The 72,089-nt window shown below is 39.8% G+C and overlaps 1 pseudogene; it reads left to right on the top strand.

The window, feature by feature from the left end:
* The first annotated feature begins 14,342 nt into the window (after nt 1-14,342).
* LOC104658842 lies at nt 14,343-47,918 on the top strand (annotated as a pseudogene).
* The last annotated feature ends 24,171 nt before the right edge of the window (nt 47,919-72,089 follow it).

Here is a 72,089-nt window from a genome sequence, read left to right as displayed (position 1 = left end):
TCTATGTGAGATTCTTGGTCCATTTTTCCTTCAAAGTATCTTATTCATTCAACTATACTACAGTTGAAGTGGTAAAGAAAGAACCTCATAATACATGCAATGAATGGGTTTAGTATTTAATATGTATAACAAATGGTCCCTGTTGCTAGGGTTGCCAGATTAAAAACAGGATGCTTCATTAAATTTTAATTTCACATAAACAATGAACAATTTTATAGTACAAGAATGCCCCAAATCATGCACAGGGCAGACTTATATTAAAAATTATTCATTGTTTATCTGAAATTCAAATTTAACTGGGTGTCCCACATTTTATTTGTTAAATTTGGCAGCCCTACATACTACTTCATGGACGAAAGACCTGCTTCTGGAACATTCACTTACTTGCCATTTGTTTCCAGTCCTTGAGCCAACAAGACAAGCTACCACATTTTGAGTGCTATGCAGCCTATTTTTCCTCTTCAGATTCGAGTTCCTCCAGTTTAATTTGTGGACACTGTTAACAATTATAAATGGATGATGATTGCTACAGCGAGTTTGCTTTGGGTAAGCACCATGACATCCATACAGCTTTTATAAAACGCTACACAATCAATAAAAAGAAATTAGAACCATCAATTCTAGGTGTAAAGATGTAATCAGCTTGCAGGGGCATTTTTAATTCCTTATTTCAATACTGTGACCAGGATTAGAATATAAAATGAGCACGAAAGGAATTTTTAAGCTTTTAACCATCACTAAATTAATTATTGTTTACAAAAATATAATATATCCCTCCATGGATAATGCTGTTATTACGAGACTTTGTAATCTGCTACTTCAATCTGATTTCTTATTCTCCCCAGACCACTGCTCCTTCATCTGTAAAATGAGAGAGGTAGAAGACACAATTTAGGGCCCCTGTCAGGATTCTGGAGTTTGCCGCAGGCTTAGTCCGCCTTCTTCTCTGTCTATTCCCTTTTGTCTTCCCTCAGAGGTGACCCCACCTCCCAGCAAAGTTCTTCTTCCCTAGGGTGGGAGAAGGCCTTTTCAAGCATAACAGAAACCACAGAAGAAACTTATTAAATTTGACTGTGCACATCAAAAGACTCCATGAATAAAATTAGAAGGCAAATGACAAACTGGAAAAAATATCTGCATTGTAAAATATAGAAAATTTTTAACACGCCAAAACAATATGGACAAAGGACATAATTTACATACTTAAGTGTGCACACACACACACAGAAACAATAAACATGAAAATATGTTTCATCTATTGGTAATTAAAGGAACATGAATTAAAGAAAGGACCATTTGCCTATCAAATTGACAAAATTATTTTAAGAAAACAACTCAACGTTAGAAAAGTGTACTCTTATACACTGCTGCTGTGTAAGGTGATACAATCATTTTAGAAACCAATTTGGCAATTCATATCAAAGGTCTTAAAATATACAAATGTTTTGATTCATCAATTACACTTCCAGGAATTATGTTCGAAGATTTGGCTAAGACCTCATTCGCTATATTATTGGCGACAGCAATAATTTGGAAGCAACCTGAATTTATGTTTGAGTCAATGAATTATAATACAACCATATGGTGGAATACTATGCAGCTATTAAAAACTATGTGACACAATGAGATATCATCTAACACCAGTCAGAATGGCTATTATTAAAAAGAAAAAAATAACAGATGCTGATGAGGTTGTGGAGAAAAAGGAATGCTTATACACTGCTGGTGGCAGCATAAATTAGTTCAGCCATTGTGGAAGACAGTGTGGCAATTCCTCACAGACCTAAAGACAGAAATACCATTTGACCCAGCAATCCCATTATTGGGTATATACCCAAAGGAATATAAATCATCCTATTACAAAGATACATGCATGCGTAGGTTCACTGCAGCACTATTACAATAGCAAAGACATGGAGTCAACCTAAATGTCCATCAATGACAGACTGGATAAAGAAAATGTGGTATATATACGCCATAAAACACTATGCAGCCATAAAAAATAATGAGATCATGTCTTTTGCAGGGACACAGATGGAGCTAGAGGCCATTATCCTTAGAAAACTAACACAGGAGCAGAAAACCAAATATTGCATATTCTCACTTATAAGTGAGAGCTAAATGATGAGAACACATGGACACACAAGGGGAACAACACACAGTGGGGCCTTTCAGAGGGAGGAGGGTAGGAGAAGGGAGAGGATCAGGCAAAATAACTCACGGGTACTAGGCTTAATACCTGGGTGATGAAATAATCTGTACAACAAACCCCCATGACACAACTTTAACAGAAACGACAAACATGCACTTGTACCCTTGAACTTAAAAAGTTGTATTTAAAAAAAAAGTGATAGAAGAGTACTTAATGACATGAAATATTTTCATAGTATATTAGAACATTTTAAAACAGCTCACCAACAGTATAATCTCATTGTTCTAAAAGAAAATATGTATATATAACACAAAACTCCAGATAAAAGAATAGAGGAATATACAAAATCATCATGATAAACAGTTAAGTACTTCTAGGCAGTGGGATTATGAGCTTTTTGCCCCTACTTTCCAAGTTTTCCACAATAAGCTGTACTACCTTTTATGTTAAGAAAAATAAATAACAAATACTGTATTTCCTAATTCATTTATCTTGTCTTAAAGCCTGCCCTTTCTTGGGCTGCAGTTGGTTAATCTAAAAAACCATGCCTGTTAATACACTGGTTTGTAAAATAATGCATTAACCTAGTGAACTACTTTCTAATGCTTCTTTGCAAAAAGCAAAAATCCCAGTTTGAACTAGATTAAGCCAAAAGAGGAATTATAAAAAGTAAGGTCACATAAGAATATTGAAGATCTTACAATAAATAATGTGACTGGTGGGGGGAGGGGGTCACAGGGAATGAAAGTTTCCAAAAGAAGAGTAAGTTCCAGAAAAGAGAAGGCTTGCTAGGAAAAATATAACAGATACTCACCACACCAGTTAAAGCACAGGTTTCATTAGCAGGGCACTGAATAGTTTCTCTGGTGAACTTCTAGTCTTAGACTGGTTCCCAAATAGACTCTGAGGTGGAAAATTCAGTGTTTTCAGGAGCACTCTACTCTCCACCTCACCTGTAAGGAGGTGAATAAGCTGCTTCACCTGTAAGGAGGCAAATAAGCTGCTTCACCTGTAAGGAGTTGAATAAGGCAGGAGGGGGCAGAGGGAGAAGCTGATAGCAAAGCAGTTGCAGCTGAGATGCCAGCCCATCTACAGGAGGCTCTGGGTTGGGACGGCCCTGCAGAAGTTGCTCCAAACTGAAGCAAGCAGGTAGATGCTTTTGTACAGCCACATTAGCCAACAGGAGGCATAAGCTTGGGTGAGGCAGTTACCTGCAGCCGAGGTAAATCACAGTGAAGGACACAGCTGTGAGCCTGGGTATCCCATCCTCTTAGCAGTCACGGAAGTGCCAGCCCTGAGGAGGGAACTGGATTGGGGCACCACAGTGTGTCAATATAGTAGAGCAGAAGTGATCTCACTCCCACCTCCTTTCCAAAAGCGTAGTAATGAGAAACTTAAAATATTTCAAAGGTATACAGTGCTCAAAAATAAAATAAGTTCATCTGTGACCCAGGAAAGAAAATCTAGAGACAAGCAACAGTGGAAAACAAAGACCTACCTACTGGGCTTGGGGATCAAAAACAGGAAATGCGGCCGGGCGCGGTGGCTCACGCCTATAATCCCAGCACTTTGGGAGGCCGGGGCCGGCGGATCATGAGGTCAGGAGATCGAGAGCACCCTGGCTGACACAGTGAAACCTCGTCTCTACTAAAAATACAAAAAATTATCCAGGCGTGGTGGCAGGCGCCTGTGGTCCCAGGTACTTGGGAGGCTGAGGCAGGAGAATGGCGTGAACCTGGGAGGTGGAGGTTGCAGTGAGCTGAGATAGTGCCACTGCACTCCAGCCTGGGCAACAGAGCGAGACTCCGTCTCAAAAAAAAAAAAAAAAAAAAAGCAGGCAATGTTGGCTACAGCCATGGAGCTAGGGAGGAGTATATGTGGAACCAGTAGACGGTGGCTCCTAGCACCGCCATGCCCATTGGTAAAATATGAATAGAAGACTTAGACAGTTAATGCATTCAGGACAACTAAAAGCTCACATGCAATAGAAATGGGAGTCTGGGTCACCCACCAGGTAAAAAAATCACAACCTGCTGGCTGAGAGCAAAGGGAATATAGCATAAATGGTAGAAAAAAAGGGTTATGAATACCAACTGTTCTTCCAGCCAGTTGCATAAATGAAGACTGTAGTAGCTATATATTGTATATTTTCTTCCTTACTTCTTAATCCATACATTTTTCCATCCACTTTTTCCCCATTTTATATAAGGTATGTTGATGTGATTAACTTCATAATATAGTCCTTGAGATATAGGATATCTAGCTGGGATTCTAACCAAATTAAAATAGGTATGATCATCACTCGGAACCAATGATGAGAGTGCATCCTGAAGAGGGAGGATGATGAATGCAGTTCTGCCGCTGGATCTAAAGGGGTTGGGGGAAAAGCCAACATCCCGCAGAGGTGGAGACACTGACTGCTAGGATGCTAGGTTTCCCTGTTCTGGGGAGAAAATATGTTTCCATTGGACCCAGAGTCAACTGTGAAACCTTAGGCAGGGACATGTTATTGTTGTGGAAACTGTAAATATGGTAGAAGTGTGTAAATAAATGCTAACCACCTGACATTCCATCAGATGGATAAATCACAATTTACAATGTGAAACTGTACAATATGGTCCCCACCTTTTTAGGTTCGCATTTAAGTTCTTTCCAGTTCTTGCCATTACAAATTATCTAGTGATAACACTTTCCATGTTCTGTCATTTTTTAATAGACGTACAGAATTGAGATCTGAGGACTAGTTTCTAATCATCTCAGCCTTTCTCTCTGCAGATGAGTTCCTTTTTTCTTTCTGGCAGAGTGACCAATGAAATCCGCAGGGTCAGGAAACCATCTGATAATGGCACTTCAGTGCCTCAGTCTCAACACTTGTTCACTGGAGACTTCCCCGACTCTCCATGCTAAAATCTTCATACTCAAAAGAGGAAAGGAGAGAAGGAAGGAGCTTCTGCCCACAGGGGCTATTACTCTTAATCACTCATTCAACAAACTTTTATGGGAAACTATTGAACATCATGCTAATAGTGTTTCTTTTACCACAAAATAAAATTTTGGCTTTCTCCTAGAAAGTATACAAGATTTCATGATATACCTTTTATGTATTAACAACAGTCCTCATTCCATCTTCCTTTCTTATTTTTTTGCCTCTTTTTTCACCTATTTCAAATTTCTTTAACCATACTGCATTGTGGCATACTGTAAATTCTTTCTAAGATAAAGAGGCAAAAAAGTAAATTAAGAGTGTACCTGTACACTGGGCACAGCAGCTCATGTCTATAATCCCAGCTACTCAGCCTAGGCAATAGAGTGAGACCCTGTCGCTTTAAAAATAAAATAAAATAAGAGAGAATATTTGTATACCTATGACTGCATTAAGGTAATACCAAACTTAGACTGATTTAAGCAACAAAGACATCTAATTATTTCAAGTACGATGAAATCTGAAGGCACATAGCTCAAGAATTGGTCCAGCAACTTGTGATGTCATCTAGGACCTAGACTCTTTCCATCTTTTTGCTCTGATATGCTCAGCACATTGGCATTGGGTTTTCATCCTTTGGCTGATTGTCTCACGGAAGTAAGATCACTGCAACAACTCCAAATACCATGTCCTCACACCACAGGGCACAGAACAGTAAGAGAAAAAAATGTCTTCCTCATATAAATCTAACAGGAAGAAAGGTCTTCCCCAAAAACACCCTGGAAGAATTCTTTTTACATCTCGTTGGTCAAAACTGAGTCATATAAATATGATTCACTGTTGAGAAAAGGAGAATCTGTCATTTTCAGCTTCACTTAAGAGGTGTGTTTTCCAGAAGGGAAGAGGTAGTAGAAAATGTTTACCGAGTAGACAACCAAGTATCTGTTATGGATACAGGATAGATGGATGGGGTTGGGGCGGGTAGACGGGTGAATACATACATACATACATACATACCTATATATAGATAAAGTCTTTTTCTAAAACTCTAAGGCCCGAATTTCTACCTTCGAGATTTCTATCAACTATGTATCACATGGCTCATAACATTCACAGGCATTCTGCCTCACCCACTCCCTTCTCCTCACACACAGGAAGTCTCAAACTTCCTGCAATATATTTCCTAATATTTTTATTTCAACATTGTCATTGATGCAATACGTAATTGTTCTTTGTTGAGTATGGTTGACACTCCCCAGACATATTTACAAAATCTCATTCCTCGGTAATACTCCCTTTGTTAAATAACTACCAAATTGTCTGGAAGTCTAATGAGTCACTATGAATAAGTTTCTATATGTAATTCAGTAACAAAAAGAAATCCAGGAAGAACCTTAATATTTAAACAGAATTATAAAATACCTATTTATTAATATATAATACTCTACCATCTGCTAACCACTTCCATATTCATTTTCTTATTTAATCTCCACAATGACCCTATTGCATCATTATTAGCATTTTACAGATGAAAAAATAACTGATTGTTAAAATTAAGTGATCTTGGCCGGTCACAAATAACAAAGGACAGATCAAGACTTTAACCCACTTGTCCAGAGACATTATACCAATTACTTTTTGGTTCTACATTAAGTAGGAAAGAATTCAGTGATTTCTCATATTTTGCTATACACTTGCATTTTTAAGAACTATGAGACTTTAGGCAGATCACTTAAAGTCTCTGTGGTCCTTAGTATTTTGTTCTGTAAAATTAGGGATGTAAACAGGTACCCAGCCACTAGGATAGCAACCAGAAGACAAGGATCTTCAACAAATCTCTGAGCCTTACCCAAACAATGTTGGAACAATTACCACTGCCACGATTCCTTTTCTTCCAACCTCTATGCCCAACATGATTTTACTTACTCATACATTCATTCAGAACATATTTATGAAGCACCTGCCATGGGCCAAGAATTTTCAGGGGAAAAGGTAAAGCAACAGGAATAGAGTTCTTCCCTTATGCTGAAGACTTCACTGCCAATAACTTCACCCCTGCCCAGATTATCGCAATTTCATGGAGAGATTTAAAGTAGTAGATCTCTGAGGATTCTTTGTGTCCTAAAAGGCCATGAATCTATGACTTCAGACATGATAAATCAAATTAAGAGAGTGATCACAGGAAAGACAGACCTGTAGAGAGAGAAATAATCAGGAAAAGGGAGAGACTAAAGCCAAAAGTAACAGCTCACTCTGTTTCCCATTAACACTTCCTCGGATAACACAGAGCATGTGAACAGGGTCCACGTAGAGCCAGCACTTTCACAGACCCAAAAGTGGTCCCAGCCTGTCAGTCACAAGTCCACACTGGCCTGTTGTGCCTTGCTCACTAGCTTAATTCCAGAGCCTTATGGTCCGGTCACAGCTTGGATTACAGGACCTGCTTAGGACCTTGGGGACAGCCCTGCACCAAGGCTTTGAAATCCCAGATTTCCCAGTGGCAAAGATGGGTGGTGATGAACGTTTATGACTCCAAAGGACCACTGTGAAGATTAATGACTTGTGTTTTGCAAAGTGTTTTTAAAATCTCCAGATGAGAGCTGCTCATACAGCTGGCTTCTGCATGATTAGTGTTTGCTTGCTTTAAATTGGTTACTATTGCCATATTTCAAGACCCAAAAAAGACCCAGATTAAAGGCAATGCCCAGGAGCCCACTGATGGCTTTTAGATTGTACTTCTCCAGAGGCTGATGAGCTGACAGAGATAGAACACTCCTATTCAGCACCACCTTTTGAGAGACACATTGCATCTTTACTTTCAGATGTGGGATCAAGAGCATAAAAGTCACATTTGAACTAATATCTGATGTTTCCCTTGATACCATGCTGCAGACTGCCACCACACTGTTAGGTTTTTGGAACATTTCCAGGCTAATAGCAAAATGATTTCTTATGGGACCATCAGAGGGGAAAAGACTGAGTAGAGATTTATCTTCCTATTTAGAAAAATAATTAGTAAATAAGTTTGAGTGATAATCACAGAAAATCCAAACTGGTTTAAAATATGTGGCTTCTAACGATCTGTAAATGATTAGAAACTGTATTTAGAATCAGATTATCCAAAAAAGAAAGAAAAACAGGAAAAAAAAGAAAGAAAGAAAGAAGAGAGAGAGAGAGAGAGAAAGGAAAGGAAGAAAGAAAAGAAAAGAAAAGAAAAAAACTGGAGTAAAGCCACTTTGGGAATTCTGTATTGTTGTCTACTTCAAGACTGACTTTTGTTGATTGGTTGGCAATCTGAATGACTTACATTTTAAACAACTAAAATAAATTACAGGTTGGATGCAGTGGCTCACACCTGTAAGCCCAAAATTTGGGAGGCTGAGGCGAGAGTATCCCTTGAGTCTGGGAGTTTGAGACCAGCCTGGGCAACATAGTGAAACTCAATCTCTACAAAAAAATGTAAAAATTAGGCAGGCATGGTTGTGCATACCTGTAGTCCCAGCTACTCAGGAGATTGAGGAGAGGGGCATTAATTCAGCCCAGGAGGTCAAGGCTGCAGTGAGCAATGATCATGCCACTGCACTCCAGTCTGGCCAACAGAGCATGACCCTGTCTCAAAAAAAAAAAAAAGATATGTTTTAAAAATGTTTACACAAAGCAAATAAAGAATAATTAAAATAAATTGACATTGATTCAATGAAGAGAAAATAAAATTACTATATTGTTTTTCCCCTGTGAAGTATTTCCCTGCCCTTTCAAGGTTTTTTAAGAATACCAAAATTATCAAAATGAGCAAGAGGTTATAATTTATATGACCCATGCACAACACTAAAAGATTTCCATGGTACCACTAGGACAGATTTGGAAGCCAGCATTGAAGTGGTTACAAGTGCACTGAAAATCTGTATTTGAAAAGTTCTAATGGTTTCCAGAATCAGAGTTTTCACAAGTAAACTCTTGCCCTATAGACAAATTAGATTTTAAATGAATAACTAGTAATAATACATGAAGTAGTCACATGAATATTATCAAACACTATTGATTATACACATCAAATGTAGAAGTAAATGAGGAAAAATGGTGACTTCATCAAAGCTTATTGTGAATTTCAATTTTCTTCATATTTGGTTAAGGTGTTTAAGTGGCTTGAGGAATAACAGTAAGTTCTACTTCAAGCTTATTCTCAGGACTTCTTGAGTCTGTATTGAGAAAGAAAAAGACAAACTCATGAAGGTCACCCTCTGGCAACATCTCCCTATCTTCTTAAATAAATTTCACCAGTGACTAGAAGTAATATTGAATGGCTTGGTCTTAATAAGAAATTCAAAGAATATTCTTCTTTTGATTAACTAAAAAGGAACAAGGAATTTTCTGCCATAGTGATACTCACCATGCAACATCTAGAAGCAGCCACATTCACCAAGACACAGAAGCCTGGAGAATGAGGGTCAAGGCTGCACCTGTTGCAATGTCTACTTGACTTCCTACTCCCATTTAGGGTGCTGGCCCATAAAATGGTAGTTGCTATGGGACTGACAGATAGGAGCAGAGTAATCCAGGAGGTACATGGACAGTCTTAACTAAGAATGTGACTATTAGGAGCTTAGTGGTAGGGCTTGGATACCTAAAAATCAAGTTGCTACTAGGCTAGATGCCCTGGGAAATGGTCAAGTCAACTACAATAATAATTGGAGTGTCTACTATCTGACAGACTCTTTGCAAACATTACTAATACAACAACTCCACAAGATCAGAATGATTGTTCCCATCTTGCAAATTAGAAAACTGAAGGCCAAGAAATTAAGACATTTACCAAGTACATGTAGTTAGTACAGTGCAGAAAAAGCAAAATCTAAATAGGCCAGTCTGACATCCAAGTCCATGTACCAGACTTCCTCACAAACCCACTTACCTGAAGCATAGAGCTGCAAACGTATCTTTATGCATCCATGCGAACTTTTTATACACTTGGATCTGTTTTACGTGTACAGTCTTTAGAAACAAAAACACAGAAATCATCTAAGATGGTGGTCATATTTTACATAGCACATATCAAGACATTATCTGAGAAATTATTTTGTGTCACTTTCTGGATGTCATATCCAATCTGTATGATATAATGTAGATTACACCGCAATGGAATTTTTGATATTGTTCATAGAACAACAAGAAGGAAATTTTAAATCATTCCAGAAAATAAAGGATAGATAAATAAATAACTATGAGACAGAGTCCCTACTTATAAGATACTTTCACACAGAGGGGGCAAGGCATTAAAAAAATTAAATTAAAAAAATACTAAATAGCATATAAGTCAGCTAGCTTTCAACTGCACTTAACATAAGAGCCAATTAAATGTAGCAATTAACATAAGAGCCAATTAAACTAAGGTGCTGCATTTACAATTCTAGCAACACGGATGACTAAGTACTATGGCTAACACTATCATTATAAACAATAGACAATACCGAATAACATATTTTTAGTCTTCTAAATGACAAGCTGAGAATTCCAGTTAGTAATAAATATTCAGAGCAAAAACACTGGGTGGAAATGGTGCCCACAGAGGAAGAACACAGAAGCTGCCTTTTACCTTGAGGGATTCACTGAACTGTATGAAGCTGAGCCATGAGAGTTTCAAGTCCTCACAGACTGATTTGGCTTGGCTTTGTGTCCCCACACAAATCTCATGTCGAATTGGAGGAGGGGTCTGGTGGGAAGTGATTAAATCATGGGGGTGGATTTCCCCTTTGCTGTTCTCGTGATAGTGAGTGAGTTCTCACAAGATCCGATGGTTTAAAAGTGTGTGGCACTTTCCCCCTTGTTCTCTCTCTCTCTCCTGCCACCATGTGAAGAAGGTCCTTGCTTTCCCTTCACCTTCCGCCATGATTGTAAGTCTTCTGAGGCCTCCCAGTCATGCTTTCTGTAAACCTGTGGAACTTCTGTTCTTCATAAATTACCCAGTCCCCCGTAATTCTTTATAGCAGTGTGAGAATGGACTAACACACAGGTCATAGAGGATAGAAGTCAAAGCCATCCCAAGAGGTGAGGCACATAGAAGATGGTCCCACACAGAGCAGGAATTGCCTATCCCCAAAGAAACTACACCCTCAAAATTCATGTGGATTAAAAAACAAAACCAGGTATCTGAAAGGGAAATTTCAATCCTGGTGTTAAATATCAACCTAAGAATTTTTGTGTCTACCAGTTGGCCCTCAAAGCAGCCCAAATTCCTACCTAAAAAATTCAACTTCACTCAGAATTTAAAATAGCTCCAGGTTGATGATACCTGCAGTTACCTGATACAAGGGCAAACCCTCCCTGATGTAAGCTACCTTCAGCCTAAGCTAAAAGGAATGATCACAGATAAGTTCAAAAAAAAATGAGTTCATAATACAAACAAAAGAGACACAGAACACATACGGGAACAACATATGCTAGAGGCAGAAATAGCAGTCGGCAGAATCAGACCTGCAAGACTTCAGCTATTAGAATATCCTGATGCATCTCGCTATAGGTATAATACACCATAGTATAACATAACATAAAGAATAAATGAAGGTATCAAAAATATGAGTAAGAGCACCACACTATAAAAATCTCCAAGTAGATTTGAAAAAAATGTATCATAGTTGACAAAAGAATTAGTGAACTAGAAGATGAATCTGAAAAAAAGTATCCAGAATAGAAAAGAGTCAAAAAGATGAAAAATACGAAATAAAATTGAGTCATGGAAGAAAGAATGAAAAGGACTAAAAATAAACCTCTAATAGGAGGGCTTTTTTAAGGTAGAGAAGAGAGAGTAGAGGCAATATTTGAAGATATAATAGCTAAGAATTTTCCAGAACTGATAAAAAGATACCAATCCATAGATTCAAGAATTCCAATGAATTTCAAACAAGATATATAAAACACAACTAAACAAAATATATTGAAACTGCAGAACAGAAAAGAAAAAGTTTTTTAAAAAACACCCTAATGAAAGGCAGAGAAATGGCAATTAGACTGAGCTGACTGCTCAACAGCAATAATGTGGACAAGAAGACAACGGATTGATAACCAAAGTGGCAAATGCAGACTATAAACACAATAATAAAAAGGGCTTGTGTGGTAAAGAAAAACAGCAATGATATCATATAAGTTAAGGGGACAGAAAGCAGTGAAATGTTCTAACATCATTATGTTGTCTAAAGGAAAGTAAAGATATTGGCTAATTTTAGACTTAGGTGACTTAAATATACATATTTATGTTACGTGTTGAATTGTGTCCACCAAAAAGATATGTTCAAGTCCTAACTTCTGATACCCATGAATGTGACCTTATTGGGAAATAGGGTCTTTGCAGATGCTGAGATGAGGTTGTACTGAGTTGCGATGGGCTCTAATCCAGTGACTGGTACCTTTAAAAGAAGAGAGAAATTTGGACACACGGACAGGGAGAGAATGTCATTTGGTGATGGAGGCAGAGATTGGAGTGATACATCTACTCATTTTATCAAATGAGTTGATAAAATGTATCAACTCATTTTATTATGAGTCTAGCAAAACCTTGATTCCAAAACTTGTCGAGGGCAGAAGGACAAAAGAAATTACGGCCCAGTATTTCTCAGGGACACAGATGCAAATATCCTAAGGAAAATATTGGTGAACAATAAAACAATGCATAAAAAAGAAAATATATTACAAACAAGTTGGTTTTACCCCAGGAATGAAAACTTAGTATAACATTAGAAAATCAGAAAATACAGTTTACCACATTAAAAAGAAAGAAAGAGGGAAAGAAAGAAAAGCAAGCGAACAAATAGTAGTTTGTGCCTGTAATCCCAGCACTTTGGGAGGCCGAAGCAGGAGAATCACTTGACCCAGGAGTTTGAGAGCAGCCTGGGCAACATAGCAAGACTCTGTCTCTATTTTTTTTAATTTGAAAAATAAAAATAATAATAATTTAAAATTAAAGAAGAATAGTCAGGAGTCGTGGTGCTCTCCTGTAGCTACTCAGGAGGCTGAGGTGGGAGGATTGGCTTGAACTCAAGAGTTTGATGCTGCAGTGAGCTGTGATCATGCCACTGCACCTTAGTCTGGGCAACAGAGCAAGATCTTGACTCTAAAAAAAACAGAGAGAAAGAGAGGGAGAAATACAGAAAGAATAGAAAACTCTAGAAACAGTCAAAATATCCATTAACAGTAGAATAGTCATGTAGCAGAATATAGCAGTAAAAGCAAATAAATTGCAATTTAACAACATGAATGGATCTGAGGAACATAATGTCCTGCATAAACAAGTTAAAAAAGAAATATGCAATATGAAACCATGTGTACAATATTGAAGACCAGGCAAAAGTAAGTAATATACTTTTAAGAATACAAATACATGTGGTTAAAAAATTTAAAAAACAAACTGAAAACACAGACACACACAAAGCCAGAGAATGATGTATACAAATTTTACAGGGATGGAAATTTTGTTAGGGGAAGCAGGAGCTTCCATCCCTTATTACCTTCAATACCCATTATTGCCTTTGGGAGACCACAAGGGTAATGGCAATATTATTTTCTTATGCTAGGCTTTGTGTGAATGGGTGTTCATATATTGTTATTCTCTGTATTTTATAGATTTAATGCTATTTAATGCTTAATATAAATTATTAATAAAACTCCACAAAGTATTTATGATGGCTCTACTAAAAAGCTCAGGGTTAGGCTGGATCCAGAGCTGGTTCTTCAGTGGCACAATTACATCCTCCAGGACCAAGATCTTCTCCACTCTTCTGCTCACTTTGCAATCCTCAATTTATGAAAGTCTTTCCTTCTGCTCACAAATTGAACACAGAACTTCCAAATGTTACAAAACCCCAGGAATATACCCAGCAAAGGAGGAGGGTCTCCATCCATGCATTTATTAGTGAGACAACCCTTCTACAGAAGACGTCCCCTCAGTGCCACAGACCAGGATTTGGGGCACGTGTCCATTCCTAAATGAATCCTAAGCAGAGAATACTGGATCATCGTGACTGGCTTAGACCACTGATTCTCAAACTTTGGTCCCTGGGCCATCAGCATCAGCATTCCCTCAGAACTTGATAGAAATGCCCTACCAAGACATATGGAATTAGATATTCTGGGGGTGCAGATCAGCAGCCTGTGTTTTAATACATTCCCCAAGTGAATCTCATGCATACTAGAGTTTGAGAACACTGGCTTAGGCTTAGACTAATTCAAACTTCAACTCTGAAGCTAGAGATATAATCACATTCCTGAGGACACAGGATGGAAAGTGAACACCTAATCAAATGTGGGGCTGTCACGGGAAAGAAAGACGTTTGCCACAGAGTCTCCCTGATGAATCCTTCAGGACATCAGAGAAGGGTTAGAAGCCTCAAGCAAAGTGAAATGTGACTTGGCTCAGCAGGATGAGAAAAGTTCATAGGAATGGGAAGGAAGGGCATATCAAAAAGTAGAAATAAAATGAGAAAGAAAGTCGCTATAGTTCCTTTAGCCCAGAGCCACTTAACTAATTGGGATTCATTTGTTGCAGATAAAGTAAAAATTCATTTCCCCAAATGTCAATCTAATAATATAAAAGCCCCCAACACCTTCTTTTTCAATTATAAATACGCCTAAAGGGGAATTGTAATGTTAAAGTACCACAGTGTGAACAAAGCAACTAATTCCCCTGTGGTTATTTTTCATATTTAGATGAACTTAGTGAGACTCTGCATTACCCACATCAGAAGTTATCTGTACACCTAAATCATCACTATTTTCCTCAAATATGTTCTAACAACAATATCTGGGGTTATGTTTTTAACTACTTTGAGAGTTTTCTAATGTGAATAAGAAATGAATATCAAAAGGTGGCAAATAAATGAGTTAAAGACAAATAACAGATCAGAGGGAATATCTGCAACATGTAGAATAGGAAAGTTAACATTCATAATATATACAAAGATCCTACAAATAAGAAAGAAAAAGAAACAAAATTCAATTAAAAAATGAGAAAAGATGTAAACAGGTCATCAATTTATTCATTCACTCAACTATTCATTTCTTTAAATTCCATATCATTTGCATCCTGGCTCTACCCTTCCTAGTTGTGTGACCTGGGACAGTCTGTTTAATTTTTCTATGGCTCAGTTTTCCCACCAACCATAAGCAGGTAATAATAGTACCAACTTCATAGGGTCTTTGTAAGTATCAAAACACTAAATATATGCAAAGCACAAGAAGCCTCAGAAATGCTAGTTATCAAGTTATTATCTTATATATTATAAGACAGCCACTCTTCTAGGCATGGCAATTCTCAAAAGAAGAAAAATAAATAGTCAGAAAATAGCAAACAATGCTTACTATCAACAGTATGCACCGGTTTGTGGGGATATAGCATTCCCATGCTTCATCAGTGTAAATTCAGAGCAAAGATTGTGGAACAAGTGAATAGCATCAACTTTAAATGCACATACAACATGATGCCAGAATGCTACCTATAGGACTTTACTTGAGGGTACTCAAAAAAGCATGAAAGTGTTTATCACCACATTTTTATAACAGAAAAGAATACTGGAAATATCCTAAATGTCCATATACGGGGACCGGTAAAAGAAATATGGTACATTTAAATTATGGGAAATCTATTTTAAAAATAAGATAGATGTATATATACTGATATGAAGACATCCTCAAGATATAATATTAAGTTTTTCAAATGAGTGTAACATGATCCTTTTGTGAATATCTTAAAGAGTTTACACATATATTGCATACATATATTGCATATGCATGAACATGTCTTGAGAAAGAAAAAGAACTAAAGATCAGGGATGGTGGAGAGTTATTTCCATTTTTATTTTTTATACTACTGGAATTTTTCTATAGCTATTCTTTTTAATGTGGTGAAATTATGAGTTGTCTTTTTTCTTCTTTATTTTTTCAGCATTTTTTAAACCTAATACTTAAAAAAAACACAGGTGCTTATTATCTCACAATTTTTAAGGGTCAGAAATTCAAGTGGCTTATTAGGATGGCAGGATGCTTCTAGCTCAGGATCTTTCATGAGGCTGCAGTCTCAGCTGAAGGCTTGGTTGGGGCCAGAAGACTTGATTGCAAGGTCACCCATGAGTCCATCAGTCAGAGGCCTCAGTTCTTCACCAAGTGGGCCTTTTCATAGGTCTGCTCACAATATCACAGATGGTTTTCCCCAGAGCAAGTGATCTAAGAGAGAGAGCAAGAGAACAAGTAGAAAGCCACAGTGGCTTTTATGAAATGGCCTCTGAAGTTATATTCCATCACTTCTGCTTTATTCTATTCAGTAGAAGTGAACAGTATCCATGAGTTTGCAGACATTTCAAAACCACAGATGACAGAAGAGGAATATTTATGAGTTAAATACAGAAAGAAAGAGAAGTAGGACTTGATGTATTGAAGATTTGTGAAAAGAACACTAGCCTTCAATCAGGAGAGCTGGGGTTTATTTCACCACATACAGCAAGTACTTAATAGATGTTTGGGGCTAGGCACAGTGGCTCATGCCTGTAATCCTAGCACTTTGGGAGGCAGAGGCAGGCAGGTCACTTGAGGTCAGGAGTTCGAGACCAGCCTAGCCAACATAGTGAAACCCTGTCTCCACTAAAAGTACAAAAATTTGTCAAGTGTGGTGGTGCACACCTGTAGTCCCAACTAATTGGGAGGCTGAGGCAGGAGAATCACTTGAACCTGGGAGGCAGAGGTTGCAGTGAGCCGAGATCGTGCCACCGCACTCCAGCCTGGGCTACAGACTGAGACTCTGCCTCAAAAATAAATAAATAAAATAAAATAAAATAAAAATAAAGAAATAAGTGTTTAGTAACTGTTCATTAAATGAATGAATGTAGAAATTACAGCTTTTCTGAGACTGTTTTCAGGTTTTTGGCTATGTGCATAGGAGCAGTTACCACATTACAAAGGCTCTCCAGAGGGTTGGGTGGGATAATGGGTATCAGAGGTCTTTGTAAATTTAACATCTGTAGCCAAATTTTGCAAGGACACAAATTTGGCCTGAGAAAGAAGGAAGAGGCTCTGGCATACTGGAGTCCTTGCCCATGCCAAGTGTCTTTTCTGCCTGGCAGGGTCCCAGAACCTGGGGCAGCACTCTGATTCCGGCTCCCCATCTGAACTCTATCTCAGCCCAGTCCTGACTCCTTGCAATGTCTTACTTCCAGTTGTTACTAAAAATCTGATACATTTTATTTTATGACAGCACCAAACTCATTGGTCTTCCCTATCTTGATAAATAGGAACTCGATTTTTCCCATCACTCAGGCCAAAACTTGGAGTCATTCCCAACATCTCTCTCTATATCACTCCTCACATCCAATTGATCAGTTAATCCTTCTAACTATATCCAGCATCCAGCTTGTCACCACTTCTATCACTACCATGCTATCCAAGCAGTTCCCCACCCTCCCCACAACCAAACATGTCACCTCATACACCAACATGATTTCTCTCTAAAGAGAAATCTCTTTTCAACAAGCCATTTGCCTGGATCTAACATCCAAGTCTGGATATAATTTCTGACCCTACCACTAGCATCATTTTGCAACATTTTCCACAGATTATATAATCTAATATCATATGATGAGTAGGCGTGATGCATGCCTGGTGGCACCACACTGCAGCTATGTCATGACAACCAGTCTGTGAGCATATTTGTCTCCTGCGTCACAAGACCCAGGCCTGACTAGGGTCTACCATGGCAAGCAACATCTGGAACTACTAAGCTGTATGTGACAGGAAGGGGAGACTCCATCAAACGTTGAAGTTTATAAAACAGAAAAAGTGAGTATACATGATCCTCTATGATATCACAGCACTGAATTAACGTATCCTGGAATGGCCAGACTTCTTGTCTCCGATAATAAAACTCTTATTGCTTAAACCATTTATTAGTTTTTTCTGTTGCAGCTAAAAACATCCTTCATCCTTATCAATACATCTGCTATTAGTAAGTGTTCATTAAACAAACAGCTAAAACTAGAAAGGATTATGGCAATTTTTTAAAAATCAAATACAACCGGTCAGTTAAAATACAAAAATAAAACTATTCCAGAAACACAATAGAGAAATAGAATACATGATGCTACTAAAAATCTCAGATTAGATAGTTATTAATATTAAATCTAAAGTTCCTGACTCCAGAGGAAAAGAAAAAGAAGATCAACATTTTAGGAGAGAAAAACCTTTTCCTGATACTAATCCCATGCAAAATCTACCATGAGAAGATAAGGGATACAGAATAACGTAATAGAGGTAGTGTTTCTGTGGCAAAGATTGTTCATGCTTGCCAAATATCCACATGTTCCATATTCCAGACCCCATGAATCCCAGTGGGATCATGTCACTAATTCTTAACAATGGAATGTGAGCAAAAGTGATGTATCGTTTGTGATCCAGGAAGGATGCACTTCTCCACACCTTCTGTATCTCCTGTCCATACAGCTGGAAACAAAATGCTCTCAAGATGACAGTTTCCAAATAAAAGCAACTTGGATCCCTGTGTTGTCACTTGATGGAAAGCCAAGCAGGAGACCAACCCAATCTATATCAGATTGTGATATTAAAAAGAAACAAATCTTGTTGTGGTAAGCCACTAAAATTTTCAGGTTTATCTGTTCCACTGAATAGCTCAGCTTAGCCTGGCTACTACAGTATCCATCAATAACTTTACACTCTACTTAAGATTTTGGAATCAAGAATGCCATTTGAAAGAGACAGATGGTGGAGGTTTAATTCTTTTAAGTTGAACACATCCTTCATTTTCATAACAACCCTCAGTTCCTCTTCCAAACACAACACAGAAATGCATACCATGATTTGGTATCCTCTTGAGTCCAGTAAGCATCCTATCTCTCTAAGAGCTGTCCTTTCTCAGGGAACTCTTGTTCACACCCATTCTGTTTCATCCTCTCAATGCAGCATTTAAGAAGCTGAAAACAAAGGAAGACAAGGATAAGTTTAAAACACCAACTTAGTGATGGTAACAAAAAGAACATCACTGAAAGGTTATATATATATTGGGACAGTCGTCTTTTTTCAGCACTAAAAATCCTATCAATTGTGTCATTTCAAGTGCTCTGGAATTCAGTAATCCACTACTATAAAAAGTGTGCCAAACCAAAAATATCTGAGATCTCCAAATGAGCACTTTCTTGACTAGAAAATCCTAGGCACCTACATCATCTCAAATGTATAAAAATAAACTGTGAAAGAGTAAAACACTCAGGGAGGAAGGCAAATACTTGTATTTTATCATTTCAGGTGCCAATCTGTAGATTTTTCTACCTCTGTCTTTCTGAGTATAACGCATGGATCCGAGTTTCCCTGAGCTGATCCAGCACTCAACCTGGGGATGTTTCACACTGAGTCATCCTTCCTATTAGGCTGCTTAGGGAGGGAATTACTGGGATTCCCAATGTAATCTGAGCACCCTTTACTGCCACTTATACCGAAGATGCTACATCCCAAAATGATAACTAATTTCCTGTGTGGACCCTGAATCTCTCCTCCTACCCTAAGTTTTTATCATTAAGTTCCTGCTTTTGACTTTATAGGATCTATTCTTTGGTCCCTATTTCAAGCTATTGTTCCTAAGATTATTCTTACTAGTCCTGCCCCCCTCCAAAATATCCTGGTCCCTAAAGTTGGTGCCTATGACCAAGTATGTTTAATAATACTGAGTATTTGTCATATATCAATAATAAATATATGATGTTTTGTCATTTAAGGTAGTGGTCACCAACCTCCAGGCCACAGACCAGTACCAGTCCGTGGCCTGTTAGGAACCGGGCTGTTCAGCAGGAGGTGAGTGGCAAGTGAGTGAGCAAAGCTTCATCTGTATTTACAGCTGCTCCCCATGGCTCCCATTACTGCCTGAGCTCCGTCTCCTGTCAGAGCAGCAGCAGCATTAGATTCTCATAGGAGCACAAGCCTTATTGTGAATCTAATACCTGATGGTCTGTCACTGTCTCCCATCACCCCCAGATGGGGCCGTCTAGTTACAGGAAACAAGCTCAGGGCTCCTACTGATTCTACATTATGGTGAGTGGTATAATTACATCATTTTATATTACAATGTAATAATAATAGAAATAAAGTGCATGATAAATATAATGCACTTGAATCATCCCAAAACCATCTCCCTGCACCCCACCTCCCCAGCCCATGGAAAAATTGTCTTCCACAAAACCGGTCTCTGGTACCAAAAAATCAGTGGTCTCTGGACCACTGATTTAAGGAATCAAAGAAAAAATGATTTCTAAAAGTTAATAAACTTTTTTGTTAGAGACTGAAGCCACAAAGTATAAAGTCAGTTCGTTTTAAAGGATATTCTAGACATAATGATCAGGCCACAAGCTAATTGGTTTTCCTACAGAATCTTTAAATTGTCACAACCACACTTTAAGGTAGGTACTATTAGCCCTACTCTGTAAAAGAGGAAACTGAAAACTAAAGAAGTTAAGTAACTTGTCCAGAGTTTCCAGCCTAAGAAGTGGCAGGGTCACTGCTGTCTGACACTATTTAATTTAAGGAATCAAATGTTCCAAGTTATAATGGGTTTCAATAAATTATTATATTGTCCAGAGGCAAGCCAATGAAAGTGCTTAATGGGTTGACAGAGCACAGGATGTTCCTGTACTATCTAGAGCCTCCCAGGATTAGGGGGTGGAACAGCACCTGCTCGAGAGAGACGTGTGTGTGTGTGTGTGTGTGTGTGTGTGTGTGTGTGTGTGTGTGTGTGATGGTGGAAGCGAGGAAGAAGGTCTACCCAGGAAGGCGTTACCCATGTCAGTCCATAAATGAGCAGCTAGGATATAAAAGCAGAACCTAAAGGTAATTTTTTCCATCAGTAAATCAAGAAGGACAAATCTACACTTCAGAACTTTTGTCATCAGCCAAAAGTTTAGGGAAGCTAATCTAAGAGCTGAGGGCATGCACAAAGGAATCCTACTCATGTGATGCCTGGACTGCTAGGACTGGCGTTGGGAGAAGAGGGTCAGAAGGGCTTTTTAAAGGAGTTTCCTCGGCTGCTGACCATTCTCAGTGCTGGACAGATCCAGCCTCCCTTCCCGTATTCCCATACTCTCCCTCCAGAATCAGAGTTAAATCAATCTGATCTTTGGCAGGTTCTTTACTGTTTTAAATCCACACTGCGGTGTCTTCAGAATAAGGGGGAAAGTCAAGGTTCCAGTTCTTTGCACAGGCAGGAAAAGGGGGAAAGATCTAAACTAAAATACTCTATTTGGTCCAAGATAAATATACTCACACACTCATTTACTTAAGCAATATGTGATGTTATAAACTAGATTGAACATCAATTCTCAAATCATACATTGAATAAGAGCACCCTCATCAGGCCACAACTAATTTATTGAGTTATAGTAACTGTGCTAAACTACCATTTGACTTCCAAAACGAGAAAGTGATGCAATAATAAGCAAAAATTGCAGAGGCATATGCCAACTGTCTCAAAATTGTCCCCCAAAGTCATCTTACCCAATTATCATTTAATAAAGGCAATTGCTAGACAATGTTATTTGTATTCACAGGGAAAAGAACATTAAGGTCAAAATGTTTTTGTTGAAGCTCTACCACTAACTGTGGGACCTTCACAAGTTGATGAACCTCTGTTAGCCTCCATTTACTCATCTCTAAAATGGGCATAACCTTATTAAGTCTGCCTTACTAGGATCAAATAAGATACATTTCAAAGTCCTATGAAGTAAAATATAAAGCACTTAATAAAACAATTATAAATTCAGGTATTATCAATATTATTTTTACTGAATATGATATAGCATAAAGAATCACCTCATTTTGTTCACATCACAAAAATAACCCTTGACAAAAAAGACATTTGTTATTTCTGTTATAGGTATCCACATTCTTTAAAAAGTGAATAAAGTATTTAATTACCAAAAAAAAAAGCACTGGCTGTGCAGAGGATCTTATAAAGATGTGCAGTTCAGACTCATGTCTTAAATGATCTACTTTTTAACTCCTTGGTAAGGCTCTGAATCATTTAAATTAGAGGAGAGTATCAACAAAGATTGATTTCAGTACCACAGGTAGGGCACTGTTTTAGGCTTTCAAAGAAATACACTAATTTTATATGTAGATCTTACATCCTAGGAGATACCTCAAAAAGTCATCTACTACACAGAGTAAGTTTCCCTTACAGCTCCTGTCTCAGAGAAAGATCTCAAAGGATAAAATCTGTTAATTACAGTGACCCCTAGAAAGTGTAGTTAAAGGTAGAACCATCATGTCTGTATTGTTAGAAAGTTTTAAATAAATACATGGTGTTTTGAGGAATCAAACAAAAATGACTTGTAATGCTAATAGACATATTTTAAAGAATGAAGCCAGAAAGTATAAAGTCAAAGGCTTAGGTTCCAAGAACATTCTGGAGACAATCATGTGCAGCCTGAAGCAAGTCTTCAGACTCCTGCACTTGCATTTCACCTCTCAGAAATTTGCAAAACTATTTACCTTGCCATTATGACTTTAGTGCTCTTCTGCATAGTTTTAAGTGAAACATCTAAATTTTTATTGTAAATATAATTAGTTTAAAAGGATAATTTTTGGTGTGCTGTAAGTATTGGTGTCTTAACATGTATACAATTGAATCTAAATATAGCAATTTGAGACTCATTATTACTCATTAAAAAAACAAGCTCTTGGCCAGGCACAGTGGGTCACGCCTGTAATCCCAGCACTTTGGGAGGCCGAGGCGGGCAGATCACTTGAGGCTGGGAGTTCAAGACCAGCCTGGCCAACGTGGTGAAACCCAATCTCTACTAAAAATACAAAAATTAGGCTGGGCACAGTGGCTCACACCTGTAATCCCAGCACTTTGGGAGGCTGAGGCGGGTGGATCACAAGGTCCGGTGTTCGAGACCAGCCTGATCAACATGGTGAAACCCCATTTCTACTAAAAATACAAAAATTAGCTGGGCTTCATGGCGTACGCCTATAATCCCAGCTACTCAGGAAGCTGAGGCAGGAAAAATAGCTTGAACCTGGGAGGTGGAGGTTGCAGTGAGCCAAGATCACACCACTGCACTCCAGTCGGCAACAGAGCGAGACTCCATCTCAAAAATAAATAAATACATACATACATACATACATATTAGCTGGGAGTGGTGGCACATGCCTGTAATCCCAGCTACTCAGGAGGATGAGGCAGGATAATTACTTCAACCCAGGAAGCAGAGGTTGCAGTGAGCCAAGATCATGCCACTGCACTCCAGCCTGGGCAACAGAGCAAGACTCCCTCTCGGAGAAAAAAAAAATAGCTCTTCTTTAAAAGTTGAAAATTCTTCGTTTTTTTCCTTTAACTCTGAACCAGTTAGGGTTCAGTATAAGAAACAGAAACCACTCAAGGCATTTTAAGCAAAAAGAGATTTAATATAGAGAATTGGGTTTTTACAAAATCACCAGAGCGAGTTCTAAGTAGGTTTCCAAAAGTCCAGCATAGGCAAGTCCACAGAGACAGAAAGTAGATAAGTGGTTGCCTAGGGATGGGGGCAGAGGATGGGAGATGGGGGTTATGAGTGTGATGGGGGAGATGAGGAGTGACTGCTAAAAGAGTATGTAGTTTTATTGGAACACAGGCCTGTTCGTTCATTTATGTATTGCCTGTGGCCGCATTCAAACTGCAATGGGAGAGCTGAGTAATTACAACAGAGACTGTATGACCCTCAAAGCCTAAAGTGTGTACTATTTTGTCCTTTAAGAAAAAGTTTGCCAGCTGGGTGCAGTGGCTTATGCCTGTAATCCCAGCACTTTGGGAGGTAGAGGCAGGTGGATCATCTGAGGTCAGGAGTTTGAGACCAGCCTGACCAACATGGAGAAACCCCGTCTCTACTAAAAATACAAAAAAATTAGCCAGGTGTGGTGGTGGGCGCCTGTAATCCTAGCTACTCAGGAGGCTGAGGCAGGAGAATCGCTTGAACCCGACAGGCAGAGGTTGCAGTAAGCTGAGATGGCGCCATTGCACTCCAGCCTGGGTGACAAAAGCAAGACTTCTCCTGAAAAACATAGAAGAGTTTGCCAACCCCAGCTTTTATTCAAAGATGCAATGTTGAACTGTCAGGAATAAATATGTAACTTTTCACCTTCTCTTCCTTGAAATAAAGCTAAAGGAGCACCCAGGGCACAGAATGAGATGCTGGGGAAAGCAAGTCCTCACCAAGCTGTTTCTCACTAAGAACTGTAAAAATTCAGAATGGTTCACCTTGTAGGTGGGTACCCAGCGTGCTTCTTACTTTAAATATTCTAATCTATGATAGATAAATAATAGTTTTATTTTCAAATGGTAATATTTATATTATGCCAGAAATCACATCCTTTGCAAAATCTTATGATGACAAATTTTAGATGTCAACTTTCAGATGTATGTGGAATACACAGCTATTTTTGTGTCTGTTTTTTCCAAAATGTTTGAAGAGAGCATGCAAGCAAAAATGTTGAAAGATCGCTGGCTGAAAGAAGAAAGCCCATCTTTCATTTTGGCAAGAGTTTCAGGTGGATGTATAACCTCCCTCCACCCCAACTAGAATTGCTCTAACGATTAGCTATGCTTTCTTGTAATTTATTAAGGTACCTGGTGTTTTTGTTCATTTGCTGTATCACCTTATAGAATTTTGCAGAAGCAAAGCTCTACATACAAGCTATTTGGGTATGGACACACAAGTGAAAAGGAAACTAACATCTACTGAGCATCCACCACTTGCGAGACCCTCTACATAAATTATCTTATTAATTCCTCGCAATTTTACTTGGAGGTACATGTCATTATTATGTTAATCTCATGTTATAGCCTAAAAAAAGATACTACATGATTTTAAGTAATGTACTCAAAACCATATAACTAGTAAACGACAGAACTAGCACAGAAACCCAAGACTGACACTAAAGCCCATATACCTTCCATTCTCTGCTCTGCCTAATTCAACTTTCTGATACCTCAGTTCTACATAGACATGTATCTGAGTCCAAGACAAGCAAGTACTCTAGAACCTATGATGGTACTACTTAGTCCCTAATAGTCCCTGACACTTAGCTCCCCTATAATTATTTTTTTTAATTTAGAAAAAAAGATGTTTTTAGACAGACTCTCGCTGTCTCCCAGGCTGAAGTGCAGTGGCATGATCACAGCTCACTGCAGCCTCGACCTCCCAGGCTTAAACAATCCCCTCATTTCAGCCTCCCGAGTTGCTGGGTTTACAGACACACGCCATCACACCTGGCTAATTTTTGGGTTTTTAGTGGAGATGGGGTTTCACCATGTTGCCCAGGCTGATCTCAAACTCCTGGGCTCAAGCGATTTGCCCACCTCAGCCTCCCAAAGGGCTGGGATTACAAGTGTGAGCCACTGCACCAAGCCTGAAAAAAATTTTTTGATAGAGACAGAGTCTTGCTATGTTTCCCAGGCTGGTCTCAAACTTCAGGGCTCAAACAATCCTCCCATCTTGGCCTCCCAAAGTGCTAGGCTTACAGGCAGAGCCACTGCACCTGTCAAGTTCCCCATAATCATTGTTTGGAAAAATATTCAAACCACCTAACTACTAGTAGGTCACCAGCACCAGCCACTCCAAACAAAACCCAATCTAAAGATGGGGACAGGGCCATCTGTGTTTACCCGTTGACTATCAACCCTGCCTAAAAGCACAGCATCTTCCAAAAAGCTGAAAAGGATGAACTTGCCCAACCATCTCATTGCTTCCAGATAATGATGCTAAAGACTTAGAGATTAATGCCCTACCAAATGTCACACCATCAGTGGCTGGCTAGGCCAAAATAGAATCTCCTGTATTTTGATGATTGATTGATAAGTTGGTGAATTAGTGACACACTCCGCCTTCTTTTAGAATCTAAAAGAACTACGGGTAGCTTCTTAAACACAATCTCCAGGGCTGGAGCATGGGCAATTGAAAGTTCAGAACAGATCCATGAATACCTGTTAAATAGTTCCAGTCCTGATATCTGTCCCACTTTTCTTCCCTTTGTACCTCATCATCCACTGTTTGCGTTCTGCCAGTGGAGAACAGTGCATGTAAAACTATACTCGAATCACCTGGGGATCATACTTGTTAAATTTCAGTCTGTTTCAGTAGGTGTGGAGTGAAGACCAAGATTCCCCATGTTTTTAACAAGCTCCCAAGTGATGCCAATGTTGCTGACCACACTTTGTTTTTTGTTTATTGTTTTGGAGGTTTTATTGAGACAGGGTCTCGCTCTATTGCCCAGGCTGGAGTGCAATGGCATGATCATGGCTCACTACAGCCTCGATCTCCCAGGCTCAATCAATCCTCCTACTTCAGGTGTGCACCACCATGCCTGGCTAATTTTTCCTTTTCTTTTTTTTTTTTTTTTTGTAGAGACAGGGTTTTGCCATATTGCCCAGGCTGATCTTGAACTCCCAGCATACTTTCAGTGGGAAGGACTTACATAATATTGTAAGAGTAGTGTTATTTCATACAAGAACTTTTCTAATTTTAAAAGGAGAAAAAAAAGATTAAATAGTGCTAAGGAATACCCAAATTAAGATAATCTCTAAAATCTATATTTCTGAGCACTGAACTCTAAGCAGTAAGCAAGTAGCTTCATTTAATGTGTTGGGAAATAGAATTATCACTACTCCTTAAAAAAAATTAAACACATTTAAAATTTATTACATAAACACACCTACCCTGGATTACACTATCTTTTGTACTTTAGTAAAAGTAATAATGCTGATGAGAATACCTATTTAAAACACATGCTGCATTTTTCTCCTGGCTTAGAATTCATAAGATTCTATTTCTCTTTTACTTGGCTCATTACTCTTCACACTATCTGAAAACAATTCTACCACCAAGTGGACAATATAAAATTAGCTTATATGATGTTCAACTTTCTCCATTTCTATTCTCCAGCTTCACAGGTTAGCGAAGGGTTCTTGATTTGGCCTAGTTAATAGACCCCAGCAAGACTCACTATTTGAAGACTGAGAGCCTCAAAAGATAAGCCAGATTAAAAAATCATTTTCCAGTACCATTTAAACCATGGTATCTAACACTGCTGATAAAGATGTGTAACAGTAGATAAATATTTCCTCCATGGACACTAATGACTAGAACACAACACTAAAGCAGTTTTCTGACATATGAACTCAAGGCATATGTTAATTCACAGCCACAGACCTCGTATAATGAAAGCAACATGATATTCATTGCTTTTATCTTGGGTTTTTTAAATTCTATACCTAATTCAAAAACAGAAACAAGCAACATTACAGAGAAGAATAACACAGTGAGAACACCAGTGCCCTTCCACTATGGAGAGTGTGTTTGCCCCACCCCTTGACTCTAGCCCAGTCATGTAATTTACTTTGGCCAATAGGATGTTAGCAGATGTGACATCAGCACACACTTGGAAAGAGCTTGCTGATTGAGCTTATTTGGTCTTGCATCTCTGTTATCACCATGAGAACATGCCCTGCATAGTCTTCTGGAGGATGACAGGCACATGGAACAAAACTATGCTGCCCCAGTAGCCCCAGCCAACAGCCAACTGACCCCCAAATATATAGGCAAACTCAAGCAAGATCAGATGAGCTGCTTAACTGACCCTCCACTGAACTCAAGCACTTGAGCAATAAACTTTATTTTTTATGCACTAAGGGTTTGTGGTTGTTTGTTATACAGTATCATTGTGGCAACAGATAGCTGACACAAGGTTAGATATAACGTTTCATTGGTGAAATGAGTGATGTTCTTGATGTGTAGTTAGCTTAACAAATTGTGCAGACACTTCTGCCCTTTGATGAATGGGATATAAGAATCAACCAAGACTAGCAGCTTAACATCTTTAGAGTTGACTCTAGAAATAGAAGTGCATTCAATGCTATGATTCCCCCTACCTACATCAAAACAAAGAATTTGATTGCCTCACCCAACTGGAAGCCTAGCTGATCCTGCTGCTTTCACAATATTTTTACATTGGCATTAGATTGAATCTTTCATGCAAGCATCTTGCTCAGAAACCCAAAAGGAGAGAGAATGATGACTTCACTGTGCTTATATGAACTGGCTATATAATTGTTTTTGTGCTTGCGGAACAATAGATATTTGTATCTGAGGCAAAATTTGATTCAAAGCTAGGTTATATCAAAAAATAGCTCTGGGTAGCAAGGTTGTAGCAAAGGAGATACAGCTTCCATCCACTCCTAATGATCAGAGGTACCAACATTTACTGAGAGAATCTGTCTATTGACAATAGCCAAATTGGCTTAGGTCAGTTTGCAAAACAGAATACTTTCACATCTGACACAACAGGAATTGTATCTTATTAATGGTAGGACCTTGCAAATGCTAAATTTGTTGAAATAGATTTTATTGAATCCATATGAATCGCTTTAATTTTAAAGATAAGGAAGTGAAACCTAAGAAGGTTAAGGGAAATTCTCAAAATGTAGTAGCGAGATCCGGCCACTGCACTCCAGCCTGGGCGACAGAGCGAGACTCCGTCTCAAAAAAAAAAAAAAAAAAAAAAAAAAAAGAAAGAAATGTAGTAGCAGATTTAGGTCTCAAATCCAGTTTCCCAAATACATAAATAATTATTTGGTCAGGTACAGTGGCTCACACCTATAATACCAGCACTTTGGGAGGCTGAAGCATGAGGACTGTTGAAGGTCTGGAGTTCGAGACTAGCCTGGACAACATAGCAAGACCCAATCTCTACTAAAAATTTAAAAATTAGCCAAGTGTGGTGATACACACCTATAGTCCCAGGTATTCAGGAAGCTGAGGTGGGAGGATCATTTGAGCCCAGGAGTTCAAGGCTGCAGTGAACTATGATCACACAATTGCACTCCAGTCTAAGAAACAAAATGAGACCATGTCTCTAAAGAATAATAATTCTTATTATTCTTATTTGACTTCCTATCTGTTACTTTTTCATTCAATTTTGTTGGTATTTTCTAAGAACCAGCATTTAGTTTTGTTGATTTTTTTTTTTTTTTTTTTTTTTTTGTCTTTTTGAGACGGAGTCTTGCTCTGTTGCCAGGCTGGAGTGCAGTGCCGTGATCTCGGCTCACTGCAACCTCTGCCTCCTGGGTCCAAACTATTCCTGCCTCAGCCTCCCGAGTAGCTGTGACTACAGGCGTGCACCACCATGCTCAGCTAATTTTCTTTTTTTTTTTTTTTTTTTTTTGTATTTTAGTAGAGATGGGGTTTCACCGTGTTGGTCAGGATGGTCTCAATCTCCTGACCTTGTGATCCACCCGCCTTAGCCTCCCAAAGTGCTAGGATTATAGGTGTGAGCCACCGTCCCTGGGCTTTGTTGATTTTCTTTACGGTTTTTCTATTTTCTATTTCATTATCGCCACTCTAGTTTTTTTCTTTCCGTTTATGTTGGGTTTCATTTGGTGTTCTTTTTCTTTTTTTTTTTTTTGGAAATGTAGTCTCCCACTGTCACCCAGGCTGGAGTGCAGTAGAGACCTTGGCTTTCTGCAACTTCTGCCTCCCTCCCAGGTTCAAGCAATTCTCCTGCCTCAGCCTCCCAAGGAGCTGAGATTACAGGCACGCACCACCACACCTGGCTAATTTTTGTATTTTTAGTAGACAAGGGGTTTCACCATGTTGGCCAGGCTGGTCTCAAACTCCTGACCTCAAGTGATCCACCCACCTCAGCCTCCCAAAGTGCTGGGATTACAGGCATGAGCCACCGCACCCGGCCTTGTTCTTCTTTTTCTACTTTAAGATGGAAGATGAGATTGTAGATTTGATGTCTTTAAAAAAAAAAAAAAAAACTTTACTGAGCTATAACTTACATATCATACAATTCACCTATTTAGAGTATACAACAGATTTAATTCACAGATATGTGCAACCATCACCAATTTTAGAACAGTTTCATCACTTCAAAAAAGGTGACATGTCTTTTAGTTATAACCCTCCCTTGGGGCTGCTATCTCTCCTGCAGCCCAAAGCAATCACTATTCTGCATTCTGTCTTCATATATTTCCCTATTCTGGACTTTCTTATAAATAAAATCATGTAATATGTAGACTTTTGTGACTGGATCCTTTCACTTAGCATATTTTGAAGGTTTATGCAAATTGTAGCATTTATCTGTACTTTATTTCATTTTATGGTTTAATAATGTTCCATTATAGTATGTAGTACATTTTATTTATCCATTTGTCAGCTGATAGACATTTGGGTTGTTTCTATCTTTCAGCTACTATGAATAATGCTGTCACAAAAATTCACATACAAGAACATACAATCTTAAAATTTATATGGAACCACCAAGGACCCTGAATAGCCAAACCACTCCTGAGCAAAAAGAACAAAGCTGTAGGCATCATATACTACCTGACTTCAAGATATGCTACAAAACTATAATAATCAAAATGGCATGGTACTGGCATAAAAACAGACACACAGACCAATGGAACAGAGTAGAGAGCCCAGAAATAAATCCAAATATTTACAGCCAACTGATTTTCAACAAAAGCAACAAGAACATACTTTGGGGAAAGAACAGTCTCTTTAACAAATAGAGCTGAGAAAACTAGATATCCAGATGCAGAGAAATGAAACTAGACCCCTATTTCTCACCATATACAAAAAGCAACTCAAAATAGATTAAAGACTTTAATGTAAGATCAAAACTAAGAAACTACCAGAAGATAACAGGGAAAATGCTTCAGGATCTTCATCTGGGCAAAGATTTTATGGATAAGACCTCAAAAGTACAGACAACAAAAGCAAAAATAGATAAATGAAATTCTGTCAAACTAAAAAGCTTCTGCACAGCAAAAGAAACCATCAACAGAATGAATAGACCACCTGCAGAATGGGAGAAATTATTTGCAAACTATTCATCCAACAAAGGATTAATATGCAGAATACACAAGGAATTCAAACAACCCAACAAAATAATAATAATAATCTGATTTTTTAAAGGATCTGAACATTTCTCAAAAAAGACATACAAATGGTCAAGAAGTATATGAAAAAATGCTCAACATCACTTATCAGGGAGATGCAAATCAAAACCGCAATGAGATATCATCTCACCCTAGTTAGAATGGCAATTATCAAAAAGACAAAAAATAGCAAATGCCAGAAAGGATGTGGAGAAAAGAGAGTTCTTATACACTGTTGGTGGGAACGTAAATTAGTATAGCCATGATTATGTTAGTAAGTGAAATAAACCAGGCAAAAAAGATAAGTCACACATATTGTCACTCATATGGAATCTTAATTTTTTATTTTTATTTTTTTGTTTTTCCTCATTTCCAGTGGGGTTGGATGGAATCTTTAAAAAGTTCATATAGAAATAAGGAGTACAATAGTGATTACTCAGGCTAAAAATGTGGGAAAAGAGGGGAATAAGGAGAGATTGGTTAATGGATACAAAAGTACGGCAACATAGGAGGAATAAGTTTTAGTGTCCTATAGCACTGTAGGGTGACTATAGTTCACAATACTTTATTGTTTATTTTCAAATAGCTAGAAGAGAGGATTTCGAACATTTCCAACACAAATAATAAATGTTTGAGGTGACAGACATGCTAATTACCCTGATTTGATCATTGCACATATATTGTATACATTATTGAAATCTCACACTTACCCCATAAATATGTACAATTATTATGTGTCAACTAAAAATAATGTAAAATTTTATGTACAAGTTTTTATGTGGATATGTGTTTTCAATTCTCTTGGGTGGAACTCCTGGGTCACATGGTAACTCTATGTTTAATCATCTGAGGAACTGCCAGCAGCTGCACCATTTTACATTCCCAGTAGCATTTTACATTCCCAATATAAAGGTTCTGATTTCTCCACAACCTCAGTGATACTTGTTATTATCTGGCTTTTTGATTCAAGCCATCCTACTGGGTTTAAAGTGATATCTCAAAAAGATTTTGGTTTGCATTTCTCTGATAATTAATAATGCTGAGCATCTTTTCATGTGTTTATTGGACCTTTGTAGATCTTCTTTGGAGAGATGCCTATTTAGGTCCCATTTCTTAATTGAGTTACTTGTCTTTTATTACTGAGTTGTAAGAGTTCTTTATATATTCTAGGTACATGTCCCTTATCAGATATACGATTTGCAAATATTTCCCCCATTCTGTGGGTTGCCTTTCACTTCCTAGTTGGTGTCCTTTGAGGAATAAAAGTTTTTAATTTTGATTAAGTCCAATTTATCTATCTTTCCTTTTGTTACTTATGCTTTTGGTATCGTGTCTAAGAATGCTTTGCCAAATCCAAGGTCATGAAGATTTACCTACCAGCTGTGTTTTCTTCTAAGAGTCTTATAGTCGTAACTATTACATTTAGGTCTTTCCTCTATTTTAAGTTAGTTTTGTATACAGTGTAAACTTCATTATTTTGTTTGTAACTATCCAGGGGTCCCAGCAACATTTGTTGGAGGGACTATTCTTTCCCCAATGGATAGTCATGGCACTCTTGTCAAAAATCAGTGGACCATAAATGTAGGACCGATGTCTGTACTCTCAGTTCTACTCCATTGATCTACATGTCTATTCTTATGCCAGTACTATGCTGTCTTGATAACCATTGCTTTGTAGTAGGTTTTGAAATTGGGAAGTGTGAGCTATTGTACTTTGTTCTTCCTTTTCATGATTGTTTTGGCTATTAATATCTCTTGACATATTTTAGAATCAGCTTGACAGTTTCTATAAAGAAGTCAACTGGGATTCTAATAGGAATTGTATCATATCTGTAGATTAATTGGGGGCGTACTGTCATCTTAACAATGTTCAGTCTTCCAATCCATATACATAAGATTTCTGCTATTTAGATCTTCTTTAATTCCTTTCAAATATATTTTCTAGTTTTCAGACTATAAGGTTTGTACTTCTTTTGTTAAATGTATTCCTATTCTTTTAATTATTTTTGATAACATCATAAATGGAATTGTTTTTTAATTTTATTTTTGGATTGCTCATTGCATCTTGTATCCTGCAATCTTGCTGAAATAGTTTGCTAGTTCTAACAGATTTTTAGTGGATTCTTTAGGATTTTCTTTTTTTTTTTTTTTTTTTTTTTGAGACAGAGTCTTGCTCTGTCACCCAGGCTGGAGTGCAGTGGCCGGATCTCAGCTCACTGCAAGCTCCGCCTCCCAGGTTTACGCCATTCTCCTGCCTCAGCCTCCCGAGTAGCTGGGACTACAGGCGCCAGCCACCTCGCCCGGCTAGCTTTTTGTATTTTTTTAGTAGAGATGGGGTTTCACCGTGTTAGCCAGGATGGTCTCAAACTCCTGACCTCGTGATCCGCCCGTCTCAGCCTCCCAAAGTGCTGGGATTACAGGCTTGAGCCACCGCGCCCGGCCTCTTTAGGATTTTCTACTAAATCTAAAGAGTTATTGATTGTTTAATTGGCAGAATTTGAATTTCAAATTTATATTTCTATAAATTCCCTCTAAGTACTATTTTAGCTGCATTCTATATTTTGGCATGTTGTGTTTTCATTTTTATTCGTTTCCAAGTGTGATTGAATTTCTCCTGTGATTTCTTCTTTGACTTCTCAGTTATTTAGGAGTATGTTTTTTAATTTTCACATATGTTGAATTTCCCGAAATTCCTTCTGCTACTGATTTCAAATGTCATTGAATTGTGGTTGGATAACACATTTTGTAATAATTTCAATCCCTTTAAATTCACTGAGGCTTCTTTTGTGGCCTAATATATGGTCTACCTGGTAGGATATTCTATGGGTACATGAAAATATTGTGCATTCTGCTGTTGGAATGTCCTATGGTTATTTATTAGGCATCATTGCTTTATAGTGTTAAGTCTTCTATTTCTTTGTTTACTGTTTGCCTAGTTGTTCTCTCCCCTTCTGAAAGTGGAGTCCCAACTATTGTTTTTTAATTTTCTATTTTTTTTATTCAACTCTGAGTTTTCAATTCTCATAATGGGGGACTCTGTTGTTAGGTGCATATATGTTTATAAATTTGTCTTCCTGATGGATTGACCTTTTAAGCACAACAAAATGTCTTCTTTGTCTCTAGTGACTTTTTTTGTCTTAAAATCTATTTGTCTCATATTGGTATAGCTACTCCATCTCTTTGGTTACTATTTGCATGACACATCTTTTTCCGTCCTTTCAATTTACTTGTGTCTTGGAATCTAAAGTGAGTCTTTTGTAGATGGCATACAGTTGGATCATTTTTTTATTCATTCTGCCAGTCTCTGCTTTTAAACAGAGAGCATAACCCATTTATATTTAATTTAATTACTGATAAGGTGGGATATATGTCAGCCATTTTGCTGTTTTCTACCTGCCTTTTTTGTTCCTCAAGTCCCCTAATATCACCTTCTTTTGCGTTAAATATTTTCTCATGTACCATTTTAATTCCTTGTCAATTCTTTTATTATATATTTTTGAGTTATTTTCTTACTGGCTACCCTGGGAGTTGCTATTAACATCTTAGTTTATAACGATCTAGTTCTGATTAATACCAACTTAATTTCAACGGTATACATATATATATTTTTTTTTTTTTTTTTTTTTGAGATGGACTCTCACTCTGTCACCCAGGCTGGAGTGCAGTTGTGCAGTCTCGGCTCACTACAACCTCTGCCTCCTGGGCTCAAGTGATTCTCCTGCCTCAGCCTCCCAAGTAGCTGAGACTACAGGTGCCCACCACCACACTCGGCTACTTTTGTATTTTTAGTAGAGGCGGGTTTCACCATGTTGGCCAGGCAGGTCTCAGACTCCTGACCTCAAATGACCCACCCACCTTGGCCTACCAAAGTGCTGGAATTACAGGCATAAGCCACCGCACCCGGCCCAATGATTTATCTTTTAAATGCTCTAAATAGTTCAACTCCTCTATGCTATTACTATTATGTGCTCATCAATACAGATTTATAGTTATTGCCCCATGCAATTGTCTTCTAAGTCAGATATAAGAAAAAAAGATTCAATAATAAACAACAAATACATTTATATGCCTTTAATATTTACCTACATGATTACTTTAGTGGTGTTATTTCTTCATATAGATTTGAGTTACTGTATAGGGTTCTTTCAATTCAACCTAAAGGACTCTTTTTTAGTTCCAGCTGCTATAACAAAAATACCATAGCCTAGGTGGCTTAAACAACAAAGCCAGTTCTGGGAGCTGGGAAGTCCAAGATTAAAGCACCAGCAGATCCAGTGTCTGGAAAGGGGCTCTTCCTGGTTTGTAGACCACCGTCTACTCATTGTATCCTAACACAGTAGAGGAGGAAGAAGTAAATTCCCTTATGTCTCTTCTTATAAGAGCATTTTGGTCAGGTGTGGTGGCTCACGCCTGTAATCCTAGCACTTTGGGAGGCCAAGGCAGGTGGATCACGAGGTCAGGAGATCGAAAAACACCGTCTCTACTAAAAAATACAAAAAATTAGCCAGGCATGGTGGCGGGTGCCTATAGTCCCAGGTACTCGGGAGGCTGAGGCAGGAGAATGGTGTGAACCCAGGAGGCGGAGTTTGCAGTGAGCCGACATTACGCACTGTACTCCAGCCTGGGCCACAGAGCGAGACTCCATCTCAAAAAAAAAAAAAAAAAAAAAAAAAGAGCATTTTAATCTCAGCATGAGGGCACCAACCTCATGACCTGCTCACCTCCCAAAGGCCTATCTCCAAATACCATAATATTGGGGAATAGGGTTTCAACATATGAAATTTTGTGGGGATACAGATATTCAATCCATAGCATTTTACTCCAGGCCCCCCAAAATTCATGTCCTTCTCACATGCCAAATACATTCATTCTATTTCAACAGCACCCAAAATCATAACTCATTTCAGCATCAACTCTAAAGTCTAAGGTCCAACGTCTCACTTAAATATTTAAATCAGGCCAGGTGCAGTGGCTTATGCCTGTAATCTCAGCACTTTGGGAGATTGAGGCAGGAGGATTCCTTGAGCACAGGAGTTTGAGACCAGCCTGGGCAACATGGCAAAACCCCATCTCTACAAAAACTACAAAAATTAGCCATGTGTGGTGGCACATGCCTGTACTCCCAGCTATTCAGGAGACTGAGACAGGAGATCGATTGAGCCCAGGCAGTCGAGGCTGCAGTAAGCTGTGATCATGCAACTGTACTCCAGCGTGGGTGACAGAGTGAGACCGTCTCAAAAAAAAAAAAAAAATTTAAAGCAGATATGGGTGAGACAAGTGACAAGTCTTCCTGATGCAAAATTCCTCTCCAGCTATGAACCTGTAAAACTAAAAAAGTTATGCACTTCCAAAATACAATGATAGGACAGGCATAGGACAGACATTCCCATACCAAAAGGGAAAAACAGGAAATAAGAAAGAGTAATGGACCCCAAATAAGTTCAAAACTTAGTAAAGCACACTCATCACACTCATTTTTTGTTGAAAACTGGACATTTAAAATAATATACTGTTGGCCAGGCACAGTGGCTCATGCCTGTAATCCCAGCACTTTGGGAGGCCAAGCAGGGCAGATCACCTGAGGTCAGGAGTTCAAGACCCACCTGGCCAACATGGTGAAACCCCATCTCTACAAAAATACAAAAATTAGCTGGGCATAATGGCGGGTGCCTGTAATCCCAGCTACTCAGGAGGATGAGGCAGGAGAATCGCTTGAACCCAGCAGATGGAGGTTGCAGTGAGCCAAGATCATGTCATTGCACTCCAGCCTGGGCAACAGAGACTCCATCTCAAAAAAAAAATTAAATTAAATTAAAAATAAAAAAATATAATAATATAATGTTACAACTCTTACAATCAGATCCCTCCCTCATCATCTGCAGGATTTGTTGTTGTTTGTTTTAGTGACTATTCTGAACTAATTATGTAAAGTCTGTAATCATTGCCATGTTCCTGTCTCTACTTGGTTAACTTTTGACAAATTAATGATTAAACAGAGATTTCCTTACACCTGGAACCAATACATCTCCCAGAGTTTCTGAGTGACTTTGTGTGGGTACTGGGGCACACCTTTAAAACTAGAATATTTTGTAACTCCACCTTAGCCTTCACTTCCTGCTTGTACAGAATCTCAAGATAAACCAGAGGTAAGAGCTTAGCTTAGAGCCTTCTCAGCTCTTTTCTAAGCATGCTTACAGCCCTTCCATGTAAATGACCTTCCAGATTACCAGGAATATATTAAAGCTTTGCAAAGCCCCTATGCCTATTTCATTCTCCAGTTAGTCCTTTTAAGCTTTTCATTAATCTGTTTTGCCCCAACTATTGTCCATCACCTCAGGTAACTTTGTAGGTAAAGTTAAAACACTTGCCTACAATTGTTTTTTACAATGCCCCCCAGGGCAGAAAGGGACTTAACACTGAGTGAGTTCTGGGTCAGCCTTATAGGTGGAGTCTTCTAGGGAACCATCAGACAAGGTGGACGACAATTCTTGGAGAACAAGGCTTTGAAAGAGTTATAGATCCACTCTGGTAGCTGCCCCCAAAAATATGGATTGCTACTTTTTAAGGCTATTGTATAGCTGGAAAGTGGAAGGTGGGACTAGGGTTAGTTAAAAACGCCACAGACTTCACTGTTCTTACTGAGATGCAGCCATTTTTCTTAAATAAATGATCCCTGGTTTGCTACAAGCTGTTGGTTAATTTCTGGAGTTCTGAAAATGTTAATTCTGAATAATTTTACCAGTTTTTTCATTGCTCTTATGGAAGGGAAAATTTTGAGAGGCCCTTACTCTGCTATTTTTGCTGACATTCTCCCACAATCTTTTTTAAACCAAAAATAATCCAAATTGTGGCTAAGTACAAAAGCACTAGTAGCTAGATATCAGCATCATGGAAATGGAGGGCTAGAGGTTGTGAAATAATGAAGACATAACAAAGAGCCTATGTCTTCTGTGAAATTGCCCCATAAGGCCCATTCAGAATATCCATGAATTTTCAATACCTCTTCATCCTCTTTTAATTAAATCTACTCTTCCTTAAAAACCAGCACCCCAAGATAAATGAGAATGAGCTAATTCAGTCTTATTGATTCCCTGTTTTGTTTAATTACTAGAGTTCTGATTTGTTTAATTGCTAGAGATTGCTTTCTACTATTTTTATTGCGAATGTGCCTTGATTTAGCTACAATATTGCTGCAGAGGAATGTGCTCTACATTTCAAACAATCAACTTTATAAACTTTTGAAACCAAATAAATTTGATAACAAAGAATCAGCTGTATGCAATTAATGACAGAAACCAATAATGTAAAAATTAGGTGATGTAGGCTAGGAGATTACCAGAGACCTCAGAAGGAAGTAAGACTTAAGCTAGATGTTGAAAGATGGAAAAAGAATTAGGAGAACATGGGAAAGATTGCATAACCAGAAGCTTCCAGTCTGTAACTGGCATAATATAATCTCAGGTAAGGGAGTAAACTAAATTGGCTATGGTAGTGATTAATGTGGGGAGGAGAAGAAGGTTAAAGTAAGGAAGACACTGGAGTTGGAGAATACAATAGAAAACCTTAAACAACATATAGAGAATTTGGGTTTGTTGTATTGTTTTGTTTTTTGAGATGGGATCTCATTATGTTGCCCAGGCTGATCTTGAACTCCTGGGCTCAAGCAATCCTCCCACCTCAGCCTCCCAAAGTGCTGGGATTATAGGCATGAGCCACCATGCCCAGCCATGTAGAGAATTTTTGACTCAACTTGCAGAACAATGGTTTGTACCTGCTTTCTCTCCTCCAGCACACCTGAGAGATGCAATCATTTCCAGTAATAGCAGTGGCTCACTATTTAAAAGGTCCTCAAATATAGGGAAGAGAGAGTAAGAATGTTATTGAAATAACTGAGGGGGAGAGATTTCAAAAAGCCCCACTCAGGATTCTGATATGCCTCCCTTCACCACCCTACCCTTCCACACCTCCCGGGGAATTAAAAGCCACAGGAGACCTTAGAAAACAGTGCCCTTTTGAAAGTGTTATGGCTGTATTTCATGGTTTAATTACCTAATTTCCTAAACATCAGGCAAATCTGTTTCAACACTTTCCAAAATGTAATTCATAGAATACTCATCTCATAAGATACCATCTATTAAAAATTAAGCCAGGCATGATGGGATGCACCTACAGTCCAAACTACTCAAAAAACTAAGGTGGGAGAATTGCTTGAGCCCTGGTGTTCAAGTGTGGGTAAGACAGCAAGACTTTGTCTCTAAAATAAAATAAATTCAGTCCACATAAGTTGGGAAAGCCCACATAGCATAGCCCCTTCTATCAGAAATTCACAAACTATATTAATGTGCCCAATGAAGGATCTAAGAACTCTCACAGTAGAGAACACTGTTTAATTTTTTTAATCCACATACATATTTGATTACAAATCTTATTCTTACGCAATATCTATTAACACTCTAGTATTGCACAGGAAAAGTTGAGAAACTCCAGCCTACATTGGCTTCTTTGTGGCTGGGGATATGTCACATGTGGTTCTGTGCTTGCCATAGATCTGCTTATGCGAGACAGTATAACAGGAAGTGGTATTCCTTCCTCTCTCCAGAAACCCTACTCCCTACAACACTCCCCTGGCCAGCCTTCGTTTGCCTCTTTAAATCCTAGTGCAGAGATGAGCTAAGCCCAGTCCTCTCTCCTATCCTTCAGGTCCCCACATGGCTTTATTCAGTACAGATGTGTAATCAAGGCTCCTCGGTTCCTCAGTGTTTTTCTGAGAATTTCACCAATACTCACCCGCTGCATCTGAGCTAAGTAACTGAGATGGCCCAAAGAGAAACCAGCATGGAAAACATGATGGCACTTGTGGGTCTTCTTGTGTAATTAACTGAAGGACAGGGATGTGCTGTGGAAAGCTGCAGTGCAGGGGACAAAAGATAAGAACAGGCCTGTCTGAGCCTGAATGAAATACAAAAGAGAGCAAGGCAGACAAGAATGAAGATGAGAAATGACCTTCTTCCCAGCTCTCATTTCCTTCCTCTGTAAAAGCCCTGAGTGGCCTTTTCAATTCTTCCCTAGCACAACTGTAGGCCCCTTTCTCCCTCAAAGCTGTGCTCTGTGCTCCCTCTGCTGGCTCTCACGTGCCAACTACATTAAATACCAACTACAGGACAGTACAATGCCTACATTCGGGTGGCCTTCAGTGGTGTTTGCCACTTGTACGTGCTGTCTTAAATACGGCTATACTTCTTAGCAAAAAATGAGAATTCAACCTCTTTTGTATTATTTTTTAAAAGTGGCGATAGGAGGGGAATGATTAAATAAATTATTGTATTTCATACTATGAAATGCAGCCACTTAATTTGTTTCCACAACTGTGTGGTACTGAGGATTAAAAAGATTTGGTAATATATGGTCCCCACTCTCCGGAAATGTACAAGCTAGCGAGGGGAGATGGACATATAACACATTTTTCAAAAGGAAGAATTTTAGAAAATTCCTGTAACATACGCCTTAAATGATGACTCAAACATGTCCTCTAAATGTATAAAGAGGCACCTCACATAGTCCAGGCTGTACTTCCTTAAATATTCATCTTGGGCTCGGCGCAGTGGCTCACGCCTTAATCCCAGCACTGGAGGCTGAGACAGGAGGATAGCTTGAGCTGAGGAGTTTGAGACCAGTCTGGGCAACATGGTGAAACCCTGTCTCTACAAAAAAATAATAATAATAATAATATCCCGAAAATCAGCCAGGCATGGTGGCGCATGCCTGCAGTCCCAGCTACTCAGGAGGCTGAGGCAGGAGAATCGCTTGAACCAGGGAGGTAGAGGTTGCAGTGAGCTGAGATCGCACCACTGCACTCCAGCCTGGGTGACAGAGACCTCATCTAAAGAAACAGAGACAGAGAGAACTAATGGCTTTATCTGAATGTTTTCACCATGAGTTTGGCAAAGAACAGAAGTCCATTACATTGAGTTTCGCAATTGGTAGCTGGTGCAGAAGGTTCAGGTAGCAAATGATTGTTTTTGGATTTGGGATATATGGTATTTCTGAAGACCAAAGGAAGTATTTGACACATCCACTCTGTAATCACAGGTTTGTAGTGTTTCTGACCAGCCCATCTCACACGCACCCTTCCCCACACACACACCCAACACTTTAAATAACTCTCTTTATAGATTTTTTATTATTTAGATTAATATACCTTCTATAAAGTTTTGTAAATATAGACCCACGTGTGGGTCGGGCGCCATGGCTCATGCTTGTAATCCCAGCACTCTGGGAGGCTGAGGCGGGAGGACTGCTTGAGTCCAGGAGTTCGAGGCCAGCCTAGGCAACATGATGAAATCATATCTCTAGAAAAAGAATACAAAAATTAGCCGGGCATGGTGGTGCACGCCTGTAATCCCAGCACTTTGGGAGGCCGAGGCAGGCGCATTACTTGAGGTCAGGAGTTTGAGACAAGCCTGGCCAACATGGTGAAACCCCATCTCTACTAAAAATACAAAAAATTATCCTGGTATGACGGCGCATGCCTGTAATCCCAGCTACTTGGGAGAGAGACTGAGGTGAGAGGATCACTTGAGCCCAAGAGAAGAAGTTGCAGTGAGCCAAGATCTTGCCACTGCACTTCAGCCTGGGCGATAGAGTGAGATTTGTGGCCCCCCTTCACCAAAAAAAAGGAAGAAATTTTAAAAAAAATTAACGTGCATCTTAATGGATAGATTTGGTTACATGACAATATGAAATCATCATGATCATAACTGCCATCTGTTACGGCTACCCCCATTATGGACACCTACTAGGGGCCAGTCACTATACGCTTTATGCTTTATATGCCTTAGCTCACTTTATGAATTAGGCACAGAGATGAGTCTAAGGAACAAACTGTAATTCAGAGACGCAAAGCAAGGATTCAAATCCAGGTCTGCCTGATGCCAAAGTCCCTTCAGTGTCTTCTTTCTATGCTACCTTGAATCATTATCCAGTTTCCACAAATATTGTTACCTGAGGTTTCCTCCACTGGTTGCTAAGCATAGCGGAAAAGTGTAATATGACAGTCAGCAATAGTATCCTATGTCATGTTCATGCTGAGCAAAGGTCTTTGTGCTCTGTGGGAAGCCCCTGACCTTAAGAAAATTAAAATATAACGGAGCAGGGACTATATGCAAATAATTAAATATAGCTAATAGATTTTCTACATGCCAAAATTAGCCAGTTTGAAAACATTATAGAGAACAAATTCTATTAACAAGAACAGCCAAAATATCCCAGAATAAATGTAACAAAAATTTGTCAAGCCTTTATGAAAAAGCTCATAGGAAGTCAGTAGAATAAACAGAAAGACAACTCATGTTTCTAGATGGGAAGACTCAATGACTGAATATTGTAGATATATTAATTCGCTCCAAATTGTTAAATGTAAAGTCATTTAAGCTACAATCACTGAGTCATTGTGATATTAGCACAGAAATCAGCACAGAAATCAACCCTAAAGTCCAATGAATATATATATATCGAACAACACACAAAATATATAAAGTCCCATATGTGTATATATATGGGACTTTAACCTATAGTAAAAGTGGCATTTCAAATTACTGTGGAAGCCAGGTGCAGTGGTTCATGCCCATAATTTCAGCTACTCGGGAGGCTGAGATGGAAGGATGGAGCCAGGAGTTCAAGGCTGCAGTGAGTGACGATAACCCCACTGCACTCCAGCCTGGGTGACAGAGTGAGATCCCATCTCTCAAAAAAAAAAAAAAAAAAATGAGTAGGGAAGGGATATTCTTGTGTTATAAAATAGTTGGCTGTAGGATTCTGTGGCAAGATGGCCAAATAGGAACAGCTCCGGTCTGCAGCTCCCAGCGAGATCGACACAGAAGGCGGGTGATTTCTGCATCTCCAACTGAGGTACCTGGTTCATCTCATTGGGACTGGTTGGACAGTGGGTGCAGCCCACAGAGGGCAAGCCGAAGCAGGGCGGGGCATCACTTCACCCAGGAAGTGCAAGGGGTCAGGGAATTTTCTCCCCCACCTAAGGGAAGCCGTGAGAGACTGAGCCTGAGGAACTCCGGCACAGATACTGTGCTTGTCCCACAGTTTTCACAACCTACAAACCAGGAGATTCCCTCCGGCGCCTACCCCACGAGGGCGCTGGGTTTCAAGCATAAAACTGGGTGGCCATTTGGGCAGACACCAAACTAGCTACAGGAATTCTTTTATTCCATACCCCAGTGTCACCTGGAATGCCAGAGAGGCAGAACCGTTCACTCCACTGGAAAGGGGTGCTGAAGCCAGGGAGCCAAGTGGTGTGGCTCGGCGGGCCCCACCTCCACGGAGCCCAGCAAACTAAGATCCACTGGCTTGAAATTCTCACTGCCAGCACAGCAGCAGTCTGAGATCAACCTGGGATGCTCCAGCTTGGTGAGGGGAGGAGTGCCCGCTATGGTTGAGGCTTGAGTAGGCAGTTTTACGCTCACAGTGTAAACAAAGCTGCTGGGAAGTTCGAACTGGGCAGAGCCCACAGCAGCTCAGCAAGGCTGCTGTGGCCAGACTGCCAGATTTCGCTTCTCTGGGCAGGGCATCTCTGAAAAAAGGGCAGCAGCCCCAGTCAGGGACTTACAGATAAAACCCCTATCTCCCTGGGACAGAGCACCTGGGGAAAAGGGCAGCTGTGGACAAAGCTTCAGCAGACTTAAACATCCCTGTCTGATGGCTCTGAAGAGAGCAGCAGACCTCCCAGTAGAGCGTTCAAGCTCTGCTAAGGATCAGACTGCCTCCTCAAGTGGGTCCCTGACCCCCGTGTATCCTGACTGCGAGACATCTCCCATTAGGGGCCAATAGACACCTCATACAGGAGAGCTCTGGCTGGCATCTGGCAGGTGCCCCTCTGGAACAAAGCTTCCAGAGGCAAGATCATGCAGCAATCTTTGCTGCTCTGCAGCCTTCGCTGTTGATACCCAGGCAAACAGGGTTGGGAGTGGACCTCCAGCAAACTCCAGCAGATGGGCAGCAGGGGGCGCTGTCAGAAGGAAAACTAACAAATAGAAAGAAACAGCAGGTCCACTCAAAGACCCCACCCAAAGGTCACCAACATCAAAGACCAAAGGTAGACAAATCCACAAAGATGGGGAGAAACCAGTGCAAAAAGGCTGAAAATTCCAAAAACCAGAATGCCTCTTCTCCTCCAAAGGATCACATCTCCTTGCCAGCAAGGGAACAAAACTGGACGGAGAATGAGTTTGACAGAAGTAGGCTTCAGAAGGTGGGTAATGACAAACTCCTCTGAGCTAAAGGAGCATGTTCTAACCCAATGCAAGGATGCTAAGAACCTTGAATAAAGGTTAGACGAATGGCTAATTAGAATAATCAGTGTAGAGAAGAACACAAATGACCTGAGGGAGCTAAAAAACACAACACAAGAACTTCATGAAGCATACACAAGTTTCAATAGCTGAATCAATCAAATGGAAGAAAGGATATCAGAGACTGAAGATCAACTTAATGAAATAAAGAGAGAAGACAAGATTAGAGAAAAAAGAATAAAAAGGAACGAACACAGCCTCCAAGAAATATGGGACAATGTGAAAAAGATCAAATCTACATTTGATTGGTGTACCTGAAAGTGACGAGGAGAATGGAACCAAGCTGGAAAACACTCTTCAGGATATTATCCAGGAGAACTTCCCCAACCTAGCAAGACAGACCAACATTCAAATTCAGGAAATACAGAGACCACCACAAAGATACTCCTCAAGAAGAGCAACCCCAAGACACATAATCATCAGATTCACCAAGGTTGAAATGAAGGAAAAAATGTTAAGGGCAGCCAGAGAGAAAGGTAGAGTTATCCACACAGGGAAGCCCATCAGACTAACAGCAGATCTCTCTGGAGAAACCCTACAAGTCAGAAGAGAGTAGGGGCCAATATTCAACATTCTTAAAGAAAAGAATTTTCAACCCAGAATTTCATATTCAGCCAAACTAAGCTTCATAAGCGAAGTAGAAATAAAATCCTTTATAGACAAGCAAATGCTGAGAGATTTTGTCACCACCAGGCCTGCTTTACAAGAGCTCCTAAAGGAAGCACTAAACACAGAAAGGAACAACCGATACCAGCCACTGCAAAAACATATCAAATTGTAAAGAACATTGACACTGCATCAATCAATGGGCAAAACAACCAGCTAGCATCATAATGACAGGATCAAATTCACACATAACAATATTAACCTTAAATGTAAACAGGCTAAATGCCTCAATTAAAAGACACAGACTGGCAAATTGGATAAACAGTCAAGACCCATCAGTGTGCTGTATTCAGGAGACCCAGCTCACATGCAAAGACACATATAGGCTCAAAATAAAGGGATGGAGGCATATTTACCAAGCAAATGGAAAGCAAAAAGAAAGCAGGAGTTGCAATCCTAATCTCTGATAAAACAGACTTTAAACCAACAAAGATCAAAAGAGACAAAGAAGGCCACTACATAATGGTAAAGGAATCAATGCAGCAAGAATAGCTAACTATCTTCAATATATATACACCCAATACAGAAGCATGCAGATTCATAAAGCAAGTTCTTAGACACCTACAAAGAGACTTAGACTCCCACACAATAATAGTGGGAGACGTTAACATCCCACTGTCAATATCAGACAGATCGAGACAAAATTAACAAGGTTATTCAGGACTTGAACTCAGCTCTGGACCAAGTGGACCTAATAAACATCTACAGAACTCTCCACCCCAAATCAGCAGAATATGCATTACATCGCACTTATTCTAAAGTTGACCACATAATTGGAAGTAAAAACACTCCTCAGAAAATGCAAAAGAACAGAAATCACAACAAACAGTCTCTCAGACCACAGTGCAATCAAACCAGAACTCAGAATTAAGAAACACTCAAAACCACACAACTACATGGAAACTGAACAATCTACTCCTGAATGACTACTAGGTAAAAAGAAATGAGGCAGAAATAAAGATGTTCTTCGAAACCAATGAGAACGAAGGCACAATGTACCAGAATCTCTGGGACACGTTTAAAGCAGTGTGTAGAGGGAGTATTTATAGCACTAAATACCCACAAGAGAAAGCAAGAAAGATCTAAAATTGACACTCTAACATCAAAATTAAAAGAAATAGGGAAGCGGGAAAACCACAGGGCATGGGGTAGGGTGGCGGCCCCTAGGGAGCCAGCAGGACGGCAGAGGGCAAGGCAGGCAGCGCAGCCGGCCGCTTCACCAAGCAGGTACAGAAGAAGTTCAGCAGGGCCCAGGAGAAGGTGCTGCAGAAATTGGGGAAAACTGTAGAAACCAAAGATGAACAATTTGAACAAAGCACTAACAACTTCTAGCAACAACAGGCAGAAGGCCACAATTATACAAGGACCTGAAGAACTTCCTTAGTGCAGTCAAAGTGATGCACGAAAGCTAAAAAAGAGTGTCAGAAACCCTGCAGGAGATCTACAGCAGCAAGTGGAATGGTCATGAGGAGCTGAAGGCCTTTGTAGAGAATAATGATCTCCTTTGGGAAGACTACAAGGAGAAACTTGCTGACCAGGCTGTGAGAACCACAGAAAACTACATCACCCAGTTCGGCAAAATTAAGGAAAGAATTACCAAGCAGGTTTGGAAACTCATGGACTATCACAGTGCCCGACATCATCTGGAGGCAGTGCGGAATGCCAAGAAGAAAGATGAGGCCAAGACTGCCAAGGCAGAGGAAGAGTTCAACAAAGCTTAGACTGTGTTTGTAGATCTGAACCAAGAACTACTAGAGGAGCTGTCTATTCTTTATAATAGTCGTATTGGCTGCTATGTGATCACCTTCCAAAACATTTCCAACTTGAGGGATGTCTTCTACAGGGAAATGAGCAAGCTGAACCACAATCTCTCCAAGGTGATGAGCAAACTGGAGAAGCAACATTCCAGTAAAGTGTCTGTAGCAAAAGGACTATCAAGCAGCAGCAGGGGCTCCTTAGTCAGTTCTCCCCCAGTTTGAACATCTATGGTCTCCAGTCCTCTTACCTCACCTACTAGTCCCTCTACACTTTCCTCAAAGAGTGAGAGTGAATCTGCCTCAGCAACTGAAGATCTGGCACCTGATGCAGCCCAGGGGGAAGACAATTCTGAGATCAAGGAGCACTTAGAAGATGAGGAAATAGAGAAGGAACGATCTGAAGCAAGCTCCTCTGAGGAAGAAGAATCTCCACCAGCCTGCAATGGCCCCGCCCATGCCCAGCCCTCTCCTATCATTGAGAGTGCCAAGTCCCAGGAGGAAGTTCTCCCCAGCTCCCCTGTTCCATCACCAGGTGGAGCCCTAAGCCCTTCAGGGCAGCCTTCATCATCTGCCGCAGAAGTAGTCCTCTGAACCTGCACAGCAGGTGAAGGATCTGAACAACCAAAGAAGACAGCCTCTCTCCAGAGGACCTCAGCACCCCCTAGTAGGCCTCCTCCACCCAGAGCCACTGCAAGCCCTAGGCTCTCCTCAGGGAACATACCCTCCAGCCCTCCAGCTGGAGGGGGTTCACCCACCAGCCCTAGGGCCTCCTTGGGAACTGGGACTCCAAGTCCTAGGACCTCCCTAGAGGTCTCTCCTAATCCAGAACCACCAGAGAAGCCAGTAAGAACTCTTGAGGCCAAAGAAAATGAAAACATCCACAATCAGAACCTTGAAGAACTTTGTATTTGCCTCACCTTAATGACATCTCAGATTGCTTCAGAGCTTGGACAGGCAAAGAAGATGGAAGACAAGGAAGAGGATAATAAGTTTGTCTGACTCCTCGGAGGGCCAAGCTTAAAGTCTCCACAGTACCAGACAAGAGCAACCTCACAGCGCCTGAACCTCAAGAAGAGGTACCTACAAGTGAAAATGCACAACTCTGAAAAGAAAGAGTCCCCAAGCCCTACACCTCCCCAGAGAAGCTCTTCAACCAGAGGGTAGGTCAGAGGGATATAAGAGCCAGCATCCATCCCTGGGTTCTCAGTAAGAATGATGGTGCTGTCTAAAGACCTGGCATTAATGGAGTTAATGGAGGTGGAGGAGCAGCCTTATGGGAGGGATGGAGGGAGGCAGTCTAGGGAGAAGAGAACATTAGACTCAGGGAATATTTAATTCAAGTTTTAGCAATATTAGAATAAGACTTTATACATTAAAGTGGAGCTATAATCACTATAAAAAGCAAAAGTATCTATAGACACAGACACTTGTCTACACAGAGACATAACCACACATACTCAGAAGATAGTGAACTAATCTGTCTTTGACTTATGACCCATTTTGCAAGACTTAAAGCCAGAAGAACACATTTTCAGATTGTTAAATAAAGTCTGATTCTGACAAAAAAAAAAAAAAAAAAGAACTAGAGAAGCAACAGCAAACAAATTCAAAATCTAGCAGAAGACAAGAAATAACTAAGATCAGAGCAGAACTGAAGGAGATAGAAACAGGAAAAACACTTCAAAAAATCAATGAATCCAGGAGCTGGTTTTTTGAAAAGTTCAACAAAATAGATAGACCACTAGCCAGACTAACAAAGAAGAAAAGAGAGAAGAATCAAATAGACGCAATAAAAAAGGATAAAGGGGATATCACCACTGATCCCACAGAAATACAAACTACCATCAGAGACTACTATAAACACCTCTATGCAAATAAACTAAAAAATCTAGAATAAATGGATAAATTCCTGGACACATACACCCTCCCAAGTCTAAATCAGGAAGAGGTCAAATCCCTGAAGAAACCAATAACAAGTTCTGAAATTGAGGCAGTAATTAATAGCCTACCAACCAAAAAAAGTCCATGACCAGATGGATTCACAGCCGAATTCTACCAGACGTACAAAGGGGAGCTGGTACCATTCCTTCTGAAACTACTCCAAACAATAGAAAAAGAGGGAATCCTCCCTAACTCATTTGATGAGGCCAACATCATTCTGATACCAAAGCCTGGCAGAGACACAATAAGAAAATCAAATTCAGGCCTGATGAACATCGATGAGAAAATCCTCAATAAAATACTGACAAACTGAATCCAGCAGCACATCAAAAAGCTTATCCACCATGATAAAGTTGGCTTCATCCCTGGGATGCAAGGCTGGTTCAACATATGCAAATCAATAAATGTAATTCATCACATAAACAGAACCAATCACAAAAACCACAGAATATCTCAATAGATGCAGAAAAGGCCTTCAACAAAATTCAACACTCCTTCATGCTAAAAACTCTCAATAAACGGGGTATCAATGGAACGTATCTCAAAAGAATAAGAGCTATTTATGACAAACCCACAGCCAATATCACTGAGAGGGCAAAAACTAGAAACATTCCTTTTGAAAACTGGCACAAGACAAGGATGCCCTCTCTCACCACTCCTATTCAACATAGTATTGGAAGTTCTGGCCAAAGCAATCAGGCAAGAGAAAGAAATAAAGGGTATTCAAATAGGAAGAGAGGAAGTCAAACTGTCTCTATTTGCAGATGACAAGATTGGATATTTAGAAAACCCCACCGTCTCGGCCCCAAATCTCCTTAAGCTGATAAGCAACTTCAGCAAAGTCTCAGGATACAAAATAAATGTGCAAAAATCATAAGCATTCTTATACACCAATAATAGACAAACAGAGAGCCAAATCACGAGTGAACTCCCATTCACAATTGCTACTAAGAGAATAAAATACCTAGGAATCCAATTTACAAGGGAAGTGAAGGACCTCTTCAAGGAGAACTACAAACCACTGTTCAAGGAAATAAGAGAGGACACAAACAAATGGAAAAACATTCCATTCTCATGGATAGGAAGAATCAATATCGTGAAACTGGCCATACTGCCCAAAGTAATTTATAGATTCAATGCCATCCCCATCAAGCTACTACTGACTTTCTTAACAGAATTGGAAAAAAACTACTTTAAGCTTCATACGGAGTCAAAACAGAGCCCACAGGGCCAAGACAACCCTGGGCAAGAACAAAGCTGGAGGAATCACGCTACCTGACTTTCAACTTTACTACAAGGCTACAGTCACCAAAACAGCATGGTACTGGTACCAAAACAGATATATAGACCAATGGAACAGAACAGAGTCCTCAGAAATAACACCACACATCTACAACCATCTGATCTTTGACAAACCTTGACACAAACAAACAACAGGGAAAAGATTCCCGGTTTAATAAATGGTGTTGGGAAAACTGGCCGGCCGTATGCGGAAAACTAAAACTGGACCCCATCCTTACACCTTATACAAAAATCAACTCAAGAGGATCAAGGACTTAAATCTAAGACCTAGGACCATAAAAATCCTAGAAGAAAATCTAGGCAATACCATTCAGGACATAGGCATGGGCAAAAACTTCCTGTCTAAAACATCAAAAGCAATGGCAACAAAAGCCAAAACTGAAAAATGGGATCTAATTGAACTAAAGAGCTTCTGCACAGCAAAAGAAACTATCATCAGGGTGAAAAGAAAACCTACAGAATGGGAGAAAATTTTTGCAATCTATCCAACTGACCAAGGGCTAATATCCAGAATCTACAAAGAACTTAAACAAATTTACAAGAAAAAAACAAACAACCCCATCAAAAAGTGGGCAAAGGATATGAACCAACACTTCTCAAAAGAAGACATTTATGCAGCCAACAGACATATAAAAAATATTCATCATCACTGGTCAACAGAGAAATGCAAATCAAAACCCCAATGAGATACCATCTCATGCCAGTTAGAATGGCAATCATTAAAAAGTCAGGAAACAACAGATGGAGAGGTTGTAGAAAAACAGGAATGCGTTTACACTGTTGATGGGAGTGTAAATTAGCTCAACCATTGTGGAAGACAGTTGGCGATTCCTCAAGGATCTAGAACTAGAAATACTATTTGACCCAGCAATCCCATTACTGGGTATATACACAAAGGATTATAAATCATTCTACTATAAAGACACATGCAGACGTATGTTTATTGCAGCACTATTCACCATAGCAAAGACTTGGAATCAACCCAAATGTCCATCAATAATAGACTGGATAAAGAAAATGTGGCACATATATACCATGGAATACTATGCAGCCATAAAAAAGGATGAGTTCATGTACTTTACAAGAATGTGGATGAAGCTGGAAACCATCATTCTTAGCAAACTAACATAAGAACAGAAAACCAAACACCGCATGTTCTCACTCATAAGTGGGGGTTGAACAATGAGAACACATGGACACAGGAAGGGGAACATCACACACCAGGGCCTGTTGGGGTATGGGTGGCTAGGGGAGGGATAACATTAGGAGAAATACCTAATGTAGGTGATGGGTTGATGGGTGCAGCAAACCACCATGGCACGTGTATACCTATGTTACAAAACTGCATATTCTGCACATGTACCCCAGAACTTAAAGTGTAATTTAAAACAAAAATAGTTGGCTGTCCATTTGGGAAGATGCAAATTCCTACCTCACAAAGAGCACAAAAACAAATTCCAGGTGGATTAAAGATTTAAACATTAAAACAAACATATAAAAGTAACAGAAAAAAATAAAATATTTACATTTAGGGATGGGGATAGAAAAAGAGGCCTTGCCTAGCATGACACTAAAGTCCAACACAAATGTCTAAAAAAAAAAAAAAAAAGACACCAAAAAGAAAAAGAAAAATCAAATGATAAACCTCAGAAGAAACATCTGAAATATATATCATAGTCAAAGAAAACACTGTTAATTTAAAAAACAGGCCAGGCACGGTGGCTCACGCCTGTAATCCTAGCACTTTGGGAGGCCAAGGCAGGCAGATCACCTGAGATCAGGAGTTGGAGACCAGTCTGGCAAACATGGTGAAACCCCGTCTCACCAAAAATACAAAAATTAGCCAGGCATGGTGGCACACAACTGTAATCCCAGCTGCTTGGGTGGCTGAGGCAGGAGAATCGTTTGAACCCAGGAGGTGGAGGTTGCAGTGTGCAGAGACCGCACCACTGCACTCCAGCCTGGGCAACAAGAGAGAGGGAAGAAAAAGAAAGAAAGAAAGAAGAGAGAGAGAGAGAAAGAAAAGAAAGAACAGGCTGGGCATGGTGACTCACGCCTGTAATCCCAGCACTTTGGGAGGCCAGGGCTGATGGATCTCTTGAGTCCAGGAGTTCAAGACCAGCCTGGGCCACATGGTGAAACCTAGTCTCTACAAAAAATACAAAAATTAGCCAGGCGTGGTGGCATGTGTCTGTATTCCCAGCTGCTCAGGAGACTGAGGTAGGAGGATAGCTTGATTCTGAGAAGTCAAGGCTGCAGTGAGCCGAGGTTGCGCCACTGCACTCCAGCCAAAAAGAACAAAATTAGCAGAGCATGGCGGCACATGTCTGTACTCCCAGCTATTCAGGAAGTGAAGGCAGGAAGATCACTTTGGCCTCCCAAAGGAAGACCAAGAGTTGGAGGCTGCAGTCAGCTATGATCCCACCACTGCACTCTAGCCTGGAAAACAGAGTAAGACTCAGTCTCTAAAAAAAAAAAGAGATTTCAGAAAAATGTATATAAAATGCACAAAAATGCAAAGACAAATGTAAATTAGATTATTCCAGTGGTTCTTTTATTGGATGGTAAAAATAGACAGGCTTTTACTCTAGTATTGTTTAATTTTTTTTTTTTTTTTCCGAGACAGGGTCTCACTCTATTGCCTACACTGGAGTGCAGTGGTGCAATCAGGACTCACTGCAGCCTTGACTTCTCAGACTCAAACAATTCTCCCAATTCAGCCTCCCAAGTAGCTGGGACCACAGGTGTATACCACCATGTCCAGCTAATTTTTGTATTTTTTGTAGAGATGGGGTTTCACCATGTTGCCCAGGCTGGTCTTGAACTCCTGGGCTAAGGTGGTTCTCCCACCTGGGCCTCCCAAAGTGCTGGGATTACACGCTTCAGCCACTGTGCCCGGCCTGAATTTTTACAGTGATCACATACTTAAAGAAAAAAATTATAAAAATGTTCCATTTTGAAGAACAGTAAGTTAAAAAAACAGTCCTTTATGAGAGAACTTCAATACTTAATAAGACACATCTTGAATTAGTGAGTACTTGAAAGTCTCCAACTGACAAAATACTTACAAACTCTCTAGTGACCTAAGAAGTCAGATGACTAAAAAATTAGTGGCTCTTCCTTCTGGGAAGCTAACCTCTAAAAAGCAATGATAATCCAGGCACAGTGGTTCATGCAGGTAATCCCAGCACTTCCGGAGGTTGAGGGGGTTGGATCACTTAAGGTCAGGGGTTCGAGACCAGCCTGACCAACATGGTGAAATCCTGTCTCTACTAAAAATACAAAATTAGCCAGGTGTGGTGGTACACACTTGTAATCCCAGCTACTCAGGAGGCTGATGCAGGAGAATCACTTTAACCCAGGAGGCAGAGGTTGCAGTGAGCCAAGATCATGCTACTGTACTCCAGCCTGGACAACAGAGTAAGACTCTGTCTCATAAATAAATAAATAAATAAATAAATAAATAAATAAGCAATGATAGTATTCACCAAAGTAGTGATGAGTCTAAAAGCATGTTGTGAAAGAAATTAACAACAGTGAAATGTCCCATTTCACTTCCCAGGATCCTAGCTTCTCACCACTCTTTCTGGTGCATCCTCAAGATTTTATCAAACTATCAAGGGAAAGGTGGAAATGTCTGTGATATTTTATATTACATGCCATGGTTTTCATTCTCAGTTATTCTCTTTGGCACAAAAATGGAGACGAAGAAAATGGAGGAGGAGGAAGGAGAGATGGAGGAAGAAGAGGGTAAGACAGAAAAACTTCTCATTCTAAAAAGTTTCAAAACGATTTTGGGAACTCTCTGAAAACAGAGTTTATGGGGAAAAAAATGTTTCAGACAACCAATGTTCATGGCATAAATTGGGAGGATGCCTAGGGTGGTCAGAGACTCCCTACCTAGACTTGCTGGAATGTCCACTGTCAAAGAAGGACAGAATGAGAAGGAAGCACTCCAACTAGGTAGAGTCCTCTCTAGGAAGTGAGGGGTGATGGAGTGTGGTGATGAGAAGACTCCCAGTAAATTGGGGATCCCAGGGCTTGCTTCCCAAATGAGGTAAGATCTAAAAGCCACTCCCCACATGACAGCAGTGACATAGCACCACAGGAGAGCGCAACAGGAGGGCATGTTGTGACACAACCTCTGGAGCTTCCCGCAGCCTCAGAATGGCATGTGGGAGCAGTGAGAATTTTTCTTCAGCCCCAAGAGGACCACAAAAGTGGCTAAAAGAGAACCAGAGCACCTAAAGGGACCTTGAGATTCCAAGTGGAGTGTGTGACTGGTGATCAGAGATAGACAGAAAAAAACATTAGCTGCAGATGCCACCTTAGAGGGACGAAGGTCACTAATCCGAAGACCTTCCCCGCCACCAAGTTTCCCACACTCAGAGATGCCACCCCCTGAGGAAAGAAAGAAAGAAAGGGAGAAATCCTGAGTTAAGTGAGGAAACCTGGCATTGACTAGAGTAAGCCTTGGCTATCAGGTACAATACAGCATACAGGAAACATACAGGAAGAAAAGAAAGCACAAGAGACAGTAGGCAATTGGAGGGGAGGATTAAAGGCTTAAAATGACTGCGGTGCTGAAAGCTCACCAGGGAGAAGGGGCTCAAAAAAGATTTGTGGTGAGGTTTATTCGGCTTGTTTTTACTGTAAGCAAGACTCTGGGGTAAGCAAAAGCATTACCCCAAAGTTAACAAATTTCCTCTCCCCGGGTATAAGTAATGTGACCAGTGCTTTTAATCAGTTACCCTGCCTGTAACACAGACACACTTATCAAGCTGATAAGACACACTGATTCGAGATTTCCCATATATAGGATACATGATTCAACAAGGCATTTTTCTCAGGAGCTATAGTGCAGAACAGTTTTGCTCCTTCCTTGTCAAATCCAATTTGATTACACTGTGTTAAAGGAAACGGAATTGACTACCTGCCTTCACTCCCTGCCAGGCACTCAGAAGGATATTGATTGTCATTCTTTAAGGTTACACCATTGGGCTCAGGTGCAGTGACACACCTGTAATCCCAGCACTTTGGGAGGCCAAGGAGAGTAGATCACTTGAGGTGGAGAGTTCAAGACCAATCTGGCCAACATGGTGAAACCCCGTCTCTACTAAAAATACAAAAATTAGTCAGGTGTGGTGGCACACACCTGTGGTCCCAGCTACTCAGGAGGCTGAAGTGGCAGGATCGCTTGAACCCAGGAGGTGGAGGTTGCAGTGAGCCGTGATCATGCCACTGCACTCTAGCCTAAGCCACAGAGTGAGACCCTGTCTCAAAAAAAAAAAAAAAAAAAAAGGTTACGCCATTGGGAGCAACAAAGTAATATGTACTTAACACAAACTATTGCAATTGCATAACTACTGTATGCTAATATTTTTGCATAATTACTTCATTTAAACTTGACAATTACCCCCATTTTATGAACTAGGAAACGGACTCTCAGAAAGATTAAGTTACATAAACGCATAGAGTACATGGGCAATGCCCAAATATGAATCTAAGTTTGTCTGACTTCAAAGGCAAACTCTTTTTCCACTCTACCATAATACCTTGGTGATGAAAATATATAAGGTCACACTTTTAAAAAATTCTTGTCAAGGCACCCAAGGTCTAAGACAAAAGTCATGCTACCACTCCTTCCACTTTACCCTCCTACCCACTCTCTCATACACCTTTTCTCTGCCACACTCATTCCCCAAACCCACCTGCCTTCTTTCAAGCCTTTACAGAAGCTATTCCCTCTGCCTAGACTCTCCTGTCTTTCTTTCCTCCCCACTCAGAGAATGCCAATCCATCCTCTAAGTCAGGGACTTTGAAAGCTTTGCTAGCTCTCCACCCAGCTTCTGAAGCTTTGTTCATCTTACCCTGATAGCACACACGTATCACTTGAGACTGGCGGTTGTCCTCATGTGCCTCTGTAACCACTACTAGAATATGAACTCCTCAACTTCAAGATCGGAGCCGACCTATTTGCATACCCAGGAATCTAAGGCAGTTAGCGCACAGCCGGAGTTCAATAAATGCTTGGATTAATGAATGAATTTTATTTAAAATCAAGGTCTATATTTCACATGCTCTAGATTGCGAATGAATCATAAGGAGGTAAACACTATGAAGTACACTGGCGCTCGGCAAATGATTTTTTTTTTTTTTTTTTTTTTTTTTTTGAGACGGAGTCTCGCTCTGTCACCCAGGCTGGAGTGCTGTGGCCGGATCTCAGCTCACTGCAAGCTCTGCCTCCCGGGTTCACGCCATTCTCCTGCCTCAGCCTCCCGAGTAGCTGGGACTACAGGCGCCGCCACCTCGCCCGGCTAGTTTTTTTTTTTTTTTTTTTTTTTTTTTTGTAGTTTTTAGTAGAGACGGGGTTTCACCATGTTAGCCAGGATGGTCTCGATCTCCTGACCTCGTGATCCGCCCGTCTCGGCCTCCCAAAGTGGCAGGATTTTTTTTTTTTTTTTTTTTGAGACGGAGTCTCGCTCTGTCACCCAGGCTGGAATGCAGTGGTGCGATCTCGGCTCACTGCAAGCTCCGCCTCCCGGGTTCACGCCATTCTCCTGCCTCAGCCTCCCGAGTAGCTGGGACTACAGGTGCCCGCTACCACGCCCGGCTAATTTTTGGTGTTTTTAGTAGAGTCGGGGTTTCACCGTGTTAGCCAGGATGGTCTCGATCTGCTGACCTTGTGATCCGCCCGTCTCAGCCTCCCAAAGTGCTGGGATTTCAGGCGTGAGCCACCGCGCCCAGCTGACAAATGATTTTAAGGAGAAAGGCTACCACCTAAAGCTGGTTTCTCCAGAGATCCGGTCCGTGTCAGGTCAAACGCGCCACTCGGGCTCGAGACGGCCCCGCCTCTCTGCCTGCCAATCAGTCCCTCTTCTCGCCTGCGCACGCACCGCCCACTCACGAAGCCCCGCCCCTGTCACCGCCCCGAGCCGACCGTTTAGGTCCAGAGGAGCCTTTCAGTCACAACCCGCCCGCTATGACGATCATCTACAGCTGCATTGCTAATGGCCGAGCGGTCCTAGCGGAGCTGACCTGACTGGAGGCTCTTACCAGGCACTTCCGGATCGACGCCTCCGCCCCCGCGGGTTCCGCCCCTCGAGGGTGGTGCCCCCTGAGCCCGCCCCTAAGGACGCGGCGCTGCGAGGTGGTGCGGAACCTGCTAGGAGGACGCAAGCTCCCGCCCCCGCGAGAGACCCCGCCCCCGCGAGAGGCTGGCGTCCCGTCGGCGGCCGCACTTGCGCCACCTAGGGTCAGAGCTGGCGCTGCACGTGCTGGGTTTGGCGGCTATTTGAACCCAGGTTCAACGTTGATAGAACTTAAAATTTTTCTTTCTCCTGCGGAGAAATGACCTGCAGTTCAGCACACATTTATTGAACATATTTCTGTTGCAAATTCCCAGAGTAAAGAATATCAGGGACTCAGCAGTGAACATGAGCCTGGCGTTGTCCCTTTATATCCAAGGGCTATAGACAATTGTCCTAGAGTGTAGAAAGTATTTCAACGGAGGTAGGTTGCGATTGTTCCTGTAGTATTAAGATGAGTACTTGGCTTATAAACTTAGTAAAAATTAGTTCTAGCCTGGCACAGGAAAGGGGAATGAGAAATCCATGCAAAGGAAAGAATCTGGTGTGTTTGGGGATTCCCATGAACCTCAGTGTGACTGGAGCACAAGGCTGAGGGTGTAGAGGCTGGATATAAGGCCAGGAAAGTGAGTGGAAGACAGCAAATAAAGGGTCCTATATACAGCTCTTTCTCATCCCAGAGAACCTGGGGAGCAACTGAGATTTATAAAGAGAGAAATAGCAAGATCTGATTTACCTTCTGGTAAGTTTGGTCTGGTTACAATATGGAAGTTAGATTGGGAGGGTGACATCCATTTAGAATGGTATTGTTATAGTTTATAGCAAGAGATCTATGGGCCTGCAGTAAGACAATGATGGTGCAAATGGAAAGGAGGGGCAGATCCTAAGGAGACTTTTTTTTTTTTTTTTTTTTTTTTTTTTTTTTTTTTTTGAGACGGAGTTTCACTCTTGTTGCTCAGGCTGGAGTGCAATGGCGTAATCTCGGCTCACTGCAACCTCCGCCTCCCGGGCTCAAGCAATTCACCTGTCTCAGCCTCCCGAGTAGCTGGGATTACAGGCATGAGCCACCACACCCGGCTAATTTTGTATTTTTAGTAGAGGCGGGGTTTCTCCATGTTGGTCAGGCTGGTCTGGAACTCCTGACCTCAGGTGATCTGCCTGCCCTGGCCTTCCAAAGTGCTGGGATTACAGGCATGAGCCACCGAGCCCAGCCCCTAAGGAGACTTTCTAAACTTCATTCTCAGGAGTTGATAACAGGTTGAATATGTCATATGCTGTACAAGGTAATGCATAGGATGAGTCTCAGAATTTTTTTGTAGGTGACATTGAACTACAAAGAGAACATAGAAAGAGGAGCGAAATGGTGGGAGGGAATGTATGGGGAAAAGAATAGAGTTTGGAAAATGTTGAATTTTGTTGCCTGTTGAAAATGGCCAATCTATTTGTGTATTTTTCCACCTGTTTCCAAAAGGTTTTAAGTCAGAAAAATGTCTAGTAGATAATGAATATATTGCTCTAGCATTCAGAAAGTCAAGACTAACCGTTAAAAGGAATAGAAATGAGTAAGACTGCCCAGGAAATGTACAGAAAGTGGGAAAAGAGGAGGACCAAAAGGCAGAACATAGTTTAAGAAGAGAATAGAGAGATGGGTCACCAAATGTGAGCTGTGGTGTCCTACAGGCTAAAAGAAGAAATTTACAAGAATTTCTCATATCCCCAGTAAGTTGAGCATGTCCCTAATAAGTTCATGTCTAGTCCAGTCAACACCTTGAGCAAGAACTAAAAGGTGTTCATTGGACTCTACAATGGGAAGATGATTGGTGATTGTACTGTAAGCAGTTTGGGAGAAGAGCAGAGGCAGAAGCCCAGTAGCTTGAGGCCAATTGAGTGAGAGATAGGAAAGTAGGGAGAATGAGGTTAGACTGTTCCTTCAAAAATTACAAAGGGAATACGATGGAGTGAACGCTAGATGCAGCATGATCCAGGAAGGCACCTCATTTTTTTAATATAAGGAAAACTTTCACATGTATGTTAAGCTAATGGAAAGAAAAGGTTGAAGATATAAGAGACGAGGGGGCTATTGGTGGAGTAAGGCTTGAAGGGGCACAAAAGGATGGAATCCAGTTTGGCAGTAGAGATGTGAGCCTTGGATTAGGAGAATACCCTCTTTCTCTTCAGGAAAGGAGAATGTGGATATAGACATACGACTCAGTCTCCTCCTGAGTCTCTCTTCTTTACCAATCCCTTACATGCCGTGTTCCTTAAGGTTCTCATTGTAGTCCTCTTTTAACTTGACATACTCATTCACATCCATAGACACCTTTCTTCTGATTACAGCCAAACCCACTTCCAAAGTTCTCTCTCTCCTGAGTTAGACTGCCTAATAGAACATGTCATGTCCAGAACTAAATTAATTGTCTTTCCTAACACATTCCTCCTCGCATACAGTCATGCACTGCCTAATCATGATTTGGTCAATGACAGGCCATATATATGAGAGTGGTCCCATAAGATTGTAATACCACATTTTTACTGTACCTGTTCTATGTTTATGACACTTACAGACACAAATACCATTGTATTCGAATTGCCTACAATATTCAGTGCAGTAACATACTGTATAGGTTTGTAGCCTAGGAGCAATAGGCAATACCATACCTTAGGTGCGTAGTAGGCTAAACTATCTAGGTTTTTGTAAGTGAACTCTATGATGTTTGCCCACAAGCAAATCGGCTAATGACTCGTTTCTCAGAACGTATCTCCGTCGTTAAGTGACACATGACTGGATTTCTGATCTTGCTTAGTAGCTCTACTGAGCTATTCAAGCTGGAAACTGGGAGTCACCTCCACTTGTTTCCCTTCTTCCCCTTCATATCTGTTCATTCATCACCCAGTTCTATCAGTTTTGTATCTCCTGAGTATATCTCAAATCTATCTCCTTGTTTCTGAACTATGTCTTCATCCCAGCCCCTCTCACCAGGCTTATTGAAAACTGCCTCCTAACTAATCTCCCAGACTTCAGCCTTGTCCTACTAAAAAACAACTTCCACACTGCTGCTCCAGTGATAGTTCCTAAAAGCAAATAGGATCATATCACTCCCCTGCTTAAAATAATTTGGTGGCTACTGATTACATTACCCACACTCCTTAGCCTGGCACTCAAGACCCTCTCTGATTATCTCCTTCCTTTCCCCACATACCCATGTGCTCCAACTATCCCGAACTTCATGCCGTTCTCCAATCTCACCATGATCTCCCTTTATATCTCCTGTTCCCTCTACCTGGAAATTACTTTTCTCCACTTTGGGGCAGTATAACATCTATACTTTGAGACTCTTCTTAGGTTTTCTCCTTGAAGCCTCCTCTACACACAGGTTAATTTACATTCCTCTACCAAACTACTTACCACACTGATTTAGAATCTTCTTTTACTTGTCTGTCTCTGCCATCGAACTCAAGGACAGGGACAGTCTTCATCTCTGTCTTTCCAGTGTACAATGCCTAATATATAATAGGCAGTAAGTTCTCAATAAATATTTGTTTAATTTGTTAATTAAGAAAGGACAGAGAAAATTAAAATCTTTCATAAGTCCCAAGTGGCTTCTCTTGGTGAAGCATACAGGAAGGGAAGAAAGTAGAGGGATAGGGCCGTATATAATTGGAGGAGCAAAGGCCTGGAATGACTGCTGTGCAGAAAGCTGACAAGGGAGGGGAAAAAGAATAGCAAGGAGCTTCAAGGAATAGTTCAGGTTAAAAGGAAAGAAAAAAGTATCACGTCTTCCCTCAATGCCAAGGATATAAAAATTTTTATATGCATTTGAAAAATATGAGTACCAAAGTTTAATCATGAGATCCTACTAACTGCTATTATAGAATCCTGGCACTGAACAGGATCCTGGGGATCATCTGTCCAATCTCTTCATTCTTCCCACAGATAAACAGACCCAGACAAGTCACTAAGTCACGCAACACATTAATTCTAGAAACACAACTAGAACTAACTTTGGCATTCCATTTTACTGCCTCATATTGCCATTTGTTTTGTTTCAAATTTTGCTAAGATACCAATGTTTACACTATACACTAAAAGAGACACTTGGGGGGAAACATGGGGATATGTTGCATTGCTAATAACTGAGAGTTTGTGTGTCCCTTTAATTTTTCAAGTTTTTTAGGAAGTCCTTTCCTAGAAAATATCACCAGGACTTTTCAGGCAATATCAAGAGTTTCAGGTTTTACTTTCTACCATTAATAATAACTTTTACCCTTCCATAAAAGTTTTTATTTCGTGTTATTTTGTGAAAATGGAAAAGTTAATTGGGATTATGGCCATTTAAGGCTTCTTGGATAACTTTCAGATTTCTTTCACACTTCTAAAGTAAATTGGTGGGACTTCATATAATTGACTACATTTAAGGTATTCTGCATAGTCATAGTATCTTGCAAAATTTTCCCCAAAGAATGAGCCTTATAAGAAACAGGTATGAGAGTTCTTAGCAATTGTTTGTTTTTTAGAAAGAGATCAGTGAACAATAGTGAATAAAAATTTTTGTCTTAAAAAATAAGGTAAGAGGACTGCTTAGGGTATTCAGAAAATAAAAGCTGAATATCCTTAACTATTAACATTTTATTTATAGTTTCAGTAGCTAGTGGTTACTAAAAAGATGTTTGATTAGATAGTGCTTCCCAGTCTTGAAACCATGTATAAGGTATGATTGTAAAAATGAGATTATGGATCCAGATGGCCTAGAAGCAACTGCAGTATCACAAAAGAAGTGAAAATGGGGCCGGGCGCGGTGGCCTGTAATCCCAGCACTTTGGGAGGCCAAGGCGGGCAGATCACAAGGTCAGGAGATCAAGACCATCCTGGCTAACACCGTGAAACCCCATCTCTACTAAAAATACAAAAAATTAGCCTGGCGTGGTGGCGGGCGCCCGTAGTCCCAGCTACTTGGGAGGCCGAGGCAGGAGAATGGCGTGAACCCAGGAGGCAGAGCTTGCAGTGAGCCAAGATCACGCCACCGCCCTCCAGCCTGGGCGACAGAGCAAGACTCCGTCTCAAAAAAAATAAAATAAAATAAGATTATGTAGTGCAACCTATATTTGCACACATATATGTATATATTATATGTATATTTATATGGTTTTAATATTTTTCTTCATTCATATGAATATTTCAGGATCACTTGACTGTTGCCATGCATTATGAATCCCCACTCATTAGTTCTCCTAGTGAACTGGTTTTCCTTAATAAACTAATTAGAACATTGGTAAATTTAGGAGAAGAATAACAAAAGACTCTACAATTTTCTGCAAAGTAAATGCTGACAATTTATTTTTAGGAAGCAGTGGCAAAAGTGCTTAGATTAGTGCTTCTTAGAGCTGAACCAAAGACCATAATTTAAATGGGAAGGTAAGGTAAGTTCTAATACAAATCTGTTTTTGAACAATTACCAGAAAATAATTCCGATGATGACATAAATACTAGTTACACGTACTCTTGACTGAACCCTCAGAAAGGAGAACTTCTGTATGTAAAAGTATAAAATCATGAATGGGGATGATAAACACCAAATTAAGATAGTGTTTACTTCTTCAAATGGAAAAGAGAAAATAAATTGGAGGAAGGGTATAAAGGGGATATATTAACTGTATATCTGTGACTGGTCTAGCACTTTTAGACGGGTCTAAAAGTGTTCTTGTTATCTTATTCTCCATTCTTTTGGGTATACCCAAAACATTTCATTAATAAAAAAGGAAACATCTACCTTAAAATATCTTTAATAAGAACAAGAACAGTGGCGGCTGGGCATGGTGGCTCACACCTGTAATCCCAAAACTTTGGGCTGAGGCGGGTGGATCCCCTAAGCCCAGGAGTTTCAGACAAACGTAGGCACCATGGTGAAACCCCGTCTCTACAAAAAAAATTAGCTGTGTGTCATGGCGAGCACCTGTATAGTCCCAGCTACTTGGAAAGCTGAGGTGGGAGGATCGACTGTGCCAGGGAGGTCGAGGCTACAGTGAGCTGTGATCGCACCACTGCACTCCAGCCTGGGCAATTGAGCAAGACCTTGTCTCCAAACAAAACAAAACAACAACAACAAAACAGTGGACATCACTCTTAAGCTTCATTTAGGACATTACATGGTATGGCCTAAATCAGTCTTGAAAACAGTTGCTAGTAAAGGAAGAAGTGAGGGAAAAGAAAGCTTCTATTATTTTAAGACACCTCATTTTTTTAGAGTAGGTTTGTTTTAACCTTTCTATCGTAAGTAAAACAGAGATACAAAGAAATCACATCTAATGAATGTGAAGCTTTGTGAAGTGTTGCAAGGGACTCTCCCCAGCAGCAGTTATCACCTAGGCCAAAGGAAACAGAATACTGCCAGCCACCCCCACTGTATGTCCTGTCCCATTCACGGCTTCCTCTGTGCCCGCAAAATGAAACACCATCCCTGCAAAATCAAACAGCATCCCTGCCAAATCAAACAGCATCCCAGCTTCCATAGTAGTCATTTCCCTGTTTTTTCATTGCGTCAGCACCCAAATACACATCCTCAGATGAGAGCCCAGTCCTGCCCATTTTTTAATTTTGATATCTTTAAATCTCTTTAAATCCACTTATTCCCCCTCCATTTCTTTTTTTTTTTTTCCCCTTGCAGTTTATTGTCGAAGAACTGACAGAGTTTCCCACAGTGTAGGTTTGCTGATTGCATATGCAAAATTCAGTTCACCGTTTACCAAGTAGCCAACCCAGAGGCTCAACCCCTTCAGCAGGACTATAATACGAGTATTTTTCCATCAGATGGTATATGGTATCTGATTATAACTCCTTTTGAGATGTTAGCAGCTATCGATACTCATTGCTAGGCCCAAGATCCACTAATTTATAAGGGATTGCAAAATGGTAATCTAGTTTTGTCTTCATAGACAAAATTAGCTGAAATGATTTTAAAAAGAGATACTTTCCTCATTTGCTGTTTGCTTATCTATGTTCTACATTCTAATTTGAATCTTTGGAAGACCTTTTTTTCTGAACTCCAGACTCGTATACTCACTTGTTCCACTCTGCTTGAATGTCTAATCAAAGTACCTCAAACATGTCCAAAGTTAAGCCTCTTCCAGAAGTCTTCCACATATCACTTTTCCAGTTCCTCAGGCTTAAAACCTATATTATTCTTGACTCTTGTCTCTTTTACATTTAAATCCAATCCATGGGCAAATCCCATTGCCTTTCCTCTTCAAATAGTAACCAAGCCGCCATCATCTCCTGCCTTGATCACTCAAAACAAAGACATCTTTCTCATTTTGTTTCTGATTTCGAATGGTTACTTTTTTCCTTTTTTTGAGACGGAGTCTTGCTCTATCACCAGGTTGGAGTACAGTGGAGCAATCTTGGCTCACCGCAACCTCCGTCTCCCGGGTTCAAGCGATTCTCCTGCCTCAGCCTCCCGAGTAGCTGGGATTACAGGCGTGCGCCACCATGCCCAGCCAATTTTTGTATTTTTAGTAGAGACAGGGTTTCACCATGTTGGCCAGGATGGTCTCGATCTCTTGACCCCATGCTCCACCTGTCTTGGCCTCCCAAAGTGCTGGGATTACAGGCACGACCCACTGCGCCCAGCCCTCATGGTTACTTTTTTTAAAAGTTTGATTAATAACATTTTAATTATGCAAAACATGTATACAGTTCCAAAGTCAAATCTACAAAACAGTTCCTTCGAGAAGTCTAATTTTCATTCTGTTCCTCTCCTTACTACTCTTTCCCCCTAAGTAGGTAACCATTTTGAACAACTTTTTGGTTTATCTTTTTTTCTTTTCTTTTTTCCTATAAGAAATACATTCTACAAGAATACATTAGCTGGGTATTGTGGTGCACACCTGTAGTCCCAGCTACTTGGCAGGCTGAGGTGAGAGGATGGCTTAAGCCAGGGAGGCGGAGGTTGCAGTGAACAGAGATTACACCATTGCACTCCAGGCTGGGTGACAGAGCCAGACCCTGTCTCAAAAAAAAAAAAAAAAAGAACACAATGTAGAGTACACACAGTAGCCCTCCCTTATCTGAGGGGGATACATTCCAAGACCCCCAGTCTTGTGGATACCTGAAACCACAGATGGTACCAAACCCTATAATAGATACTGTGTTTTTATACATATATATCTATGATAACATTTAATTTATAAATTAGGTATAAGAAATTAACAATAACTAATAATAAAATAGAGCAATTATAACAATATTCTATAACAAAAGTTATGTAAATGTCGTCTTTCTTTCTCTCTCTCACAAAATATCTCATTGCATTTTACTCACCTATTTTTGGATTGCGGTTGACCATGAGTAACAGAAACCTCAGAAAGTGAAGCCACAAATAAGAGAGACTACTTTATGTACATTTGAACTTCCCTTATGGTAGCATAGGATGAAGTAGATAAATGATAGCACATCGTGCACACTTTTCTCCACCTGGCTTTTGTCAATTAATGATATATCCTGAACATCAGATATTCAGTTGTTTTTAACTTATAGATGCTTTCTGAATATTACTCATAGTATTAATAACATACTAAGCATAAGTTTAAAATATCTCTTTTTCACATGCAGTATCAATTTACTTCAAATTACATATGTAACTTTCAGATAGATGGTACAATTAGCAACTCTTTTTCAGCAGACTCCACCAAATTTTTAAACAAAAATGCTTTCTAGGTGGAGATTATGTGTATCAATCAATATCATCATTAAAAACATTTGTAGCATATTGTATTCATGATACGATGTGAAGGATTTATACTGAAAAGGCTCACATGTTAAATTTTCTGCCTCTGAAATTATCTTTTCTGCCTGTTTTTGAGTTTCCTCATTCTCATATATATTCAATTTAGCATTTGACCATGTCTGTTGCCTGTTAACCATTTAAAGATAGTATTCAAAAAGACTAAAGTCTAGGCACCAAGCAACTATTTTTGTTGCATATTCCTGCATTTTCTGGATTGTTGGACAGTAAAGGATGGAGGCACTTTCCAAGGGGATTCTGGCCCCTGCTGTGGGATTCCGAGAAGGTCGAAAGGTCTAGATGGTTGAGTGGTCATGCTAAGGTTCATTTTAACATACTGTGGTTCACTTTAACATTCATTCCTCCCTCCCCGACTCATCCTGTTCTCCAGAATATTTGGTATTTGCAGTTTACAAATTTTTAATTCTAATCTATAGAAAACCAAGATGTACCAAAATTTAATATGTCTACCTGAAATATAGGCATAGTAAAAATCAATGAACATAGCATTTTCTGTGTTTGTTTTTGTTTTATGAGACAGAGTCCCACACTTTTGCCTGGGCTGGAGTGCAATGGCATGATCTTGGCTCACTGCAACCTCCGCTTCCTGGGTTCAAGCGTTTCTTCTGCCTCAACCTCCCGAGTAGCTGGGATTACAGGTGCCCGCCACCACAGCTAGCTAATTTTTTGTATTTTTAGTAGAGACAGGGTTTCACTATGTTGCCCAGGCTGGTCTGGAACTCCTGACCTCATGATCCACCCACCTCAGCTTCCCAAAGTGCTGAGATTACAGGTATGAGCTACCGCACATGGCCGAACATAGCATTTTCTGTTTAGTTAGAATCTTGATTCCGTCTTAGAATGTGAGTGACTTCAAATATAGATATATATAGGCCAGGCGTGGTGGCTCACACCTGTAATCCCAGCACTTTGGGAGGCCATGGGAGGCAGATCTCTTGAGGCCAGGAGTTTGAGACCAGCCTGTCCAACATAGTGAAACCCCGTCTCTACTAAAAATACAAAAATTAGCTAGGCATGGTGATGCGTGCCTGTAATCCCAACTACTCAGGAGGCTGAGGTAGGAGAATAGCTTGAACCTAAGAGGCAGGGGTTGCAGTGAGCTGAGATCACATCACTGCACTCCAGCCTGGGCAACAGAGTGAGACTCCATCTCAAAAAATAAAATATATACATATATACCAAATTGTTAGCTTTCTCTTTGATTTATTTTTATTGATGCAATTTTAAATACATATTTAAATTATATAGACTTCACTTAACATAATTTACTTCAATTTTTCAAAAATATGAGAGCTCTTCTAATGATTATGTTTCTTTGTTTTTGGTTTTTGTTGTTGTTGTTTGAGACAGGGTCTCACTCTGTCGCCCAGGCTGGAGTACAGGGGCGTGATCATGGCTCACTGCAGTCTCAACCTCCTGGCTCAGTCAATCCTCCCACCTTACCCCCCCCCCCCCCCAAATAGCTGGAAATACAGTGTGGCATGCACCACCAGGTCTGACTAATTTTTTTGTATTTTTTGTAGAAATGGGGTCTTGCTATGTTGCCCAGGCCAATGTTCAACTCCTGGGCTCAAGCAATCCTCCCACTTCAGCCTCCCAAAGTGCTGAGATTATAGGCATGAGCCACTGCACTCAACCAATTGTTCTGATTATAAAAAGTTATCTATATAATTCTTAATACCACTAATGAAGGCTTGAAAAATGAAGTTAAATTCCCTGTGTGGGTACTTAACTTCTTTAAGAGTATCATGTTTTCTTGTCAAAGCGATGTTTACCATACTGTCTTTATTGATGGAATCACTTATGTATGTGCTACAGGCAATGCTCTGGATACTGTGACACCATCTGCATTTCTTAAAAATGTAAGTAATTTTATTGTACTCTAAGGACTTTTTGAGTTACTGAAATTGTGAGGTCTCTGCTTTATAGTTGATTAGTAGTAGTGTGCTAACCAAAAGCAGCTCACTCACCTGCTGTATGTAAAGCAGAGCCATTCATGACCTTCAGAGATTTCTTACCTGCATCCCTCATCTGGCTCGTGTTTCCATACTTTGCCTGACCCTAAAGGAAGGCCTGCAAAGATCATCCACTCAGATTTATTAGAACCTCTCCTTATATTTATTTTGTTTTAAAATTAAGAAAGAAATTAAGCTACTCTAGTATTTAATATACTTTTTCAATGGCACAGGTACTTAATTTACAAAGTATATACATGAGGAGGTAAGTGATCAAAAAATCTTTGAGATCGGTAGTCTAAAGACACTTATGTTAAAGTATATATATCAATTAGAAGAGTTAATCAAAAAAATGTTTTTTAAATCAAGACATACCATCTCTAGGGAAAGTTTTAATTGACAATAGCCAGCATGTCTAAACTACGATAAACAGAGTACTTTTGTGTGTGTATTTATGTAGGTACATAAGATGTTATAAATATCTTAAAAGGTGATTAACCTTCTCACTGGATATCACCTGCTGCTCACAGCATCCTGAGTTTGATCTCTGAGCAGGAGAGTTCATGAAAGGCAGTCTTTCAGACAGACTAGAGCCAAACCATTATTCTGGTAATTTTGTGGTCCAGATAGTGTGATTGTTTCTTATTTTAAAAAGTAAATGATACCAATCTTCAATTTTACTTATAAATATATAATTCAGGATAAATATTTTAGTAAAAAGTATTAATGGAAAAATTAGACCAATATAGTAGTTATTTGCCAATCACACTCATGAATCATGCATATATTTTCTGTTTAATATATCTGCTTGCTTTAACCCAATTCAAACTAATATAGAGTTAAGGGCTATAAGGCCTAAACATTATAATTCACTCCACAATTATGCCTAGAAAATTACCAGAGTCTAGATGCTAAACACTGTTAGTCATTTAGCTTAATGTACTGTAATTTTTTTTCTTTTCTGCACATTATGACAAAACATCCCAATTCTGTCACCTTTCCAAAACTAGGTGATACAGCATTACTAACCATGTCATTTTTACCACTGCTTCTGAGAAATTCATTAAGTACTTCTATCAAGGCATTTATTTAGCATTGTTTCATTATTGTTGAATGGATTTTGAGGGTATGGGTGAGGGGGGAAATGAAAGCACTATTTAAAAAATATCATAAAATCCCATCTTTACTTGTCTGCCAGAGGTAAACATCTGTTCTTTCCCTCAAGTCCTCAGATATATCAGGGAATAGCATCTGCAATCATACTGTGAGATTCTAATCGGTACAACAGCAGCGCATAAGACTGGGACAAACACAGTGTTTATGAATATGACATCTTTAAATGGAAAGGGCACCCTGCCACCAAAAAGCCAAAAATGATGTGGTTTCTTTTATTTTTCAGGTTTCTACTAGACTTTGCTTCAAATGAATGTTTGCTCTATAATTCTCCAGTTAAAATGATCTATATAGGTTAAATATTTCCATTAATTTCCCCAGGTTAGTGATACTTGTACAAGAAATCCTTTGATGTCACAAGAATATTTTTCTCCTTCAAATGCATTTGCTGCAGATTTTCAGCAAATGTTAGGAAAGTATATGGTGTGTAACCTCAAACTGTACTCCTAAGTATTACCAGTTTTACATCTGACAAATCAGTTGGCAATTATGAGTTAAGAGCTATACAGATGAATAAGAAACTATAAAATGATAAGGAATGATATCCATGATATATTGATAAGCTAATAAAGCAACATAAAGGAAGAATTTTTGGCCAGGCGTGGTAGCTCACGCCTGTAATCTCAGCACTTTGGGAGGCCAAGGCAGGCAGATCACTCAACATCAGGAGTTCAAGACCAGCCTGGCCAACACGGCAAAACCCCATCTCTACTAAAAATACAACAACAACAAAAAAAATGAGCCAGGCGTCATGGCACATACCTATAATCCCAGCTACTTGGGAGGCTGAGGCAGGAGAATCTCTTGAACCCAGGAAGCAGAGGTTGCAGTGAGCCAAGATTGTGCCACTGTACTCCAGCCTGGGCAAGAGAGTGAGACTCCATCTCAAAAAAAAAAAAAAAAAAAAAGGAAAGAATTTATGATACACTATTATTTATTTAATATTCCTATATGCAACTATTTAAGAAAGAAGGAATAAGTACAAATATATTTTTTGTTTACTTACAGTTTTTTTTAAGGGTAGGGAAAGGCAAACCAAAAACATTAAGTGGTTACCTATGTGAGGATGAAGGGGAAAAGAAATGACAAGAGTAGAAACTGGACCTCTCTTTCTTGCTGATGTTTTCTTATGGAAAAGAGAAAAAAGGAACTAGGTCCTTCTGTATGAAACTCATTTGGCAAATTTGACTGCAAAACCATGTAGATGTTTTACACAATTATAAAATATCACTAAATTCTAAAACTTTAAAGTAATCCCTACTAAGTGAAATAAGACAGCCACAAAAGAACAAATAGTGCCTGCTTCCACCTATATGTGATACGAAGAGTAGCCAAATTCACAGAGACAGAAAATAGAAGGGTGGTTGCCAGGGGATCGGGGAGGGGAAAACAAGCAGTTCATGTTTAATGTGTACAGAGTTTCAGTTTGGGAAGAAGAAAAAGGTTCTGCAGACGGATGATGGTGATAGTTACACAAAATGTGAATGTACTTAATGCCACTGAACTATATACTTAAAAATTGTCAGTTGGAAGGATTTCTAGGATCATTGAAAAAAGAAAAAAATAGGAAAAATGGTTAAAATGGTAAAATTTTTGTTATGTATATTTTGTCATTATAGAATTTTACTCTAATTTTTAGGATAATCTCTAAAACAATGTGGAAAAAACGAAAAACCTGTGTATTGAGTTAATGGCTTAAAAGACAGTGAAAATTTATTTCAAGTGGCTCTAAAACACAGTAATTTGATTATATGTTCCTAGTGGGATTATACCCTAATAAAAAAAAGAACTAAAAGTAAATCTCAAGGCATTTATTTTTAAGAGTCACTTTATTACTAATAATATTGGTATTGCTATTCTAAAATTGGTTTTTATAGATATATGACTTTATATAATTGTTAATGTTGTTAAGACTTAAGATTTTCAGAAAAAAAGAGTTGCAAATATAAAATCAAAGAAGTCAAGTAAACTTCTAATCCCAAATTTTAGTTGAAAATTAGGGCCAGGCACAGTGGCTCATGCCTGCAATCCCAACACTTTGGGAGGCCAAAGTGGGCACAGATGGCTTGAGCTCAGGAATTCCAGACCAGCCTGGGCAACATGGTGAAACCCCGTCTCTACAAAAAAAAAAAAAAAATTATCTGGACATGGTGGTATGTACTTGTTGTCCCAGCTACTCAGGAGGCTGAGGTAGAAAGATGGCTTGAGCCCAGGAGGCAGAGGTTGCAGTTAGCTGAGATCAATCACACCATTGCATTCAAACCTGTGAGACAGAGCCAGATCCTGCCTCAAAAAAAAAAAAAAAAAAAAAAAAAAAAAAAAAAGTAAAGTAAATATTTAAAAATATTTAATTGAAAATATATCACATGATATATTTTCTCTTAAACAAAATTTCCTAGCCTGTCCACTGAAAAAGCCTAGAAATAATGACCAACCTCAACAGTAGTGAGCCACTTTAGTTTCTAGATTATAGTCTCTAAATACTTTTTTCCTTCAGCAATTTCCTTTCTTTCAGCACTTTCCTTCAGCGCCCTCCCCTCAAAGAAATCAAGCCTGGTTCCAAATATGGGACAGGTAACCTATAAGCTAGAAACATTTTGTCCTATCCAAAACAAAGTTGCATCAAAATCTGTGCTCATGTCAAAAGACTGTAGGTGACAACTTGAAGAGGTTGCCTGTGGCCAGTGATAGAATTATTTGAGCATCGAAAAGGACCCTAACTGCAGTGGATTTCAACACATCAAATATGTTAAACTCCATGAGTTCCTAGATGCCACCAAAGAGGGAAACATTTTTCATCAATCAACTTTGATAAGTACTACTGATCCACCTCATTACTCTGAAAACTGATAAATAAAAGGAAGGAATCAAGCACTTATTCTAACATTCCTCCATGAATGATACCTCAAAGGAACCAGAAAGTTGATAGGGAAAAGTCATTTTTCTTTATGGAAGTATTCTAGCTAATAAATGATGAAGAGGTGATAAAATATCACCATTGTGGAATCCCTAATGAAATA

This window comes from Rhinopithecus roxellana, chromosome 2 (assembly GCF_007565055.1).
Source record: "Rhinopithecus roxellana isolate Shanxi Qingling chromosome 2, ASM756505v1, whole genome shotgun sequence".
Classification (NCBI taxonomy): domain Eukaryota; kingdom Metazoa; phylum Chordata; class Mammalia; order Primates; family Cercopithecidae; genus Rhinopithecus; species Rhinopithecus roxellana.
This window is presented reverse-complemented; position numbering and strand designations above follow the sequence as displayed.